The 71350-nt window shown below is 45.0% G+C and overlaps 3 protein-coding genes, 2 long non-coding RNA genes and 2 pseudogenes across 7 annotated transcripts in view; 5 read left to right on the plus strand and 2 right to left on the minus strand.

Annotated features, from left to right (window-relative positions):
• Window positions 1–22507: 22507 nt before the first annotated feature.
• LOC120679777 (disease resistance protein RGA5-like) lies at window positions 22508–26394 on the plus strand. Its single transcript, XM_039961430.1, has 3 exons — window positions 22508–22666; window positions 22828–23666; window positions 24208–26394. The coding sequence occupies exons 1-3, from the start codon at window positions 22598–22600 to the stop codon at window positions 26303–26305; spliced, it is 3006 nt and encodes a 1001-aa protein (XP_039817364.1). The 5' UTR covers window positions 22508–22597; the 3' UTR covers window positions 26306–26394.
• Window positions 26395–28724: 2330 nt separating this feature from the next.
• LOC120679687 lies at window positions 28725–44725 on the plus strand (annotated as a pseudogene).
• A 1765-nt stretch (window positions 44726–46490) lies between these two features.
• LOC120677749 lies at window positions 46491–48106 on the plus strand. The gene is made up of 3 exons (XR_005676437.1): window positions 46491–46621; window positions 46708–47003; window positions 47091–48106. It is a non-coding gene; the product is annotated as an uncharacterized LOC120677749 (long non-coding RNA).
• A 1645-nt stretch (window positions 48107–49751) lies between these two features.
• On the plus strand, window positions 49752–51945 carry LOC120677747 (disease resistance protein RGA5-like). 2 transcript variants are annotated; one of them, XM_039958929.1, is made up of 3 exons: window positions 49824–50466; window positions 50562–51464; window positions 51567–51945. In XM_039958929.1, the coding sequence occupies exons 2-3, from the start codon at window positions 50584–50586 to the stop codon at window positions 51586–51588; spliced, it is 903 nt and encodes a 300-aa protein (XP_039814863.1). In that variant the 5' UTR covers window positions 49824–50466; window positions 50562–50583; the 3' UTR covers window positions 51589–51945. The 2 variants fall into 2 exon arrangements, with proteins under 2 accessions (XP_039814862.1, XP_039814863.1); XM_039958928.1 differs by having other exon boundaries at window positions 49752–51464.
• A 1222-nt stretch (window positions 51946–53167) lies between these two features.
• On the minus strand, window positions 53168–55073 carry LOC120677748. Its single transcript, XM_039958930.1, has one exon. It carries the CDS (start codon window positions 54889–54891, stop codon window positions 53884–53886), a length of 1008 nt encoding a protein of 335 aa, XP_039814864.1. The 5' UTR covers window positions 54892–55073; the 3' UTR covers window positions 53168–53883.
• Window positions 55074–57041: 1968 nt separating this feature from the next.
• On the plus strand, window positions 57042–67224 carry LOC120679688 (annotated as a pseudogene). The gene is made up of 6 exons (XR_005677287.1): window positions 57042–57174; window positions 63776–64304; window positions 65436–65556; window positions 65774–65948; window positions 66072–66142; window positions 66305–67224. The product of XR_005677287.1 is annotated as a probable polygalacturonase (transcript).
• Window positions 67225–70442: 3218 nt separating this feature from the next.
• LOC120680135 overlaps window positions 70443–71350 on the minus strand; it is a 1584-nt gene continuing 676 nt past the window's right edge. The window contains exons 2-3 of the long non-coding RNA XR_005677483.1: window positions 70991–71350; window positions 70443–70811 (exon numbers count right to left, since the gene is read on the minus strand). The exon at window positions 70991–71350 is cut by the window's right edge and continues 243 nt beyond it. This is a non-coding gene — a long non-coding RNA (uncharacterized LOC120680135). The remainder of the gene's footprint in view (window positions 70812–70990) is intronic.

A 71350-nucleotide genomic window follows, 5' to 3' on the forward strand; every position in this document is an offset into this window, starting at 1 on the left:
AGAATTTAAGGGGAGTTAAATTTCATACGTACCGTGAAAGATTGGGCAAATCCTTGGACAGCGTAGGCGTGTCCTCATCAGGAGGAGTTCGTGCTACCGTCTCTCAAGCTTAGCAAGGATAAGATTGAAGAGATCCCCAATGTAAGCCTCTCTCCCTCTGATATGTTTGATAGAATGTTATCTATAAGGGTTAGTTCGATCCATGCCACTACAACTTCTTGAAGTTGGATTTCATGTTGAAATCCATGCCATTGAGTGGCATGATTTTCAACGTGAAACCCAAATTCACGGAGTTGTGGTGGCATGAATCGAATTTTCCCTATCTATAATGGATCAAAAGATTGTTGCTGCACAAGCTGCCGCGGGTGACATTTTGATTAAATTGAGTAGTGATGTTGATGCGCTTAAAGGTAAACAACCCATGTCAGATCCTAACTCGTCAGATCCGAGTTCGGCTACCCCTGAGTTCACACCTGAACCACTCTATGGTATGCCGCCGAACTCGTTCTCAGGGCAAACCCCACCACCGTCGACCGTGCACACAGCACCAGTCGGACCGGTTACTCAGTACCGTCGCCGACGCCTCTCGAGACAATTCCAGGTTCGGCTGCCCCTAGCTGAGCTAATGAGTTGCCACAGTATACACCACCCCGCACTACTACTGTAGCGGGAGGGCCACGAGGATCTGGACCTAACCAAGGACCGATCCTGACTTCTTCACAGACGATGGCGCATGGAAATTCTAATGCACATCGTTTCTCTGAGTTTTATACTAGCCAGCACTATCAGGCCAATCTCCTTATGTTCAAAGAAGATCTGGCGAATACGATTAAAAGTAAGCTTGGGGTGGATATGGGTACTACACGTTTATATCAAAAACCTTATCCCGCTGAGTTTGATTTTACTCCTTTTCCTGCTGGTTGGTGTATTCCTGAGTTTACTAAATTTAATGGTGATGATTCTCGTACAACATGGGAACACGTTAGTTAGTATGTCCTGCAATTAGGAGAAGCCGGATTCAATGATGCTTTGCGTGTGCGTTTATTTTCTTTATCTTTGACTGGAACGGCTTTCTCTTGGTTTTCCTCGCTTGCTCCTAATTCTATTCGCAATTGGGCTCAGTTGGAGCATAAGTTTCATGATCACTTCTTTAGTGGGGAAACCGAAGCAAAATTGTTGGACTTAACATCGATTAAGCAAGGACGTGATGAATCTTCTTCGGATTATTTCAAAAGATTTAAAGAAATTAAAAATCGGTGTTTTAGTTTGACGATTTCTGAAAAGGATTTGGCGGATTTGGCATTTAATGGTTTACGTTCTTATTTGAAAGAGAAACTCGAGGGCTTTGAATATCATACTATGAATTTCTTGCAAGTCAAAGTCATGGGCTTAGTGTTTAAACTTAAAAATGCCAAAGATACTTTCAAGCCTCATCGGTCCAACACTCATATTCTTGATCATGATTCGGATAGTTCGGACGATGATGGCAAGGAAGTATACGCCACTGAGTTTGTTTGGCCATCAAAGGCCAAACCCGGTTCAGTTCCATCTCTCAAGCCGATTCAAAAGAATCGGCAAGAGGAGCTGAAATTTACTTTTGATGTTTCTAAGTGTGATCAGATTTTTGATGAATTACTTAAAAATGGTAACATCCGATTGTCACATATTGTTCCATCTCCCGATGAGCTCAAACGACATGCATATTGTAAGTGGCATAACTCTACATCTCATGCTACTAATAATTGTAATATTTTCCGTCGACAGGTACAATCAGCCATTAATGAAGGACGATTGGTACTTTCTGAGATGCAAATTGACAAGGCTCCTTTCCCTGTTCATGCACTGGAATTGAACAATCCAAAGGTGCTCATTCGGCCGGAATAAGCCGAAGGAGCTAATGGGAAGCATGTTGTCATCGGTGATCCAAGACCGATGAATACAAGTGACAAAATCCTTACCCGGGAAGTTATTAAGGAGAAGACCGATGATGGCAAAGATACTCTAAAGATCATCATCAGAAACCCAAGGCTCGGGGGGCAAGGAAGCTCTCCACCAGAAAGTCGGTCTGCTGATCAGGCACGACCGGTCAGACCAGCCAGACCGGTTCCTCCAGCCGGTCAGATCGCTCTGGTGACCGTCCCCGGACTTTCAAGCCAAAGCATCTGGAAGTGGGTACTTGGAAGACCAACGAGGTGAAGGTGCAGGGAAGAGCTACTAATCAGAAGCCCACCTTCAACCAGTTGTTGAACAAGTACACAAAGGCCGTTCAAAACGATCGGCCGCTAAAAAAGAGACCGCGATCACCACCATGCCAAGATCGTCTAGTGTTCCCAAGGAGGGAATTCAGCAGGCGCAGAGGTGATGTTGTCACATTATATCCTCCCCAGAAGATGTATGCTACCATGCCATGGGTGCCGCCGGCGTCAAATGCAACAAATCCGGCGTGGGAGCATGAAGGGATATGGATGCAGTGTTTCCCAATGCCTTATCCTCCACATTATCAAGGGGAAAGCTCCAGAGTACCAGTACATGACCGATTGGGACCACGCCAATCTGGTCTAGTGCAGCAGGCTGCACCGGTCAGACCGGTCGCCTCCGACCGGTCAGACCGGTCTCATCAGAGGCCAGGCCAAGCTCCTGTTCCGAGGTTCAAGTATCGCATCAAAGAGAAGAAGGAGGAGCAGAAGCCTGTGGCTGACTTAGAGAAGCTTAAAGCCGATGTTGTGGTTCAAATCGGTGAAATCAAGGTGCCCATAAAGGATACGGGCAAGAAACCGATGGATATAGATACATCGGTTGACGTTCCTTCGCAAAAGCCGGTCATGGCCAATGATCATGAGGCCGGTAGCAGCAAGAGCGCAGTAGACAAGTACCGTCAGCCTAGGTGGTGCCCTACAGGTTTAACTCCTACACAGAAAAGGAAATTGCAACGCCTTCGCAACAAAGAGAAGAATGAGCAGGAGAAAGAGAAGATGAGGGATGAGGACTTCAACAGATATAGGCCCATGTTCCCTCAGAGCAAGGTTTGGAAGGTCAAGACAGCTGATCAGCCAGCCAAACCGGTCGGACTGCCACAGCCGACTGGTCAGACCGGTCAGATAGACCGGTCAGACCGCTCTGACCAACCGGTCAGACCGGTAGAGCCTACTATAGAGCCAGCAGCCGAATCGGTGTCGTCCGTTTCGGTTTCTTCTGTTGATGAAGCCCCAGCAGTTCCTCGGACAGTAGAAGACGAGGAATTGGTGGATTACGAGGCATCTCCGGAGCACACCAACTTGGAGATCAACGTGGTGCACTTGTGTTCGTATTACTTTGTGGTTCCGGAGGAGGACATGGCTCATCTTCAGTTTGGGCCTCGTGAAGCTGTGTTCCAGAAGCCAAGCGAGAAGGACAACCATCTGAAGGCTCTTTACATGAAGGGACACATCAACGGAAAGCCAGTGACTCGCATGCTAGTGGATGGTGGGGCCATTGTAAATCTTATGCCCAACTCGATGTACAAGAAGCTTGGTGGCCAAGACGAGGACTTGATCAAGACAAACATGACAGTCAGCGGTGTTGGAGGGAGTGAGCCCCTTAGCGCCAAAGGAGTTGCTTCCATGGAGCTCACCATTGGGAGTAAGACGCTTGCTACAGCTTTCTTCATCGCGGAAGTGCAAGGTAACTACAATTTGATTCTTAGGAGGGATTGGATTCATGCGAATCAATGTGTTCCTTCTACCTTGCATCAGTTTCTTGTTCAGTGGATCGGCGATGAGGTCGAGATTGTCCATGGGGACACTTCGTCCTTTGTTGGTTTGGCCGATTCGGATTCTATTAGTGCACACGACAACGTCAAATGTTTATCGGGCGTGGATCTGTCTGATTATGATTTGATCAGTTACACTAAGGATGGTTTTGTTTCTGCTATACTAAAGCCGATGGATAATCAGCTAAATCATTTAATGTAAATCAGATGAGTACAACAGAAGTTCCAGAAGCGACCGGTCAGACCGCCCGTGCCGACCGGTCAGACCGGTCCTGTCCCGTTCGGCGCACAGGGCCGACCGGTCAGACCGGACACCCCGACTGGTCAGACCGATCCAACGCAGAATGGCTTCAGCAGAGGCTAGATCAATATCGGGCGCGTATGACGATATGTGTGAAGCCATTGAAGATTCTGATGATCTAGATAAGCTGGGCCAAGGGTTTACATCGGTTGATCCTTTAGAAAAGGTAGGCATTGGTGATGGAACTGTTCCTAGGCTGACCTTTGTAAACAAAAATTTATCGGTTGAATATAAAGCCGATTTGGTTAATTTATTGAAGGAGTATGTTGATTGCTTTGCTTGGGAGTATCATGAAATGCCTAGTTTGAGTCGTGATCTTGTTGAGCATCGATTACCGATTAAAGCCGATTTTAGACCGTATAAACAACCAGTTAGGTGTTTCAATCCCATTATTTATGACCGAATTAAAATTGAAATTAATCGTTTACTTGATGTTGGATTTATTCGGTCTTGTCGTTATGCTGATTGGATCTCTAATGTTGTGCCCGTTGAGAAAAAGGATTCAGGGAAAATTAGAGTATGCATTGATTTTAGAGATCTTAATAAAGCTACTCCCAAGGATGAATATCCTATGCCTATAGCCGATATGTTGATCAATGAGGCTTTCGGACATCGTGTCATTAGTTTTCTTGATGGTAACGCCGGTTACAATCAAATATTCATGGCCGAAGAAGATATATCTAAAACGGCCTTTAGTTGTCCGGGTTTTGTCAGTTTGTTTGAGTGGGTGGTTATGACTTTTGGTTTGAAAAATGCGGGTGCTACTTATCAAAGAGCTATGAATTTAATCTTCCATGATTTGATTGGTGTTATCTTGGAAGTGTACATTGATGATATTGTCATTAAATCGGCCGGTTTGGATCATCATTTAGCCGATTTGAGACTCGCTCTTGAGAGGATGCGCCGGTATGGTTTAAAGATGAATCCACTCAAATGTGCTTTTGGTGTATCGGCTGGAAAGTTTCTTGGCTTCATTATTCATGAGGAAGGAATAGAGATTGATCCTAAGATAGTTGAAGCTATGGAGAAGGTTGAAGCCCCTACATGCAAGAAGGATTTACAGAAATTTTTGGGCAAGGTAAATTTCTTAAGAAGGTTTATATCTAACTTGTCCAGGAAGATCAATGCTTTTACTCCTATTCTTCGGTTAAAAGATGAAACCGAATTTACTTGGGGGCAAAACAGCAAGAAGCATTTGAGAAAATCAAGATTTATTTGTCTTCACCACCCGTGCTCAAGGCGCCTAGGAGAGGAGTACCTTTCAGACTTTATGTGGCTGCTGAGGACAAGGTCATTGGGGCTGTTTTGACTCAAGAAACCGAAGGGAAGGAGTACATTATTACATACTTAAGCCGACGACTTATTGATGCGGAGATAAGATATACATTTATTGAGAAGTTGTGTTTGTCTCTTTATTATGCTTGTACCAAATTGAGGCATTACCTATTATCTAGTACTTGCATAGTAGTATGTCAAACCGATGTGATTAAACATATGTTACAAAAACCGATTTTGAGTGGTAGAATTGGCAAGTGGGCTTATACTTTGGTTGAGTATAATTTGGCTTGTGAACCTTTAAAATCTATGAGAGGCCAAATTATAGCGGATTTTATTGTTGAACATCGGATTAATGACAAGCATGATCTAGATGTCGGCTATATTACTTGCACACCATGGAAGTTGTACTTTGATGGACCGGTTTGTGATGATGGTCAAGAGATTGATGCTGTTCTTATTTCTCTGAATGGTGCTATTTTTGAATTTTCAAACCGATTGGAAGAAGAGTGCAGAAATAACGAAGTTGAATATGAGGCTCTTCTATTTGGCTTGGAATTTTTGCAATCCATGGGCGTGAAGCATTTTGAAGCCTTTGGAGATTCTCTTCTGGTGGTGCAGCAAGTATCTAAGGTATGCCAGTGTTATAATGGTTCTCTAAATGCATATCTTGATAAATGCCTCGATATTATTTCTTACTTCGATGAATTTATTATCAAACATATTCCGAGGGAAGAGAATGGAGAGGTAAATACTCTGGCTCAGCAAGCATCTGGCTATAATGTTACGAAAAAGTATTTCAACATTCGCAAGCCGATGCAAACGAAAGCCGAGTGTCTTGTTCTGGACGCACCGGTCCGACCGGTCAGCGAGACCGGTCTGACCGGTCCAGAGACCGGTCTGACCGGTGATGCAGCTGCTGGTTCTGATTCGGCCAAAAAAGATGATTCAATTGTCTCAGCCGAAACCCAGGATTGGAGGGTTCCTCTTATATCGTATTTGAGAGATCCTGGTCGTGGTGCAGAGAGAAATATTCGGCGTTTGGCTTTCAAGTACGTTTTAATTGACGATGAGCTTTATCGTCGAACTGCCGAAGATTTGCTTCTCAAGTGTTTAGACTCGGATCAGGCCCGGGTTGCTATGGGTGAGGTTCATGAAGGTATTTGTGGTACTCATCAATCGGCTCCCAAGATGAAGTGGTTACTTAGAAGAGCCGGTTTTTATTGGTCCACCATGCTATCCGATTGCTTTAAATACTATAAAAGGTGTGAAGAATGTCAGCATTTTGGTGATTTGCAATTGGTGCCAGCTGCGTTGATGCATCCTATTATTAAAACCATGGCCATTCCGAGGTTGGGGGTTAGATTTTATGTCACACCCGGTTTTAAGAACAAAACCGAATGCATAACTATATGTATGCCAGGATCAAGTTTCATACATATAGAGACATCATAAGTGAATAATCAGTACAGTATCACGAAAAAGAGAACTAAAACAAATAAAAGACTATCAGAGTTATACAGCTTATCCTGGAAACGAAGGCTCCAAACTTCACAGGCAATCGACTGGGGTTGCGTACGCCTAGAACTCAGCAACATCTTCAACAGACTCCATACATCTTTCCTTCTGAGCAGCAGTAAGCAAGGGTGAGTACACTTATGGTTGGTACTCAGCAAGGCCACAAGAAATAACCAGAATGTGATTTAAGTCCATCTTTAAGTTTATTAATCATGTGAGGGTCCAAGCCGCTCTTGACCGTGAGCACGGCTAACCGGTTAGTTTTAACTCTGCAGAGGTTGTACACTTTCACCACAATTCGCGTAAAAAGTTCCGAAGAACTTTGAACCCAACCACGCATATGTGCTGATCAGGCACAATACCACACTTCCGAGGTGTGATTGCATAGGGACGCTACGAGGCATTTACAAAGATTCCATAACCCATGACAATCTGCTAAGGTTTCAAGCCAAAGCGGTCATAACACTGTCCTAATGAGGTGGTACCTTGCCAAAGGACCATTAAACAATACCAATTGCCCCAAGAGGACCGAGCTATACCCCGTCGATGCATCCCCTCTTGCCCTTTCGGTAAGATTGTCACAAGCTAGAGTCTCTAATTAATCAGCCAAGACCAGAGCCATATAGTATTGTGGTTGTACGGTTTTCTTGGGTGGTTCTCCATGTTCCAATTAAATCATCATAATACTCTTGTAAATAAGCATAGACAGAAAGGTGGTTAGGGTCACTTGCCTTTCTCCAACGAAAAGCTACTCTTACTGCTCTTCAGCTTTTGCTCAATTGGAACTCTTGATCTTCAATCTTCAAACAACGATTCTTCTACTCGGAACAAACTTCGAGCAAACATACAAAGCAACAAACAAAATATACAACTAAGAACAATACACCATAACAAAAGAAAGGCTTTAAAAGAACGCACTAAAGGATATGGCTCGTTGCTATGCCTACGAAGGCGCAAGAAATGCGAGAAACGAAGCTACGGTTGAAAAGACACAACTATCGAAAGATTGGTGTTAACAAAGAAACTATGAGCTTCATTTGTTTTAATTAGAAAGCACATGTAAAGGACTTTTAAAAGAAAAGAACTTGATTATAATTAACTCACATTATATTTGCGTTTAGAAAAATGAAGTAAAACTTAGTCAAATTATATATATATATATAATTGTCTATGTAGAAATTTCACTAATTAAACAATTAATTAGAGAACAGATATGTGAGAGCATCTAAACACATCTATTTATAGGATTTATGTTGATCTAACAAATTATAGTCTCCACGAATTTAAACTCAAATCAAACCACAAGCAATAAAACAATGCAAAGCTGCATGAATGCAAACAAACAACCTCATTTAGATTTAGAAAAACAACCAATTATTATTTATTTTTACTAAATTCCCTGTGAAGAAAAATAAATGTTGTGAAAATTTTAAAATTATGAGAAAATTGTCGTTTTATTTTTAGTTTTAATCACATCCTGAAATCCAAAAAAAATTTCAGGGTGTGACATTTTATTGGACAAATTAATCTTCCATCTTTAAAGGGGCATCGCTTCGTGTTGGTTGCTACGGATTATTTCACTAAATGGAATGAAGCGGTTCCTTTGAAGAATATGACACATAAGGAGGTAATTGAGTTTATTACTGAGCATATTATTCATAGATTCGGTATTCCACAAACTTAACAACGGATCAAGGTTCTTCATTTATATCAAAAGAGGTGTGTGACTTTGCCGAATCTTACAAGATTAAGTTGCTCAATTCATCTCCATACTACGCTCAGGCCAATGGACAGGCCGAGTCTAGTAATAAGATTTTGATCAAACTTGTCAAGAAGAAGATAGAAGAAAATCCTAAGAGATGGCATGAAGTGTTATCTGAAGCATTGTGGGCTCATCGTATATCTAGACATGGTGCTACTAAAGTTACTCCTTTTGAGCTTGTGTATGGTCAAAAGGCCATTTTACCCGTTGAGGTAAATCTGGGCGCATATAGATTGGCAAAGCAAAATGACCTCTCCGCTGTTGATTACCATGATTTGATGATGGATAATATTGATGAGGTGACTGACAAGCGTTTGAAGTCTTTGAAGGAGATTGAGAAAGACAAGCTTCGGGTGGCCAGAGCTTACAACAAAAAGGTAAAACTTAAATCTTTTTAGGTTGGGGATCTGGTTTGTAAGACAATTTTGCCTCTTGGGATGAAAAGCAACAAGTTTGGCAAATGGTCGCCAAGTTGGGAGGGTCCATACAAGATTATCAAAGTTTTCTCCGGTAATTCGTATATGGTGGAGACGGTGCAAGGTGAGTGTCTACCAAGGGCTATCAATGGGAGGTACTTGAAGAAGTTCTATCCTAGCATATGGCAAAGTGCATGAGGACGAAGATGGCCGGTATTGGGTATCACCCTTAGATTTATTTTTTTTAGACTTGTATGCTCTGTGTAAAACATGTACATTATGATAGTTCTTGCTTTTTGGCTTGTGAAACTCACCAAAAAGCAGGGGGGCATATGTTGACAGCTGTTTCTCGCAGTTTAGAGGCCGACCGGTCAGACCGGTCTGTCCAATTGTAATCCGAGTAGACTTTGTTTTATTTTGAAAATTCTTATATAAATCGACTTGGAGAGGGGTATGACTTCCCCGGCCTATAAATATAAAGGCTAAGGCCGATTGAGGTATTCCCAATCGAATCAATACAAAAATCGCATTACTTTTTATCTCTCAAACCCTAGCCTTTTCCAACCCTAAATTGCTTTCTTCCTTCGTCTCTACGGCGTTTGAAGACGTTCTGAGTGGCCTGCCGACCTCAGAGCAACCCTAGCCGCGCAAGCTCCGACGAGGTCCCTCCCGAGCTCGTGTTGCTAGGTCTTCGCGGTTCTCTGCTCCACACCGGTCAGACCGGTCTGTGGAACCAGTCAGATCGGTCCGCCAGGGTTTCGCTGGTTCAGATCGTTTTGACGATCTCCTGCGCGTTCTAGCGCATTCGAGTGTGTTAGCGCGATTATGTGTCAACACTCTGCCCCGCCGACGTGGCCCGCTTTCGGGCCATGTGCCGCATCCAAGATGATGGCCGGCATCCGCTGCCGTGGATCGTGCTCCCCAATGGCTCCTTCTGCACTAAGGATGGCAACGGGTCGGGTTCGGTTCGGGTGGAGTATCTGGGCACCCAAAACCGAAACTCGAACTTGAAACCCGAACCCGACCCGAACTCCAATTCGGGTACAAATTCAAACCCAAAACCGAAACCCGCGGATACCCGAAACCGAACGGATAATCCAAAACCCGATTTTTTTTCAAACCAGCAATGCAAGCCAGCAACACCATTTCCAAGTTTCCAATAAGCATGGACAGCTAAAGTGCAAAACAAATAAACAATCAAACAAACATGACAGCAACTACATTCCAGCAAGACATAGTGCAGTGAGATTATTACAAATAGTTGAGATTATTACAAACAAAGTAGCACCACACAGGGAGCACTCCAAAGTTCAAATGTTCAATACAAGTGAAACAATTGAAATCAACATCCATGGTTCACCAAACAAATAACAGTAGGCCACTAGCCACTAGGCCTCCAAACAAATAACATTATTACATAGTTCATCATTTTCATTCATTCATCAATTATGGTGGAATCATCTTCATCCTACGAAACAAAAATAGAGAGATTAACTCATTACTGAAATGTTCATCATTGTATATAAGTATATTCACAAGTTGAATACATAAGCAAATGACAGCAATACCATTTCTTCATCTTTTTCATCAAGACAAGTCATCAAAGCACCAACAAAAGTAGACTGAGATCCTGCATTGATATATTCACAAATTAGTAATATAACTTATATAGAACGAGACCACATATTTGTAGAAATTACACTTACCTAACATATCGGCCTGAGACCATGCTTGCATACACATAAGTGCTTCAACCATTGATGGGGCAAGCCTATTACGATGTGGACTGATTATTCTGCCACTAGTGCTAAAGACTGACTCGGATGCCACCGTTGTCACTGGAATAGCAAGGACATCACGTGCAATTTTTCGTAAAGTTGGGTATTTGAGCCCTACATGTTGCCACCATTGAATGATATCCAACTCTTGTGTTCTAGGAAAATCTAACTCTGTTCGCACATAAGTGGAGGTCACAGTTGGCTGCTTGGACATGTAATCATCAAAGGTACCAATCCAATCCTCATCGTCCATCTGAGTTGGAGCACTAGGTCTAGTTTCAGCACCATCTGTAGTGGCAACATCCTCCATAGAATCTTGGTATTCCAAAACCAGATTGTACAACAAGTCCTTGACTTTGTGGACAGCTTCCATAGCAATACTTTCTAGAAAATGAGCTGTAACTGCCATGTAACCTTTCCTCTGGTGGTTTGCTGTCCACAAGTCCGTAGTAACAGCAAAACGAGAACTCAATTTCTTGATATAATTCACCATAGATTGCTTCTGCACTTGATACATATCCAATATATCCTTCCTAATTGTGTTTCTAGACACTAACTTGAATGCTGGTTGCAATGCAGCACAAAACTTGCGAAATCCTATATGGTCCACCATGGAAAGAGGATACTCATGGACAATAATCATTAAAGCAAGTTCTTTCCTAGCAACATCTCTATCAAACACATACTTCTATAATGTGACCGTGCCATCTTTTGGATTTGCAGATAATTTAAGAGTTAACTGTGTTAAACCTTTTCTAGTAATTCTGTCCTCACATACAAGAAGGTGATTCTTCAAGTGAGTTGTACCATTTCTTGTCTCCCCACCTAAATGTTTTTTACACCAATGGCATTTTGCTTTCCAAACCCCATTTACACTAATCAAATCAAAGTCTTTCCATACTTCAGATCTTAGCTTTCTCTTTTTAGCAGCAGGGGCATCATCTTCTACTTCTACCTCTACCACATCAGGATTACCTACAGTTGCAGAATCACTTGCCGGTGTTGCTGAATCGGATGGTTGTGTTGCTGTTGCTGAATTGGTTGCAGGGCGTGGACGAGATAGAGGACGAGAACCAACAGATTGAGATGCAGCAGCAACTTGAGATCCACTTGAAGCACCACGAGCCGACATTGCTCACTTCCTGACAAATGCAAAAAGGCAAACACATACTCCATGATTCACGTACTGCTTCACACTTAGAGGATGCATGAAATTCAAGATTCAGGAGAAGAATATGTCACCGTACCTCCTGACCTGCTTGATTCAAGGACTGGCGAGGCCGGCGGACAGGTCACGGGAGGCGTAGCGGGGCGCAGGGCGGAGCCGCGCGGGTCGGCGCTGGCGGCGTCGATCTCCGGCCTCCCGGCCTCCGTCGTGGGCCAATCCCTCTCCGTCAGTGGGTAGCAAGGCCGGATGGGCGGCGCGTGGTAGGGGATGGCCGGGGATGGGAGGCAGGGTGCGGCGCGTCGTGGGGTAGGGGATGGGCGAGCGGCTGGCGGCTGCGGCGCGGCGCCGGTCCGCCGGATGGGTGCGGGCAGCGGCCAGCGGGCGTGCGGCGCGGGGGCAGGGGGTTCGGGGCTTCGGGCGGTCGGGCTGTCGGGGGGAGGCCGAGGCGGCCAGGCGGGGGGAGTCGGGAGGGGAGGGGGGTCAGGGGAGAGGGATGAGGACTCAGACACTTATATAGCTAGGGTTCTAAATGGGCTACTAGCGGGCTGTGGACTCAAATTTTCGGGGGCCCGATCGAGCTCCGCGAATGTATTTATAGATCCGCCTCAAACCCGAAATATTTCGGGTACCCGAACCCGCAAATCCGCGGGTGAAAACCAGAAACCGAACCCGAAACCGAAACCCGAAAACCGCGGATACCCGCCCCGAACCCGATCCGCTGCCATCCATATTCTGCACCTTGGATGACGACGACACCTTTACACAGAGTAACAATGCGTGAACATTCAACTCATTCTCAACAAGACAAACAAGTTGTTCAAATGATAAATATTATATAGACAAACTGACAGCTAATTATGCGCAATACTCGACGGCCAGGACGAGCAGTTTTCAGAGCAGTACGGACTTAGCAAGTTCAAAATCTAGCTAGCACTGGTGCTTTCTTTTGCTGTAAGGGCCTGTTTAGTTCATTTTGCAAAATAATTTTGCAAAGGAATCTTGGTCATTTGAAGTACTAAATGAAGTCTATTTGCAAAACTTTTTACATAGATGGGTTGTAAATCGCAAGACGAATCTAATGATGCTAATTAATCCATGATTAATTAATAATTAGCGGATGGTTACTGTAGCATCACTGTTGCAAATTATGAATTAAGTAGACTCATTAGAATCGTCTCGCGATTTACAGCCCATCCATGCAAAAATTTTTGTAAATAGACTTCATTTAGTACTTCAAATTAGCAAGATTTTTTTTTCACTTTAATGCGTTTACGGCTTTTTTGCGTTTACATGTAAAGAACTAAACAGGGACTAAATCAGTTGCAGAAACTTTAAACGATTCATGTACACACATAAGTGTGATTGACAGCGCGGCAGATTCATGCATTTTGAGTTGTATAGTATGCATGACATTCAATTGATAGCACTAATTGCTCGAGCAAGCGCCAGGAGGTGGCCTGCTCCCCAAGAGAGCAAGCGCCGGGGTCGTCGCTGATGTGACGGCGGCGGCGGACGTCCTGGACTGCAGCTTCTGCTTCGTCCCGCTGAAGCCTCCCATCTTCCAGGTATTTATTCCTCCACTAGTGCCTTGCGCGCGCCTTGGCGCGCGTAATTTATTTATTTGTTTTTGTTTGGCAATATAAGTTTATATAGAGATTTGTAGTAGATGTATAGACAAATAGATATACATAGATAGAAATATGATATTTATTTTTAAAGCAAAGAATGCAAAAAAATAGTAGCTGAAATCCGACGTCTCAATCTCGCCGTCGAAGGCGGCCGGGAGCGGTCCTGGGGCATCTCCTCACCATGCAATGCGCGGCTATCACGCCCGACCTGCGGCACCGCAGCGTACCGGAGCGAGGCCGGGTCGCCCGCCGGTGACGGCATGAACTCGCCGCACCCATCGAGGGCGTGCCCGGCGGCCCGCCCAAACTCGCCGCGTGGCTCTCCAGCCTAGCTTCACTGCCGTCATTGCAGTAGAGCACACACCCATTCGGAGGCCACCAAAATTACCGGTCGAGAGTTCTAGATTCAGATATTTTGTAGTGACCGAATGGATAGCTGACGCGTGGACCATTCGTGTCTCAAGGCCTCAAAGATAACGATGGCACGGCCAATCACATGCCCTGTCAATTTAGGATCGAATAGTAGGAATCTTTTTTTACTGGCGTGGCCAGTCTGCCGTTGCGCCGAGCTTCGGGGCATTCACATATAGAAATTAGGGCCGTGATTAGATTCAAAAATTTTATCCCAAAAACGTCACATCGAATATTTGAGCACAGGCATGGAATACTAAATAAAATCTATTTACAAAACTTTTTACACGGATAGGTTGTAAATCGCGAGACAAATCTAATGAGCTACTTAATCTATGATTTGCAACAGTGATACTACAGTAACTGTTCACTAATTATGAGTTAATTATGAATTAAGTATGCTCATTAGATTCGTCTTGTGGTTTACAACCCATTCGTGCAAAAGGTTTTGTAAATAGATTTTATTTAGTACTCCCAAATAGTAAGATTCCCTTTCATCCGTAGTCATACAGTGGTACTACAGTAACCGCTCACTAATTATGAGTTAATCATGAATTGAGTATGCTCATTAGGTTTGTCTCGTGATTTACAACCCATCCGTGTAAAAGGTTTTGTAAATAGATTTTATTTAGTACTCCGAAATAGCAAGATTTCCTTTCATCCGTAGCCATACAATGGTACTACAGTAATCGTTTACTAATTATTAGTTAACCATGAATTAAGTATCCTCATTAGATTCGTCTCGTGATTTACAACCCGTCTCGTGATTTGCAACCCATCCGTGCAAAAAGTCTGTAAATAGATTTTATTTAGTACTCCGAAATATCAAAATTCTCTTTCATCCGTAGCCATACAGTGGTACTACAGTAACCGATCACTAATTATGAGTTAATCATGAATTAAGTATGCTTATTAGGTTCGTCTCGTGATTTACAACCCGGCCTGTAAAAGGTTTTGTAAATAGATTTTATTTTGTACTCCGAAATAGCAAGATTCCCTTTCATCCGTAGTCATACAGTGATACTACAATAACCGTTCACTAATTATGAGTTGATCATGAAGTAAGTATGCTCATTAGTTTCGTCTCGTGATTTGCAACCCATCCATACCAAAGGTTTTGTAAATAAATTTTATTTAGTACTCCGAAATAGTAAGATTTCCTTTCATCCGTAGCCATACAATGGTACTACAGTAATCGTTTACTAATGATTCGTCTCGTGATTTACAACCCGTCTCGTGATTTGCAACCCATCCGTGCAAAAAGTCTGTAAATAGATTTTATTTAGTACTCCGAAATATCAAAATTCTCTTTCATCCGTAGCCATACAGTGGTACTACAGTAACCGATCACTAATTATGAGTTAATCATGAATTAAGTATGCTTATTAGGTTCGTCTCGTGATTTACAACCCGGCCTGTAAAAGGTTTTGTAAATAGATTTTATTTTGTACTCCGAAATAGCAAGATTCCCTTTCATCCGTAGTCATACAGTGATACTACAATAACCGTTCACTAATTATGAGTTGATCATGAAGTAAGTATGCTCATTAGTTTCGTCTCGTGATTTGTAATCCATCCATACAAAAGGTTTTGTAAATAGATTTTATTTAGTACTCTGAAATAGGAAGATTTCCTTTCATCCGTAACCATCGGATACTACAATAACCGTTCACTAATTATGAGTTGATCATGAATTAAGTATGCTTATTAGGTTCGTCTCGTGATTTACAACCCGGCCTGTAAAAGGTTTTGTAAATAGATTTTATTTTGTACTCCGAAATAGCAAGATTCCCTTTCATCCGTAGTCATACAGTGATACTACAATAACCGTTCACTAATTATGAGTTGATCATGAAGTAAGTATGCTCATTAGTTTCGTCTCGTGATTTGTAATCCATCCATACAAAAGGTTTTGTAAATAGATTTTATTTAGTACTCTGAAATAGGAAGATTTCCTTTCATCCGTAACCATCGGATACTACAATAACCGTTCACTAATTATGAGTTGATCATGAAGTAAGTATGCTCATTAGTTTCGTCTCGTGATTTGTAATTCATCCATACAAAAGGTTTTGTAAATAGATTTTATTTAGTACTCTGAAATAGGAAGATTTCCTTTCATCCGTAACCATCGGATCACGATCGGACGGGCGAAATTTTTTTGGCCGACGTGGCTGCCTGAGAGGGCGCGGAGGGTCGGCGCTTTCATATATAGAAATGCCTGAGTCTGAATGTCTGATGATAATCTGCAATGGATTTATTGTATCCTCCGTGCAGTGCACCTCGGGGAATGTGGTGTACTCGTCGTGCCGCGACAAGCTCGAGGCCGCCGGCAAGGGCGGCACCAACTACCGGTGCTACGCCATGGAGCGCGTCGTGGGCTGCGACGCCAGGCCTCCGTACTACGCCCACGAGGAACACCTCCTTGCATGCCCGCACGCGCCGTGCCACTGCCCCGGCGGCGAGGCGTGCGGCTTCGCCGGCTCCGTGGCGGCGCTCTTGGACCACATCGCCAGTGCGCACAGCTGGCCATGTGAGACTGAGCCGCCCCGCCGTGGGTCCTTCATGGTTAACCTCCGTGACGGCTTCAATTTTCTTGTCTCTGACGAACGTGGCAACGGTGACAAGTATCTCCTTCTCAACGTGGCTCGCCGCCATCCGTGTTGCCGCACCATGTCCGTCATCTGCATCCGTCCGGGCGCCGCAGCCCCGACCCCAATGGATCAACTGAAACTGCTCTTCTCCTGCTTAGGGCCAGTTGTTCATGGGGGTAAACAACTTGGGCACCATCAGCTGCGTGCAGAGTTGCCGGTGGCCTGCTCGGATCTCTCCCATGGTCTGCCGGATCCCAACCAGTGCCTTCAGTTCAACCTGCCTTGTAAGGATGAGACACAGGATGGCATGTCGGTCATGGTTGGGATTGTGGCAAACCACGGAGACGACGAGGTTGACAGTCATGACGACGACTTCGACTACTCTGACTCGGAACTTGGGTACATGGCCGAGCAATCCTACCGAACTAGGCACCCTAATGACTTTTGATCGGTACTGTGGAGCATGCAAATCTAATCTCAAACAATGAAGTTTCCAATTGCTCCCAGCTGTACAAGTTTAAGTTGGATGTGGTTTAAGTTGGAGCGCGGCAAGGTGGCTCGATCAGAGCTCTGCCGCCTGCTGATCCTGCTCAGCCTACCCAGCCTGAAGCAGATGAAGAACCCTCGGAAGATGAAGCAGGTGGTGCATAAGCTTCTTGTGGTGGATGGTGAAGTGGCGAGCCTTGTCTGGTTCTGGAAGTATTTGTAGTCTATGGCTGTAGTCGTCTGTTGGTCCAATCTTTGCTGAACTTCTTGTCGCCTGATGCAGGTGTCAGCCTGTCGTTTGTTTCCTTGTTCTTGCTCTCCTGTTGTCTCTGTAATCTCTGAAGAATGTAATTTCCATTTCATGAAATGGAAATGGGCAGAGCCTCCTATCGTAAAACTCTGAAAAATAAATTTCTGTGGATCGACCACGTCAACCGCCGTGCCAAGAAGCACCGAGTCTGCCCAAAGGTATGGCGTATGTTTTGTGCAACCAAGTATCTTGCTCCCACAAACTGTAATCAGAGGGGTACCATCTTGATACCTGACCAACGTGCCTTTTCTGGAACCAAGTGTGTCTTAAAATAGTAGAATCTTCCGCTTGCACTAGGTAAAAAAAAAAGAAATTCTGAACCGTTACATCTGAATGGAATTATATGTCTAATTCAATGTCGCATGCCTGCAACTTCAAAACCACACTATATATTGTGCTTGTGCATGTAAAGTATGTAGCACAGGTCTTCTGCAAGTACAGTGCCGCTAGCAGCTCGATAACTCCAATCAACACTTAAGTCACTAAATAAAAGGCAGCAATCCACAAAAAAGAACACTATGCTAGCTCATGCATACAGAAACTGGAACAGAACACTAACTGCTTAGACATTTTGAAAACGTCATCAAAAGGGGTTCTGGATAGAATCGTCGTCAAATGCACGTAGGTGGCAACAAGGCGTACCATTTCCTTCACAAAACGGACTCTGACGAGAAACCATCAGCGTGCAGCTTCCGTTCGCCCATTTTGCACGAGCCATTACGTTCTTGAGCTCGGCACCAACAACCTGATCCGACCGGGAAATTCCATGGGCCATCTCAACCACCATCTTCTCAAGAACCTGCGCGCGCTCGGCGATGAACTTGAGGAAGCCAAGCTCACTTCTCCTCCCTCGGAACCCACGGAGAACCACCTTCTTGATGTGACGCTGCACGCATTCGATTGGGTCAGCCTCCTCCCAGAACTTGAGGATGAGGTCGTCGACTTGGCCGCCGTTGCCACTGATAGTAGCGGATAGAGGTTAGAGGATCCCAGCTTAACTGATGAATGTCGTCATCCTCAGAGTGGACATAGAGCGTCTCAGTGTTGGGAAAGTATCCAAGGAAACGAGGCACCGCCGTGCCCTTGGTGCGGGTTCCAAGTTTCACCTGAATCGTCAGCACCTGCACGCTCGGGAGGACTGTACTGCCAATGATCTCCGGTTCTTGCATTCCAGGCACCAAGAATCCCAAAAAGCGCAGGTTGGGTCTTAATCCACGATGACATTGACATGATGTTGAACACAAGGCCGCTTCTGCTCCAAACTCCACAACACAGCAGGAGCCTCTCCAGGGCCGGAGCGTGCCCCACGTCGATCTCCGGCACGGTGGACGAGCACACCCGGACGCACCGCAGGCTGCTGCTCCTGATGCGGATGGGCGCAGGCCGCCGATGGCTTCCGACGACGACGAGCTTCTCCAGGACGGGGCAGCTGTTCTCGAGCAGGAAGGCGAGGTCCCGTCCGTCGATGGCGACGGAGCCGAGGCCGAGCTCCCGGAGGCGGGGGAAGAACACGGCGCCGGGCGGGAGGGTGCTAAATAGCCGGCTATAGCTTCCGCTAAAGACGGCTATAGCCTCTAGGAAGGACAACCGCATTTAGCCCGCTAAAGCCGGCTATGGCCCGCTAAATGCCAGCTATAGCCTGCTAAACGCCATAACGGTGACTTTGCCGCTAAATGCCTTAGCCGGCGATTTAAAACCTTGGAAGGTCCAGAAGCCGAGGTAGAGGCGCGTGAGGGAGGCGCACGCGAAGAGGGCGCCGGGGAGCTGCAGGTGCGCCGGGATCGGGGTGGGCGGTTCACGAGGACGAGCTCCCGGGCGCCCTTGGCCGCGAGGAGCTGGAGGCAGCGCGTGAGCTCGTTCCGGTGCGCGGCCAGGAAGGGGCCTGGGTGCGCGGCGGAAGGGGCCTGGGTGCGCGGCGAGGGCGCGGGACACGGCGGCGGGGAGCAGGTGGGCGTCGGCGTCGTCGGCGAGGACGAGAGGCAGCGAGCATCGGCGAGGACGAGAGGCAGCGAGCGCCAGATGCCGGTCCAGTGCTTGGAGAGTGCAGTGGCGCGCGTGGCGTCCCTGGCGGGGAGGCGGGAGACGACGCCGCGGAGCATGTCGTCTGGGAGGCCGCTGATGCGGTCGACACAGCCGTATGCGGCCGCGCCGGCGTTATTGGAATTGGAGGGGGGCGCCGAGGTGGACACCGGCGGCGCGGGGAGGGAGGAGTAGACGCGCTGCGCCAGCATGCGCGCGGTGCCGTCCATGAGCGCGGCGACGGCGTCGTTCTCCATACCGGCCATGGACGTCATGCCGGCGAGGGTTTTGCTTTGGTGGGTTGTGGGGGTTAGCTGGGAATTGATCAGTACTCTCTCCGTTCCAAATTATAAGTTATTCTAAGAATTTTGGAGGGTCAAACCATCTCAAAGTTTGACTAAAATTATAGAGAGAAACACAAAGATTTATGACATCAAATAGGTATACTATGAAAATATAGCTAACAAAGAATCTAATGATAATTAATTGATATCATAATTGTTATTATCTTGTTATATAAATTTGGTCAAATTTGAAAAATGTTGACTCTCCAAGATTCTTGAAATGACTTATAATTTGGAACGGAGGGAGTAAATATCATTGTCGGTGGGTTTGTACTGCTCTGGGCCAACAAACCCAACAACCCAAGTGAAAAAGGGCCAAATGAGTGAGTGAGCCGTATAAAGAGCTTGGCCCAAGATGGCGCGAATGCCATTTTCCAAACAAAACTTGAGCAAGTTGACTGAAGCAGACTTTGTCGTATTTTCTCTTTTTTTTTAGATTAAGGAAAATATTCCGGTCATTGGTCACAGCTGAAATGATCGAGATGGTACCTTCATATGAATTTCGTATTTTCCATGTCTTGCCATCATATTTATCATCCTATGCAGTTTGCCATGTCTTGAAGGTAAGATGGACTTGACCGATGCTACTGAGCTAATGGTCATTGGTCACAGCTGAAATGATCGAGATGGTACCTTCATGTGAATTTCGTATTTTCCATGTCTTGCCATCATATTTATCATCCTATGCAGTTTGCCATGTCTTGAAGGTAAGATGGACTTGACCGATGCTACTGAGCTAATGGTCATTGGTCACAGCTGAAATGATCGAGATGGTACCTTCATGTGAATTTCGTATTTTCCATGTCTTGCCATCATATTTATCATCCTATGCAGTTTGCCATGTCTTGAAGGTAAGATGGACTTGACCGATGCTACTGAGCTAATGGTCATTGGTCACAGCTGAAATGATCGAGATGGTACCTTCAAAAGGTTGAGTTCAATGTTTAAAAGGAGCAGCCACCCTTATGTGCCGCATTAATTGATTGGAAAATCACAGCAAAGCTCTCCTAGCTCTCAAGTACGTACCCTTCACTGCATTTGTGTTCTAAAGCCTGTTCAACGTCAGATAATCTAGAACCAGTTTCTTCAATGAAAGAAAGTCTCATCAAATCGGTTTCAATGAATAAGAACCATACAAAATAGACGTCTTCATCTTTTTTCTTACGGAATCTTTTTGCATTTGTCGTTTTTTTCATTAAAGTCAGACCAAGAGGCTGCAAGCCTGCAATGCAACACTTGAAGTTGATTGGAAGGGCGGTTGCGTTATCGGTCAACACCCGTGCAGGTGGGCTTCATCCGCGTCAGATACGTCTCCATCAGTCTAGCATTCTAAGAACAATACTCGTATGAATTGGTAAAAGTCAAATGACTCTCTAGGCTGCTACCCTGGTCCTGGTTCCACGTATGACTCTAATAAATTCAAAACCAAAGCATCTTGTTCCTTCCACCCATAATGTACCTGACTATTAATTCAAATATCCCATAATATATATTATTAATTCCGTGCATGTGCATAGCTGATTCCCTCTCTATTATTTGAACAGCAAATGTTAAGCATGCAAATATCAGGATAAGATGCATTTCCAATCAACCTCAGTCATGGTTTGTGTCAAGGCAATCATTCAGCAACTAAGAGCATCTTATGTTGGACGCCCTACCTCCAGTTCAAATTATATGTGTCATTTTGGATTTATGTCAACTGTGTCCAGCTACGACACACGCTATACATTTTTTTTTATCGAGGGACTTGTTATCTTATTATTACTAATTGGAGGCTCCTTTGAAGTGTCCACCTGAAGCCACCTAGGATCCTAACTGGACACCCTAAAAAAATAGAGAAATTCTATAAATTCTCACAAAAATAAGAAACATCTAGCCATCAATCTAACAACTCTAATTATAATAGTGATCGGATCTGTTATCTTTCTTTATAAATTCTCCACCTCTGCCATTATAAAAATAGACTATAGTAACCCCTGAGCATGTATCTAAATTACCCACCTATGCCATTATAAAAAAAATCAAAAGTAACCCCCTAATCTTCATGTAAATTACCCACCTATGCCATTATAATACAAATAGCCCCTAAATTTGCATATAAATTATTCAATTATATCATTATTAGAAGTTAAATTACTCCTAAATCTGAATTTAAATTATATAATTATAATAAAATATTAAAGTATTAATATAAAAATCTAAATTATATTTTTTATTATTACTAATATTATTGTTTATATAAAAATACTACCCACGATGTGTCACCATGTACTTATGTATGATGGAAGAGATAAGACTATCAATTCACAAACAAATAATTCAACTATATATATACATATCGAATACATGTGGAGGTAGGATGCAAATTGAAATCTATTGTAACTAGTTAATGATAAATATATATTTTAGAGTATGTGTTAGAATATTTAATTGATGAAAAAGAGCGTGAGATATGTAATTATAATTATTGATCTTATTTTTATATTAATTTTAATTAGCTTGTGCGGGGTTGATAGGCTAGTTTTTATAATTAATCTAAGGGATTAGTTTGTTGCCTCTAACATGCATCTGATTAGGCCTACTTATCTGAAACCAATTAAGGCTGCACTAACTGCATATGTATATTTCATTTGATCATTTCCATGTGGTAAGGCCACATGCTTGCATGTCTGTTCAGCAAATCAGTCATATCACGCCTTCAATTTTCAGACTACAAAAGAAAAGACTGATCTCTAGAGCTGTCTGTTCTTCACCATCGTAGGTTGGCCCGTCAACAACGTCAGAGACTCTCCAGTTTCTTTTTTCTTAAAAAAACACTCATCTATATATAGCACACCTGATGACCGATGGCTCTCCGTGCCTCTGGCCATTTGTTCCTCAACAGTGCAAGCTAGCTAGTGCAGGGGAGGTACGTTGCTCTGGTTCTGATGATCGAGCTGCTGGTTTCGATCATTATATTTGTTCTGGATTTCCGTTTGGGTTCCTTCTTCTAGATCGCTTCTAAGTACGTTTCCCTGGATCTCCATGCTTCTGGTAACAATTAATGATCACCTTTTTTCTTACTTGCAGGACCAAAGAACAGAAAAGTACAAGAAGGCCGAAAGAGCCATGTCGGCAATGGTGGTGAGCGCATACAAGGGGGTGATCGACTCTGTTCTTGCGAAGCTCATAGCGCTGATGACAGGGGACATGTGCTCCACCTTCATAGGCGTGTCCAGCGCAGACGTCCTGTTTCTCAGGGACGAGCTGCCCGCCATGAATGCTCTCCTCGAGAAGCTGGACGACGCTGAAGATCTTGATCCGGAGGCAAAACACTGGAGGAAGCAAGTCAGGGAAATGGCCTACGACATCGAAGACTGCATCGATGATTTCAGTAGCAACGTGGCAAGCGTCGACGCAAGGGCAGGCTTCCTCCAGAAGGCTTCCCATTTCCTCAAGACCTGCAGGGCCCATCTTGAGGCTGCCTGGCAGATCAAGGAGCTCAAGACTCGTCTGCTGGAGATCAATGAGCGGCGTAAGAGGTACAGAGCTGAGGACTCCATCTCTAGCACTGCAGCATCAGTGATGGTTGATCCTCGCATATCGGCATTCTACAAGGAGGCGGCCAGCCTTGTGGGCATTGATGGCCCGAAGAGAGAGCTTACCAAATTGGTCATGGATGGAGAGAAGAAGCTAAAGGCTATGTCCATCGTTGGTTTTGGAGGATTAGGCAAGACCACCCTTGCTAGTCAGGTGTACCGTGAAGTTGGAGGGCAGTTCAACTGCAAGGCATTTGTGTCTGTTTCTCAGAAGCCAGACATGGTGAGGCTACTCACAAGTGTGCTACTACAGCTCAAGCAACACCCCTCTCATGCTTGCGGGGTCCAACATCTCATCGACAACCTCAGGGAATATCTAATGGACAAGAGGTACGCATTCTTACTACTAATTTCAAGTCTAGGAATTAACATCTTCATGACGTAATTTGCCTTCTAAGTATTTGGTCAAAATGCTTATGCTTGCATTTCATCATGTCGTTCAGAAAATTTTATTTATATTAGCACCTGTTGACAGATCATTAGTTTTACCAGTTTTTGGAACAAAAGGACTAAAATAAATTAGACTCTACTCACGAAGGATGGATCGTCTATAAAGGGTGTAGGATTATACTATTTTATTTATACGGTCTCCTTTGACGGTTTTTGTGTCAATCAAATACGCTAATGCTTGGTTATGACAATGCAGCAGATTGGTCAATTATTAGCTAGCTACTGTACATCTGTATATTAACAAAACAGCTGCATATATAATATTCCGGCCTCTATTCTAATATAAATATGAATATTTTGTTACAACTAGTTTCCTACTAATCCACGAGCTTTGACATATCTACACTATTTTGAAAGATACTGCTTAACTAACCCATCTTCAGTTTAATAATGTGCACCCCACGTGTAATGTTCTTTGTAGGTACTTAATTGTAGTGGATGATTTGTGGGATGTTCCCTCATGGAATATTATTGAATGTGCTTTTCCACAAAATAATGAGCATAGCAGAGTTATAATAACTACAAGACATGGGGATGTGGCTAGGACATGTTCCAGTGACCATGGATGCATCCATAATATGAAGCCCCTAAATGAGCAAGACTCAAGGAAATTATTCTTTAATAGAATATTCGGATCTAAAGATGAATGTCCTTCTCACTTGACAGAAGTTTCATGCAAAATTTTGAAGAAGTGTGGTGGCCTACCGCTCGCAATTGTTACTGTAGCTAGTATTTTAGCTTGCCATCCTATGAGGCTGAAGGAGCAGTGGGAGTACATTCAAAGTTCTCTGGCCACTAATAAATTTGCAAGAAAGTCCACCTTGGAAGAACTGATGCATATCTTAGAACTCAGCTACAAGAGTCTCCCCCGTCATCTGAAGGCATGCTTTCTTTATCTCGGTGCTTACCCAGAGGATTGTGTGATTAGCAAGGCTGAGCTAGTTAAACGGTGGGTGGCAGAAGGTTTTGTGAGTAACAACTCTCTTGGACAAGATGCATGGGTTGTTGGGGAGAGCTATTTCAATGAGCTGGTCAATAGAAGCATGATCCAACTTCCACATCAGGACTACTACACTGAGATATCTCATTGCAGAGTCCATGATATGATGCTTGATATGATTTTAAGGAGGTGCAAGGAAGACAACTTCATCAGCGTCATACATGATCCACAAGCAGCTACAGAAGCGCAAGACAAGATTCGCCGACTCACCGTCAATCTGAATGGTGCAGAGGCTAGCACAATGGCTATGACCGTTACTAGGCAAGTGTCGCAAGTCCGTTCTCTTGCCGTATTTGGAGCATCCAAGTGGGTACCTCCTTTGTTGGAGTTCAAGTTTCTACGAGTGCTGTTCCTTGAATTCTTCTTGCGTGAGATGGTAATCGACCTCACGGGTATCAACCAACTGCCGCAGCTGAGATACTTGAAGGTTGAGTGCAAGGAATGCCTGTTGGATGGAGACATACCATCACAGCTCTCCATAATGCTGCCTGGTCAGATCCGAAGGCTGCAGTACCTGGAGACTTTGGAATTGCCTTGGGTATCAGAATGCAGCATTCCATCAATATCAGGTGTTGTTGATCTGCCACGGTTGTCCCACCTTGTGTTGCGACAGCATAAGGGGGGATTGCCGGATGGGATTGGGAAAGTGAAATCGCTGCGCACTTTGCACGGCTTCAATCTACCAGGGAGCTCACTGGAAAATATTGGTGGCCTCGGCGAGCTCACCAGCCTGACTGACCTGTCCCTCCATTGTGGCAAAGGGCAACAGAAATCAACCACACCAGGATGGATGGCTGCTCTGAGTTGCTCCCTCGAGAAGCTCAACAACCTCAGAGGGCTTTCTGTGAGGTCTAACAGTCTCAGCTGCTGTGCTGACGCAATGAGCAGCTGGTCTTCACCTCCTTTCCTCAACCTCGAGAAGCTTGACCTGCTTGACTGGACCTTCTCTGAAGTTCCCAAATGGATTGGCCGTCTCCATAGCCTCCGGGAGCTGGCACTGGGAGCGAAGCAGATACTGCAGGAAGATGTCAGCATGGTTGGGACAAGGCTGCCCTTGCTCATCCATCTAAGCCTACGCGTCGTTCCTGCAGGCATCCCGGCCAAGGAAACACAGATGATCATGATAGCAGGCTCCATGGGATTCACGGCTCTCCGGTTCTTCTGTTTCGACTCTAGCAGGATGTCGTGCCTGGCATTTGGGGCAGGTGCTATGCCCCGGCTCCGGCGCCTGCTGGTAGGACTGGATCCACTGCAATGGGACGAGGCCACGCCTGTTGGGCTCGAGCACCTCTCACGCCTCGAGGAAATCCGAGTACTGACGGCATCCCCATCTGCTGCTGCTGCTGCGGGATCTGAATCGATGAAAGTCGACAGGTCCGCGCTTGTCAAGGGCATGTTCCAGGATGCTGCCAGTGCTCTCCCGAGTCGCCCGGCATTTACCCTGCTCCCAAGGATTCGTTCCCTCTCTGATCACATAAATTGCTGTAAAATTAATATGGAGACTGTCGCCTGTAAGTAGGAATTTTTTTTAATGCAATGTCTGTACTCGTCACAACGAGCCCCTTATGTACATGAGGACTGGTCACCATTGTACTCAAGTTTCACATACTCCCTCCGTCTTGAAATGTAGTCGAACTGTTCTAAGTTTGATCGAATTTATAGAAAAAGTAATCATATTTTTAATGTCAAATAAGAATAATTAGAATCATTATAAAATATATTTCCATAATACACTCATTTGATATGTTAGATCCTAATATTCTTCGCTATAGATTTGATCAAATTTATACTAGTTTGACTTAGGACAAAATACGTTTGAGGACGGAGGGAGTAGGCACACGTATCTTACTATTATAGCATCCACGTTAGTTCTAGTGAGAATGTGATATGCTCTAGAAAAAAATTCCAACAATTTTCACAAAAATTAGAAATATATGACCATCAATTTGATAGCCTCTAATCATCATAACCATTAGTACTATTAAACTTTTCTAAAAATAGCACCTCTACCATCATAAAATAGCCCCTAGGTGTCTAAACTACTACCTCTATCATTATTAAAAGTAATCTTAAACAATCCTCTAAATTTGCACCTATTATTGTTAAGAAAAACGTAAAATATATTTTAAATTATCTACACCTCTAAATATAAAAAAAAATTCTCAAAGTACGATCCTCAAGTACCTATTCTTGCCATTATTTATATAGAAAATACCAATTTAAGGTGTACATGATATGTTTTATCATATTTACATATATAGAGGATGCGATGCGAATATTGATTTTTCTGTCAAACACATATAGCTAAAGGTTCAATCAAGCAAACACATATGGAGGCGCGGAGCAAAATAAAAGAAAGCTATGAATGTCGATGAAAAAGTGTATAGAGTAATACTACCTTAGCTCTATAACAATCGAATAAAGATAAGTACATATATCTGATTTTCTTATTGCAAAATACACAGTATAAACACAGATGCTTATACACGCACGCACACTCAACTCTATAAATACACAGCTCAAATCTACCCCTACAAGCACGTTTGAAAGACTAGGGGAGTTCCCCAACTAATTTCATTGATCAATAGCGCTAGGCTAGAGCAAAGGCTTACACAGTAAACCCCTGGAAAGTGGGGAGAGTAAAGACCAGGAGAGGAAGAAGAGAAACAGGGGAAACTTAAACAATATGTGCTAACCGGTTCTTCCAGATGAGCAGATATGTAGACAGGTCTTGTTGATGAGCGAGACTGGTATAGTATAACTGGAACATCGTTTGTCTATTCGTTTGCAATAAAATGGGACCAAGGATCGCACTAAAAGGAACGGTCTCTTCTTTCCTCCTCCGCCCATTATGATTTATGAACTTGATCGTTTGCAATAAAATTCCAATGAATTTTTTTTATTTTTTGTTCCAACGGAACATTTTTTCATTTTCAACCGAACAAATTTTTTTGTTTCAATGAACTTTTTTTTTCCAACGGAACATTTTGTTCCGGCGGAATATTTTTTTTCTAGTCATGGGGGACAGCCTAGCTCCCCGCGCTTCCTCGTCTCATCTTTCCCCCGGCCCAGCTCCCCCCGCGCTCCAACGGCCCGCGCCCTGCGCTTCTGTGATGGGACAGCTGCCAGTCACACGCGCTGTGGTTGGCCTTGAATCGGTGCGGTTGACTTGTCATGCTGCTGGGCTCTGGTGGTGTGCTACCAGCCCAGTGGGATTGGGGCCAACTAAAATTGGGCTGGGCTGGCTCAGGATAATTATTGGGCCCAGGAAAAAAGGGAAACGGAAGGATGATCTCCTCCTGTCCTGAATCGCCTAGCCACGGTCGGTAGTAGGAGATAGATAGAAGAGGATTTCCCTTCCGCCCACGATAGCCGCCGCCACCGCCAGCGCCACTGACCTCCGCTAAACCCAGGCTCCTGCAGTGAGCTACCCGGCTTGCTGGCTGCTTCCTTACGTTGATTCTGTTCTGCTGGCTGCGGCTGATGGCTGGTGCTGGTTTGTTATGAGAGAAAATTACTGCTGGCTGGCGGCTGGTGCTGGTTTGGTGTAAGAGAAAAATACTATTAGTTGGCTGGAAAAGCAGCCAGTAGAACATAGTGGTTGTGCCAACTCAGCCAGGTGCACGAGAGGTACTGTTCCTTACCTTTGCTATTCAAGCGGCCGATTGCCTGCTTGCATTGCTTGCTTTATGTACGTACTGATTTGTTGCCTGACCGCTGCTTAGTTCCTAGTCACTTGAACGATCATGCACACGATGCATATTTCTTGTTTACTAATTGGCAAGCTGAAAAAAAATAGAGAGCGACTTTTCTGCACACGTGCTCAGGTGCCACCCATATGCATCACCGTCGGAATATTTTTTTTTATAAGCTAACAGAGACGACCAACGGTGTGAACTGATCCCAAAAAGCTCCTTTTTTCTCACGGGATGGACCAACGACAACCTTATCCTTCTGTCCACATCTCCCCCGCCCCCCAGACCTGAGCAGTCCTCTTCCTGCCTGGTGCTCATCCCTCCTCCACATGCTGCGGCTGATCCATGGCTGTGGGTTCTTGCCGGTGGGCTCCCACCCTTTGTCTCCATCTCATCTCCATGCAGATGTGTTGGAAATATGTCCTAGAGGTAATTATATTTTTTTATTAATAATTAATAAAGTGTTTCTTGAGTATTCATGGATGACAACTTGTATTGATTAATGCTTATGTGAAGTATTTGTGAAACTCTTTACTTGAATGAATATTCTAAAGTGTTCTTAGTCGGAGTTCATGTGAGGACACACATGAATATTAGACTAGCACATGTATTAGTTGATTGACTACGTTTCACAAGTCATGGACATGTGGATGTCAAACTAATAATGTGGGCTCATGTGAGACATGAGACTGAACTGACCTAACACGAGATGATGACTTCTCATTACACAATATGTACGCCGTGTCCTAAGACCTGAGATCATCGTATGTAATCAAGATGTGAACCGACTTACTTATGAGCCATCAAACGCTGCACCGTAACAGGATAGTCATAAAAGTGATTTTCGGGTCTGTCAAGAAGCATGTTGTCAAGAACCCTAACCCTTTTACTATTCACAACTACTGTTCTTGTGAACAGTAATGTCGCTGTGAACAGTAGCCACGCGTGCTACAGTACCACCCCTCCTTCGCGCCCAAGCTCTAGGTCGCCTTCGCGGACCTAGCAGTCCGGATCGCGACGCTTCTTCCAGTACGTGTGGATACCTTGGAGGTGCTGCATCTGCTGCACAAGGACGACCCACACGTGAGGAGGTTCTCGCAACTGCACTGCCGGCTTCCATCTGCACTACACCGACGCGTTATAGAAGTTCCGCAACCGCGCGTCTAGTGGTAATCCCGTGATCTATAACTGTAGTAATCCTGATTTATGTGGTAGAAAAATTTTATTTTTACTACCCCATATTTCTACAAGATGAATTGTAGGATTAGCGAAGCATGTGGCGGATCCGCTGAGGAACATGCTTGAACCCGTGAGCTCCACGGAGGTTGTTTTCTCGATGCATACCTGAGATTTCTCGACATTCTCTCCAGCCATTCCAATACTGTTAATGTGTCGAGTGTGTTCGGATGATTCTAGCTCTCATGTTGACCCTTGTTCTTTGCTTCTGTTAATGTGTGTTCTTGATTTTACCCCTGCGATAGTGTCTTTCAGCTTCAAATATTGTTTTTCAGCTGATTCCAAATTGCATTGGAGTGAAGAATCACCTCTAGGTTTAATGTACTAGAGGTCAAAGTGCTGGGAATCATGAGGAACTTCTGCTGCTGCTTCTCTTTTTGGTCTCCTGAGGAATAAGTCTAGGAATAGGTCTAGCTCATGTATATGGATAAATAATGAGCCAAATGTGCAAAAATGTTTTGCAAAAGTACTATGCTGTTTTTTTAGATTGTTTGTTGTCAGATTGTGCTGATTCTTTTCTTCTTAGTGTTGATCGGTAGATTTAGTCATTTGTTTTTTCTATTGGATTCATGTTGGCGAGAGAGAGATATGAACAAGCCACTGGACAGAAAGATTTTTATTAGTCCTGGGACCCGCACACACACTCTTTTCCGTTAATAGATGCTAGCGACGTCAGGGTGGGCACCTGCCGCCGTGTGCACCAAATGATTTTCGAAAAAAAAAAGAGATTGAGAAACCTAACCACTGATTACCTTAGTGTTCCTGGAAAACAAATTTAGCATAACTGAACAGAAGCACCTTGAATACTCTAACTTCCAAGTTATTAATATTGATAGCAGCAACCAGCAAACTTGGTTTCTTCTCGTCTCCTACACAATTGTCATACTGTTACTGCTGTAATTCAGTTTCAGTATGTTGCCTTGTCCATCTATCCTCTTAGTTTTATCAACTTCATTCATACAGTTTTAATTAGATTTTCTTCATTCATTCAGAATGCTTTGTCTCCCAACTTAACCTAGGTAATCATCTTCTCTTCCATGCACAGGGCCGCGGGCTTCATTTGCATTCATTAATGGCAGGGATAACCTTAATCAGACCACCACCTTCTCTTCGATCGCCAGTCATCGGAGCTCCTGGTAGTATAACCAGTCATGGCACTAGGAGGCCGCCTCCGTCTAGAATTTCCATGTCCTTCCGAAGTCATCATCAAGGGAAGAAAGTACCACCTAATTTTGGTCTGTGGGTAGTGAATACTCCTGCGCCTATGCCTGTTCTTGGCAATTCAAGCAGAACATTGAGGGGACCGAAGAAGAACAATGTACATTATCACATCCCCAGAGAAACCATCGATGGCTTCACCAGAGAATTCTTGAACATTGCCGCCCTCATGCAAGGCGCATTCTGCGGATTATCTGGAGGGGAAAAGAGCATTGTCTTCGTCACAAGAGCAATGTTTGACAGTCTCGTTCAGCGAGTCATGGGCCTTTTTGCGCTTGCACAGTACCAAATATGGCGCTTTGGTTGGCTCGTGTCGTTTATTATAGACAAAGACAGACTGTTGAGTCAACTTTCATTCTGCATTATCCATTTCCTCTTGGAGTTAATATTGAGAGAGGTAAAATATGCATTTATATATTATAGGATATTTTTTAAGTGATTCTTCAGGAACAATGATATATATTCTATTATTAGTTTTATGCTCCAATGATAATCAGAAGTTTTTCTTGTGTTCTCTATAGGGCTTCACAACGATTAGTTTTGGAATGTGGGGATCAACACTTAACAAGTGTGGGACTGATGTAACAAAATTGGCAAAGGAGGGGAAGTTTGACCCTGTTATCGGTAGGGAAAAACAGATCGATCAAGTTGTGCAAATTTTGAGCAGACGGAGTAAGAACAGCCCCTGCCTGATTGGTGACCCCGGTGTTGGAAAAACAGCAATAGTGGAAGGCCTTGCTCAGCTCATTGCTAAGGGAGATGTTCCTGAAACAATAAAAGGGAAAAAGGTTTGCATTCCTCTTTAATTTGATCTAGATTCTATATCCATTGGCAGCTAGCCCTTGTGATTCTATTAGTTTGATTGTTACTGCAGTTGCGGTTACAGCTAAAATATGTAGTCAGATTTTTTTAACTTTAGTTTGATATAATAAAAAATTATAGTGAATACCTTTTTTATGTTTGCTGCCTTGCTGCTCTTTTTAATCATGTTTGGTATGTTCAGTTGGCACTTAAATGTTTCCGTTTCAATAGACTAATATATAGGCATCGATCAGCTCTATGTATGATCTGATCAATATGAGATTTTATTTGAAACTTCTTCAGCCTTGGATGAATTAATTCCTTGGATACATCCAGATTAGTTTATTGTTTGTATATCAATTTGTTTGCTACTAAAAAAATGTGAATATTTTTCTTTTGCCTTATTTTACCTGGCAGATTATCTCCGTTGATATGGCAGGCCTTCTTGCTGGACAAGTATACCATGGACAATTTGAAGCAAGAGTAAAGAATCTCTTGCGAGAGGTCAAACGGTCTGGCAAAATAATACTCTTCATCGACGAAGTTCACACGCTAGTAGGAGCAGGAACAAACAAAGGGAGTGACGTTGCTAATGTTTTTAAGCCAGCATTAGCGAGAGGTGAACTGCAGGTCAGTGCATGTATCATGTTAATAGAAGAACCTCTGCAGGGACGCCTTGGTATTGCTATTTCTCTCATTCTGAAATTCATTCATGTTGCTAGTGTATTGGGGCCACTACACATGATGAGTACAGGAAGCATATCGAGAAAGATGCGGCGCTGGAAAGGCGTTTCGGACCTGTCAAAATTCCAGAGCCGACAGTTGATGAAACCATAGGAATTCTAAGAGGTCTTCGAGAGCGATATGAAAAACATCATCAGGTCCAATATGCCGATGAAGCACTAGGAGCAGCTGCCGAGCTCTCGCACAAGTACATCAGGTTGGTTGGTTGGCTGCTGCTCTCTCATTTCTCTCCGTATCTATCCAAACAAGCCCCTTCATAATTTGGCTGCTGCTGCTTGTTTGCTTTGCAGTGATCGTTTTCTCCCAGACAAAGCCATCGACCTAATCGACCAAGCCGGTTCCCTTGCCAGTCTACGACATGCCCAGGTACAAACGTACCATCCTCCAATTTTCTATTCTTATTATTTTTTGGATGCATTTTACAAAACCTCGTGCCACAGCAGAATCCATCCAAGGACGTCAAAGATCTTGAAGCAGAGCTCAGCAGGGTCATCAAGGAGAAGAACGATGCAGTTCTCGGCGAGAGCTACAAAAGGGTTGGTGTATATCCATGGCATTTTCCCCTTTAATTTGGACATGTTCTGCAAATGCCGTAATAACTAATAAGTCCATTTTCGAATGCTTTTCAATAATCAGGCAAAGGAGCTTCACGATCGTGAACTGGAGCTCAAGTCCCTGATTGACAAGAGCAAAGGTGTGGCAACCAGAACAGAGGAGGTGAGGAATAATACTGGCAGCGCATCTGTCGGGCCAGCAGTGGTCACCGAAGAAGACATCCGTCACGTCGTTTCCTGCCGGACCGGCGTGCCCGTCCACAAACTCACCACTGACGAGACCAACAAGCTGTTGAACATGGAGGAGACCCTCCACCGGCGCGTCGTCGGCCAAGACGAGGCGGTGGCGGCGATCTGCCGCGCCATCCGGCGTGCCCGCGCAGGCCTCAACGAGCCAGGCCGGCCGATCGGGAGCTTCGTATTGGCCGGCCCAACCGGCGTCGGCAAGACGGAGCTTGCCAAGGCCGTGGCGGCCTTCTACTACGGCTCGGAGGACGCCATGGTCCGGCTGGACATGAGCGAGTTCATGCAAAGGCACACAGTGTCCAGACTGATCGGCTCGCCCCCAGGCTACATCGGGCACCACGAGGGCGGCCAGCTGACGAACGCCGTGCGGCAGCGGCCGCGCACGCTGATCCTGCTGGACGAGATCGAGAAGGCGCACCTGCAGATCCTGGACGACGGCCGGCTGACGGAAGGCGAGGGCAGGACGGTGGACTTCAGGAACACGCTCATCGTCATGACGTCCAACATCGGCGGCGGCGCCATCGTTGCCAGCGGCGCGGGCGCCGGCTACGGCGCTTCCGGCCAGAGTTCCTGAACCGGCTGGACGAGACGATCGTGTTCAGGCAGCTCGCCAGGGCCGAGGTCAAGGAGATCTGAGGAATGTTGAGTACTCTATCCTGCCTGTGGTGAGTGAATTGTCAACCGTGTGATGTTATCGTGTGCTTGGTCTTTGGATTGCAGATACACGGGCGTCGAGTGTCGACGGAGAGTTGCCGTGGAGGAGCTCGGGCCGGACGGCAGCTGTGGCGTGCATTCCTGGATCGAGGGCGCAAGCGGCGACGGAAGGCGGGATTCTTGGTTTGCGCCACAAAACCAAGGCGGCGGGGCGACGGTTGAAGATGCCAAGTCGTGTAGGCACGGGTGTCGGTCTCGGGACTGACGGAGGCGACGGGCGTTGACGGAGTCTAGGGCCTCGTTGTGGGCGAGGAGGTAACGGGCGTCGGGCGGCGTCTGGGGCCGTCAGAAGGCCGAGGCGGGAACATCGTCTAGGGCCACGGCGTGGAGGCGGGAATTTTCCCGCGCATGGAGTTTTGGCGGTTTTCTCAAAACCGGCCACCTACCCGGGTTTCGCGGACCCTCCAAAACCGCGGACCGGATCTTCGTCGACGTGGCGGCATCGCAGAAAAGACTTCGAGTCGAAAAAAGAAACTCCGCCGTCGATTGAAATTGTACAGCGGGCTGCTGCAGACCCGATCGGTCTGACGGGTCTGGCCGCGGCAGCTGGGTATTTAAGTCGCCCCTTTTCCAAGTCGTGGGCTTTGAGTCTCTTGAGTCCTTTTCGGTTGTTCCTTCCCCTTCCCCCTACTACAGGTTAGGGCCAAGGTCTCCAACGCAAAGGAAGGTTAGATTATAGCTAATCTCTCCAATCTAGAGGGTGGATGATGGTGTGGTAAGCTCTAACCTTTGTATAGGTGAATTCTTCTGAGATTAATGAATGAAATTCGTTTGTGATTCACCCGTGTGTGCTGAGCTCTCGTCCATCCCTTCCTCCTTTGCGTTTTGGGTTTAATTTCTCCTCTTTTGGTGTGTTTTCTGTTTGGAGGAGACAACCCTTTGAATTCGTGCTTTGATGAACTCTTTGTGACGATTCCGATGCATCTAGCCTAGTGCCGAACCCCCTGGAATCAGAAGTTCTCACGAATTGGATTGTTTGTGTTCTTGAGAAAACCCCAATCCTCTTTGATCTTCCCTTGAATTCTCTCGATCTGTTAATCTTTTGGGAAAGATCTCTTGGGGATATGTTCACGGGATAGTTGCGAAGGTATCCTCCAAGTTTGGTTGGATTTGGACTTCGTTTGCTCGAGATTTGGCATTTGAAGCTTTGTTTGCGGGCTGTCTGGGAGCAACCGGTCTGACCGGTCTGTGTAACCGGTCTGACCGGTCTGGAACTTCAATTTCCAGCCCAACCGGTCTGACCGGTCTGAGCCAGCGGTCAGACCGGTCTGACTCAGCAGCGCTGCTGTTCGAGGAGTTTTCTTGCCATTGCTTCCGTTTCGCTTCCAAGGACGTTTTGCTTAGAGATAGCTAGTCCATAGTTACTCTCTCTCCTAGGTTCGAGAGCTTGTGGTGATTTTCGGGATATAGGCCGACGGTTTGAATTTCGGAAGAAATTTTGATCGGCTCCCATTCACCCCCCCTCTGGTCGCCAGTTTCGGTCCCTCAATTGGTATCAGAGCTCGGTTGAGGTTTTCAGTACCTTAACCGGTTCGAAAACCACTTGGCGACCATGGCGAGTCTTGGAAAGATCCCGGTGTTTTCCGGCGAGGATTATGCCTACTGGAAGGTTCGCATGAGAGCCTTCTTGCAGAGCATGGGAGCCGATGTCTGGGATATCACCAAGAACCAGGCTTACCAGGTGCTTGCCGTTCGGACCTCACCTCTTCAGGTGCCCGAGCACGAGGCTAACGCCAAGGCCATCAATGCCTTGTTCGCTGGCCTTTCCCGTGCGGTGTTTTCACGCGTTCAGGGTTTCCAGGAAGCCCACAGAGTTTGGACGTGCCTTGAGAACTACCACGAGGGCACACCTCAGGTGAAGGCCAGACTGTTCAAGACTCACCGGCGTGAATACGAGAACTTCACACAGGAGCCGGGTGAGAGCATTGGCGACATGTTTAGTCGGTTTCAATCGATTGTGAACAAGGTCATTGCGAACAGATCTGCAGATGCCCTTGAGTACACAGAGCACGAGAAGGCCCTCAACCTTCTCTACGCACTTGATCGCTCTGTGTGGGATCTCAAGGTGAACATGATCATTGAGTCTGCTGGCTATGAGACTCTGACTGTGAACGAGCTTTTCAGCAAGCTCAAGACATTGGAGGTGGATAACCAGACACGAGCCAAGCTCAATGGTGTCCCTCCTTCCAAGAGCGTCGCTCTTGTGACTGGCCCAGGTGGATCGGGCTCTAACTCTAACTCTGCTCTTGGCTTTTCTCTTGCCTCTTTGCCTTCTGTTTCAGATGAGCAGCTAGAGACGCTAGGCGACGACGACTTGTGCCTCCTCATCAGCAAGTTCCAGCGCGTCTACCACAACAGGCAGAGGAAGAAGAACCCCGGGTGCTACAACTGCGGCGACCTGAACCACTTCATCGCCGATTTCCCCAATAAGTCCGGCGGTGGCCAGAACAACCACTTCGACTACTACCGCCACCGCGACCACGACGAGGGAGGCTCCAACAAGGAGCGTCGGCGCCACAAGCACCACAGTCGTGACCGGGAAGGACGCTTCGACAAGGAGTCGCTCAAGAAGCGCTTCCAGTACAATGCCAAGAAGCGGGAGAAGGCCTTCCTAGCGCAGCTCAGTGACCTCGACAAGAGCTCCGACACCGACCGCTCTTTTTTACCGACCTCCGACGACGACGACAAGAAGAAGAAGAAGCGGGACAAGGAAGCCACCGGCTTCATCGGCCTGTGCTTGGCGGCTGGTCGGCGCAAGGGCTTCTGCACCATGGCGGGCAAAGCCGATGGTGCTCGTGCGTCTCCGGGTGGACATGCTACACCGACGCACACCGACTCTTCTCCTGGATCCGAGAGTGATTCAGAGGTAAACTCCACAATCGACATGCTTGATGCAGAAGTTTGGGAGTTCTACGCCGCTCTCGACAACCAGAAAAGGCTGCTTAAGGAAGCAGCTAGAGAGCATAGAAAGCTTAGAGCTGAGCTGGCTTGTGCTAGGGAGAAATCTAGTGAGGATGAGTGCGCTGGCTGCATATCTCACATGAACGATCTTGTTGCTCTTCGTGCCAAGCATGATGAGAACGTCGCAGACTTAGATGTTGCTAAGACTTCACTTTCTGACGTGTCTCATGAGCTCGCTAAGGCCAAGCATGAACTAGAACTGGTTAAGGACGCTCCAATTGTTAGCGATGTGCTTGAATGCGATGAGTGCCCTATCTTTAAATCCGATCTAGCTTCGTTGCAGTCCAAGTTTGCTACTGTTGTGTGCGAGCTAGAGGAGATGAAGTCTAGGCCTGTTCTGCTTGGTGCTTGCAAGTTGTGTCCCACACTTAGGTCGGAGCTAGATGAGAAAAACCCTTTGATCAAGTCTTTTGGGAAGACTAAGGTCGTCGAGTCTAGCCCACCTATTGACTGCTCTGTTTGCCATAGTTTGATTGCTGATTTGGATAGTTTTGCGGTAGAGAAAGCCAACTTGGAGAATGAGAATACCTATCTTAGAGCGATTCTGAGTTGGCTTTCTAGCAGTGAGCCGCAGTTGGACATGATGATTAAGCAGTTCAAGCGTGGTGATGGCTTTGGGGTTGGTTACACATACACGAAGTCAGACTTTGACAGGTTGTATGGTAAGATCAGCAAGGCTGCTGGAAACACTATTAGCACGAGCACGCAGCCTTCGCTTGTTGACCCCGCGGACGGTGTGCTTAAAGAACCACCGAAAGCACCTCCGCAGAAGCAGGTTTGGGTTCCAAAGCCCAATGAGCAGAGGAATCCCCTCGACACGCTCCCTGCTACCGCAGCCCAGGTTACCCAGAAGAAGGGGGCCGCTCCTCCCCGTCCGCAGGCTAGGCCTCCACCTCCCAAGCGTGAGGTGAGGTACCACTGCGAGTTCTGTGACAGGGAAGGTCACCTGGAGGAGTTTTGCTTCAGGAGGAAGTGGGCTGTGAGGCGAGAGCAGGAGAGACGGAACGCGGACATGTACTCTGCTCGGGTGCATGGTCCTTCTCGGCGTGGTGGTAGGCAAGATGTTAGGGCGCGCCGTGTAGGTGGAGGTCAGGGAGACGGTGGTGGTTACCGTGCTCCAGCGGGTGGTCGCTTTGCCGGTCGTGCTCCTGGTCTTTTTCAGTACGGCTATGGACCACGGGACCGAGGCTTTGGAGGAGGTTTCGAGGCTCCACGCTTTCCTCGCGGTGGTGTTCGTCAGTCACGCGGTAGACGGGACAGGGGATACGATTTGCCTGGTTTTGCTAACCCTTCTGTAGAGCAAATGGCTCGACACTGGTTTGCTTCTCACTTTGCTAACCCCAGTGTTGAGACATTTGCTCACATTTTGTCTCACTACTGATGTGCAGGTTGGAGGCTTGGAGAACAGGTGGATCATGGATTCCGGTTGTTCGCGCCACATGACCGGAATCGATAAATGGTTCTCCAGCCTCACCCCGATGCGCTCAAATGAGTACATTGTGTTCGGGGATAATGGAAGAAGAAAGGTACGTGGACTTGGCGCTATTCGAGTTTCTGATCGCTTTACCCTGAGAGAGGTTGCTTTGGTTTCGAACCTTGGGTTTAATTTGCTTTCTGTTTCGCAACTTCTTGATGAGGGGTTTGAGGTTCGCTTCAAGGAGGGTTGTTCGCGTGTTCTTGATTCCAGGGGAGATTTGGTTTGCCGGATTACACCTCGCGATCGGGTTTTCTTGGTTGACTTCTCTGGAACTCCTCTTGGCCCTTCTCGTTGCTTGTTGGCTGGTCCTTCTTCTGATATGTGGAAGTGGCATAGGAGACTTGGACATTTGAGCTTTGACTTGTTGTCGAGACTGAGCTCACTTGGCCTAATCCGAGGATTGCCCAAATTGAAGTTTGAAAAGGACCTTGTTTGACATCCGTGTCGCCACGGGAAGATGATTGCCACTTCACATCCACCTGTTAATCAGGTGATGACCTCTCACCCTGGAGAGTTGCTACACATGGACACAGTTGGTCCTTCTAGGGTGATGTCTGTTGGTGGGAAGTGGTACGTTCTTGTGATCGTGGATGACTTTTCTCGCTATTCTTGGGTCTTTTTCATGAGAATTGAGGATGAGGCTTTCGAGTTTGTTCGAGACTTGGTCTTGATGTTGAAAAACGAGCTACCCAGGCCATGCGAGCGATTCGCAGTGATAATGGCACATAATTCAAAAACACTCGTTTTGAAGCCTTTTGCTGTGATCAAGGGCTTGAACACCAATATTCTTCTCCCTACACTCCACAGCGGAATGGAGTTGTAGAGCGGAAGAATCGGACGCTAGTTGAGATGGCGAGGACGATGCTCGATGAGCATAGGACTCCTCGCAAATACTGGGCTGAGGCGGTTAACACCGCTTGTTACGTGTCCAACCGCATTTTCTTGCGTGCTTTCATGCACAGGACTTCCTATGAGTTGCGGTTTGGACGCCAGCCCCGTGTTAACCATCTCAGAGTTTTCGGTTGCCGGTGCTTTGTGCTGAAAGATGGAAATCTTGATAAGTTTGAGTCTCGCTCATCTGACGGCATTTTTCTCGGTTATGCTTCTCACTCTAGAGCGTACCGTGTGCTGATTATTGACACTAACATCGTCAGAGAGACTTGTGAAGTCACTTTCGACGAGACTGCACCGTGCAATTCTTCTGTCTTTGAGGTTGCAGGAGATGATGAGCTCGGCACCTCCATCTTTGAAGATGAGGAGGAAAAAGCTGCGGAGGGCGACGCTGAGGCTACCACGCGTGCTGTGGACCCAGCCGTCTCCGCCACAAGCTCAGACGATGACGACGGCCTCGACCCGACTACGTCCACTTCCCGGGGGCCGGTCGAGCAGGTGACTCAGGCCTCACCAGATGCACCTGAGGAGACACCAGCTTCGGTTGAGGAGGAGGCGACTTCGACTAGGGAAGCACCGCAACACATTCAGCGTCGCCATCCACCTCAATAGATGCTAGGTGATCTCAACGAGCGAGTCATCAGGTCGAAAGTAACGAGTATCGCTGGCTTTGCTCATTCAGCGTTTGTTGCCTCTTTTGAGCCCAAAGATATTGGACACGCTCTTTCTGATTCTAATTGGGTCAATGCCATGCATGAGGAACTTGAAAATTTTAAAAGAAATCAAGTTTGGGTTTTAGTCGAGCCTCCACCTGCTTGTAATCCCATCGGAATGACGTGGGTTTTCAAAAACAGGCAGGGTGAGGATGGTTTGGTTGTTCGAAACAAAGCTCGTCTTGTTGCCCAGGGGTTTTGCCAAAAAGAGGGTATTGATTTTGAGAAAACTTTTACCCCTGTTGCTCGTTTGGAAGCTATTCGAATCTTTCTTGCATTTGCTGCTTCCAAGGGTTTTAAAGTTTTCCAAATAGACGTTAAATCTGCATTCTTGAATGGTTTTATTGAAGAAGAGGTTTATGTGAAGCAACCCCCTGGTTTCGAAAATCCCAAGTTTCCAAACCGTGTTTATAAACTTTAGAAAGTTTTTTACGATTTGAAACAGGCACCTAGAGCTTGGTATGATAGATTGAAAACCTTTTTGCTAGCTCAGGGTTTTAAAATGGGATGTGTGGATAAAACTTTGTTCCTCATGCGATCTGGCACTGATTTTCTTTTAGTTCAGATATACGTGGATGATATTATCTTTGGTGGCTCTTATCACGCTCTTGTCTCCAAGTTTCTAAGCAGATGTCCAGGGAGTTCGAGATGAGCATGATGGGTGAGCTGCAGTTCTTCCTCGGGTTGCAGATCAAGCAAACTCCTCAGGGCATTTTTGTCCATCAAGCCAAGTACACCAGGGACTTGCTGCGGAAGTTCGACATGAGCGACTTGTCTCCTCAGCCGACTCCGATCAGCACATCTACGGCACTTGATGAGGACTTGGACGGCGAGGCGGTGGACCAGAAGGAGTACAGGAGCATGATTGGCTCTCTCCTGTACCTGACGGCGACGCGACCGGACATCCAGTTCGGCGTCTGCCTCTGTGCGCGCTACCAGGCTTCTCCGCGCACCTCCCACAGGCAGGTGGTGAAACTAATCTTCAGATATCTGAAATTCATCCTTGAATTTGGTCTTTCATATTCTGCGGATTCTTCTCTGGTTTTGGTGGGCTTTTCTGATGCTGATTTCGGTGGGTGTCGGTTGGATCGCAAGTCAACATCCGGCACTTGTCAATTTCTCGGTACATCTTTGGTGTCTTGGTCCTCTCGCAAGCAGGTTAGCGTAGCGCTTTCTTCCACAGAAGCTGAGTATGTTGCTGCTGCTAGCTGCTGCTCCCAAATACTTTGGATGAAACAAACCTTGCAGGATTATGGGTTGTGTTTCGGTAGGGTTCCCATTTTTGTAGACAACATGTCAGCCATTAGCATTGCAAAGAACACTGTCCTACACTCCAGAACCAAACATATAGATATCCGGTTCCATTTCCTGCGAGACAACCATGAGAGAGGACACATAGACCTGATCCATGTCCCTTCAGAGATGCAAACCGTAGATATTCTCACCAAACCACTAGAGCAGGACACCTTTACACGCTTGCGAGGGGAGCTTGGGGTTTGTTACCCTTTTTGATCGCTGACTTTTGTTTGGTTAGCTTTATAGGTCTTTGTTTTTGCTTCTCTTTGTTTTCTAGGTTTGGTAGTAGCATTGTGCATATACATTGTACATATTTGCATTTTGCATTGTCTCACTTGCACTAGCATTGTTGTATACATTGCTATGATCTTCTAGTGCCTGCTAGTGTGAGTTGATAAATTTGATTATATATAGCTTGCTCCACTGTGTATATGACATCATCCGAGTTAAGCTATTTTGATTTAAAAATTTGAAAACATGATCACCCTGTCTTGGCTACTAGCATGTTAGGGCGTGTTGATATGCTTTGCTATCTTATTCATGCTAGTGTAGCTTTTCGTTCAGCAATTCATACTTGAAATGAAAGAAATGTGATAAAATTGCTTGAACTACTCTTGGAATGGATTGAAAAGATCCAGGCGGAATTACTTGTCGCACTGATCGAGCTTTCGGGACGGCTCACTTTGCACTTGTGAGAACCCGGGCAAGGCTGTGCATGACTGAAACAAGTGCTTTAAGCTTCTGATTGTCTTTTAGCATAGGCTTGGCCTCGTTGCTAAGTTAAGCATGACAAGCTTTCAACCCCTGGCATTAAGAATTGCTTGATATAAATTTGATTGAAAAATGAATGTTTGCAACATGTTTTTGCTGAGTTTGGATCACCTGTATGAGTATGATTAGCACTCATTTCCATTCCCTACTTGTTAGTGCTAGATCATGGGTGATGCTTTTATTTCTCCTAAACTGAACTTGCCTAGTTCTAGACTGATTTGATATACCCTGTTGAGCTAGATGCAGGTCTTGTTTATGGATGCACACGTGCTTGTGACTAGATGTTGCTCATATCATTGTATCCCTAAATGCTTTCACTTACACCTCCTGCATTGCATTCTTTGCATATCATCTGTTCAGGGGGGGTTTCAGCTTCAGGGGGAGCTTTAGGTCCTTTTAGACTTGATGTGTGCATGTGCCAACAAGGGGGAGAATTTTGGGAGAAGTCGTTGATTTTGGGAGAAGTGGTCGAACAAGGGGGAGACTTGTTTGATTTTTGAAAAACTTGTTGTGCACAGAGCTTTGAGAGAGTGCATCATTTTGGAAGAGTTGCACTTGTGAGAGGGAAAAACTTTGCTTTGGGAGTTTCTGCTTTGTTTGGCTCCTGGTTTACCCTTCGCTTTCTGCATGACTGCGTCGAGCGTTACCTCTGTCTTTGAGGAGTCATGTTTTGGCTTTTGATCGATTGCGTCGAGCCGTTGCCCTTGTCTGAGGGGATCGATCTCTGCTTGAGTAAGTGACTGTTCTGCCTTTCTGAGCTTTTTGTCATTTGTTTGAGTTCTCTTTCTTGTTTCTATTTTATCACATCTCTAGTTTCAGGTGGTGTGTTGACAATGCACTCATTAAGGGGGAGATTGAGGAATGTTGAGTACTCTATCCTGCCTGTCATGAGTGAATTGTTAACCGTTCGGTGTGATCGTGCGCTTGGTCTTTGGATTACAGGTACACGGGCGTCGAGTGTCGACGGAGAGTTGCCGTGGAGTAGCTCGGGCCGGGCGACAGCTGTGGCGTCCATTCCTGGATCGAGGGCGCAAGCGGCGACGGAAGGCGGGTTTCTTGGTTTGCGCCACAAAACCAAGGCGGCGGGCGGCGGTTGAAGACGCCAAGTCGTGGAGGCACGGGCGTCGGTCTCGGGACTGACGGAGGCGACGGGCGTCGACGGCGTCTAGGGCCTCGCTGCGGGCGAGGAGGTGACGGGAGTCGGGCGGCGTCTAGGGCCGTCAGAAGGCCGAGGCGGGAACGGCATGGAGGCGGGAATCTTCCCGCGCGTGGAGTTTTGGCGGTTTTCTCAAAATCGGCCACCTACCCAGGTTTCACGGACCCTCCAAAACCACGGACCGGATCTTCGTCGTCGTGGCGGCATCGCAGCAAAGACTTTGAGTCGAAGAAAGAAACTCCGACGTCGATTGAGATTGTACACCGGTCTGGCCGCGGCAGCCGGGTATTTATGTCGCCCCTTCTCCAGGTCGTGGGCTTTGAGTCCCTTGAGTCCTTTTCGGTTTTTTCTTCCCCCTTCCCCCTGCTCCAGGTTAGGGCCAAGGTCTCCAATGCAAAGGAAGGTTAGATTATAGCTAATCTCTCCAATCTAGATGGTGGATGATGGTGTGGTAGGCTCTAGCCTTTATATAGGTGAATTCCTCTGAGATTAATGAAAGAAATTCATTTGTGATTCACCCTTGTGTGCTGAGCTCTCGTCCTTCCCTTCCTCCTTTGCGTTTTGGGTTTGATTTCTCCTTTTTTGGTGTGTTTTGTGTTTGGAGGAGGCAACCCTTTGAATTCGTGCTTTGATGAACTCTTTGTGACGATTCCGATGCATCTAGCCTAGTGCCGAACCCCCTGGAATCAGAAGTTCTCACGAATTGGATTGTTTGTGTTCTTGAGAAAACCCCAATCCTTTTTTATCTTCCCTTGAATTCTCTCGATCTGTTAATCTTTTGGGAAAGATCTCTTGGGGATATGTTCACGGGATAGTTACGAATGTATCCTCCAAGTTTGGTTGGATTTGGACTTCGTTTGCTCGAGATTTGACATTTGAAGCTTTGTTTGCGGGCTGTCTGGGAGCAACCGGTCTGATCGATCTGAAACTTCAATTTCCAGCCCAACCGGTCTGACCGGTCTGAGCCAGCGGTCAGACCGGTCTGACTCAGCAGCGCTGCTATTCGAGGAGTTTTCTCGCCATTGCTTCCGTTTCGCTTCCTAGGACGTTTTGCTTAGAGATAGCTAGTCCATAGTTACTCTCTCTCCTAGGTTCAAGAGCTTGTGGTGATTTTCGGGATATATGCCGACGGTTTGAATTTCGGAAGAAATTTTGATCGGCTCTAATTCATCCCTCTTTGGTCGTCAATTTCGGTCCCTCAAGATCGCCGGCATCTTGCTGAGCAATGTTGCCGCCCGGGTGAGGAGGAAGGGGATCGAGCTGCAGGTGACGGAGGGGTTCAAGGAGCGCGTGGTGGAGGAAGGCTTCGACACGAGCTACGGGGTGAGGCCGCTGAAGAGGGCCATCGTGAGGCTGCTGGAGGACACTCTCGCGGACAAGATGCTCGCCGGGGGGAGATCAAGGAAGGGGATTCGGTGACCGTCGACGCCGATCTGGCAGGAAATGTCGTGTTCAGACATCATTAAGCTTAAGCAGAGTGGAAATTAGGCGGTTGCGTGGGAACGATGTGCCTGTGTGGAGGAACACAATATACGCTGAATGTAAGCCTCTTCAATTCATAGTTGATAGGCACGATAGATATGTAGGGATTTAACCAAAGCGGCACGACAGGTGGTGGTTCATACTTCATACTGGACTAGTTTTTCACATGGAGGATCGGCTATTTATAGTAGCGATTTAAGGGCTGTTTGGGAGGGTTCTCCCAAAATGGCCTCATGAGTGAAGCCGAACCTGGTGAAGCTAAAAAAAAAGTGGTTTCCCTCTGCTACTGGTTTATTTTTACCTCAGCTTATAAAAACAGTTTCACACTATAGTGTCTCGTTTTACGCAAAATAGGTGAAGCCGAATTCATAATAAGAAAAAGTCTAAATTACTACCCTCAACTATAACCAACGTCTGGATAACCTCCTAAACTATCGTTTGGTTCATTTTAACCCCCAAACTATACCATTTGGTTCAAATACCTCCTAATATAATTTGTCTTTTTCATTTCTCCATACATAGGTGGAGTTTTAAGTTGAAATTTTATAACATAATAGTACATACCATAGCACATGTTAGAAAAATAAATCATAATATTTTATCATTATTTTGATAGGTTAGGATATTTAATAATAAATTAATCATTGAAATTCAAAATTATATGAAAACTGATGGGGAAAAATTATAAAACTTTTTCTAAATATGCACTGTGATGTCCAATACTATCCTACATAATTTGAAATTAAAATTCAACTTGTGTAAGGAGATAAAAAAAGATAAATTTTATTATGGGGTAAAATAAAATAAATAGTATAGTTTAGGGGGTAAATTGAATCGGGTTATCCAGACTTTAGCTATAGTTGAGGGGAGTAAATTGAACTTTTTTCTTCATAATAAGCCCTTCCAAACCGATCCTTAATTAATCAAAACGGCACTTTATTGCAGGAAGGCATGAACGCAGTCCACAACAGAAAGTACCAACAGCCAGACTATTGTAGCTGTGAAATCCAAAATTGCGCCCACGTGACCCGATGCTGTAATCTTTTCTTTTGTGCAGAGTGTTGAACATGGCTCGATGGAACCAGTAGCGCCGACCACACGAATAATTTAACCATGGCGTGGATCTTGAGGATCACATACAGGAGCAAATCTTAGAGCATGTACAATAAGAGTTTATTAGCCCATACATATCAGCATCCATCCTACGTGGATGAAATAGAAATGAGGTGAGAGAGTACTACGGACTCTTATGCAAAAGACGCCTCTACAAGAGTCGATTTTGGAGACGAACTCATCTCTTACTCATGCGTCTCATGAGCTCATGAGAGTATTGGAGTAAGTGCATGTAAAAATTTAATATTCTCATGCCCCACGGGAGACAATCTAAGAGACAGATTATTGTAGGATATGTTTACAAGTAGTGTCTTTAGATGATATGGAAGGAACTTAAAGCCCCTCTTATTGGCCTTGCTCTGAGAGAGTATTGGAGCAAGTGTATGTAAAAATTTAATATTCCCATGCCCCACGGGAGACAATCTAAGAGACAGATTATTGTAGAATATGTCTTCAAGTAGTGTCTCTAGATAATATGGAAAGAGCTTAAAGCCTTTCCTATTGGCCTTGCTCTTATTTTAACTATTAATATACGGCGCCGACACCGAGTGGGCGCCAATCTAGAGGCAGAAAATATATAATTGATTATCCCGTTAACTGTGAGAGTTGAGGGGGCAGGCTGCAGAAAGATGCCTCATCTCATCTATCGTCCCTGCAATAATAACCCAAGAGACATGAAACGATCTGCCAAAATCCCGTCGAACTCAACACTGAACACGTCTCCTCAGATCTGGAATTCTGGACCGACAATAACCCAAGATGCCATGGTAAGCGCTTCCGATCCTCACCAAAAACCAAATACATTACCTTCTCCATCTATCCTTCTTTTCTGACACTGCAGCTGTGACCACAGATGAACACAAGCGGGAGGACGTAGTTGACTTGTGACATCTCTCGCTCATACGATCAGTTCGTGGATTTTCCCCACTCGGATTGGGCGAGGTTTTTTTTTCAGTTTCTTATTCTTTCCTTTTGGATCGATGCTTATTCTAGCTAGCTGCTGGCACTTGCTTGTTGCAGCTTGTTCGAGGCACGCATTTCATAGGGTAGCTGTTACGACTCTCCGGACATCTCCTCATATCCGACCTGATCATCTGACGCCTTGGGATTTTACAGGATCTTGCATCAAAACCTTTTGAGCAAGCAGTGGTAAGCTTGAGCCCAGTTGGATCGGAGTGTTCCAATTCGAATTCTCATGCACCAACTAGTATTAACCACGTTCATTTTTTGTTGCAGGACGACCAAGGAGCACGCAGTCCAGCATGTAAAGGATATTGTGTCCTTGCAGATTTCATCAGCTCGGACACGGTAGCACAAAAGACAAGAAAAATCACCCATTGCAACAGCGCAAGCACATCAAGCTACATACTGCAGTGAGGAACTAGTTGAAGTTTTGGCCGAGCCATGGCGACAGCTGCCGTAGTCAGCGTCTCCATGGGGGTGATGAAGCCCGTCCTGGCCAAGCTCGCCACCATCATGGGTGATAAGTACAAGAAGCTCAAGGGGCTGCGCAAGGTGGTGACCTTCCTTCGGCGTGAGCTCAGCGACATGGATGCTCTGCTTGAGAAGATGGACCTCGCCGAAGAACTCGACCCACAGGCCAAGAATTGGAGGGAAGATATAATAGAGATGTCCTATGACATCGAAGACCGCATTGACACTTTATGCAACGTGTTGGTGAAGCCCACAACAAGGTGGGGATCCTTCGGAAAGCTTCCAAGTATATGAGAACTTTCAAGGATCGTCGTCGGCTAGCAAATCAGTTTGACGAGATCAACACCAAAGTAATGGAAACAAGTGAACGTCGAAAGAGGTACATGCTTGATCAGTCCATCTCAATTACTGCCCCCGTAGCTGTTGATCCTCGCTTATCAGCATTCTACAAGAAGTCTGCGAGCCTTGTGGGCATTGATGCCCAAAAAAACGAGCTTGTCGATTGGGCAATGGACAAAGCGCAACAATTAAAAGTGATGGCAATAGTAGGACTTGGAGGTTTAGGGAAGACCACGCTAGCAAATGAGGTGTACCGTGAAGTTGGAGGGAAGTTTGACTGCAAGGCATTTGTGCCCATTTCTCAAAAGCCAGAGATGTTAGGGCTATTCAATAGCTTGCTATCGCAACTTGGGCTAGGCACATATTCTCATGCTTGCCAGCTCCAAGATCCTATCAACAAACTCAGAGGACATCTACAGGATAAGAGGTAGTCATCATCAATGTTCTAATAATTTATAAGAATTAATATCTTGTAACTAGTTGTACTTCAACATGTAAGCCACCAAATTCATTTCTACATTCCAGCTTTTTAAGTAAATTACTAGTTTATATGTTTGAATAGTTTATTCCTTTCTTGAATGGAAAATCATGTACAAAAAATGAGCTTTTTTTATGATGATTGTAAAGTACTAATGGGTAATTTCAGGTACTTTTACCTTGAATTTTTTTCTAGCCGTTGATCTATAAAAAATATTTATAAAAATTAAATTAAATTATTATTCGGTCCCACTTTTTTGTACTTGGTCCCACATTTTAGAAGTACCACGTACTTTATCCTAGGTACTTCGGGGTACTTCCTACCTTCACCACCGTAGAATGTGCTTTATCTCTACGTATAGGAGTAACATACAAGTTCAAATGCACAGAAATATTCTCATATGTTTGTAATTAAATGTGTGTTCTGTTAGAGATATCTATGTGCCATGTAATGGATGCAAACCTATGAGAATATTTTTGTGTCTAAACACATAGTTATACTTATTTAGAGTTTTGAATATTTACTTGAAAATCACATTTAACATTATTCATTTTGATAGAGGTTGGTTATATTTGTTTGTATGTATTTCGATGTTCTCATATGAGTTAATGCAGTTTTGTAGTAGTGCATTAACCGAAGCGGTCCGCCTGCCCGCCCGCCTCCGAGGCCTTTCTAAAACGCCTTGGTTAATGCAGTTTTGTAGTAGTGCATCTAATATTACAACTTCATGAGATTTATATATGGTACGGTTAATTCTTCAAATTAAGTGAGAATTCTTACCAAATGCATTTCTACAGTCCAGCTTTTTAAGTAAATTACTAGTTTATACGTTTAAATAATTTATTCGTTTCTTGAATGGAAAATCAGATACTAAAAATATGGTGTAAATACATATTTGAACATTAATACAAAAAAACCTATGATTTGACCTAATCTTCATATCACTGTAGATTTATTACTAAAAAGTTTTAACTTTAAACTAGATAAAAAGAATCGATCTAAAGCACTAGTTGTCTGATTTAGTTACACGTTGTTAGATTAAATGTTGAGGAGGTGGAATGACCCATCAGACAAATCTTCTGAATGAAATTAGATCAAAGGCATTGACTTGGGTTCATTTGGCCTAAGTGCATAGTTATACTTATTTAGACTTCTTGAATATTTACTTGAAAAATCGTATCTATCATATTTATTTTGATAGAGGCTGGGTTATATTTGTTTGTATGCATTACGATGTTCTCATTGTAGCATCTATAATATTAGAACTTCATGTTATATATGGTACGGTTAATTCTTCAAATTAAGTGAGAATTCTTATCACATATTAGAAGTTCAACATATGCTCTTTTTGTAGGTACTTCATTGTTGTCGATGATTTATGGGATACAAGAGCGTGGCATACCATTCAATGTGCTTTCCCCCCAAATAATTAGTGGAGCAGAGTTATAATAACTACACGAAATGAGAATCTAGCTAGATCATGTTGCGGCAACCACAGATGCATTCATAATATGAGGCCCCTAAGTGAGCAAGACTCAAAGAAACTCTTCTTTGGTAGAATATTTGGATCTGAAGATGCTTGTCCTTCTAAGCTCAGGAAAGCTTCATCTGAAATATTAAAGGAGTGCGATGGTCTACCGCTTGCGATTATTACAATGGCTAGTATGTTAGCTTGCCAACCAACAATATTGGAAGGACAGTGGGAGTATATATATCCACAATTCACTTGCCACTAAGTTTGCAACAAGCTCCAACTATGAAGACATGATGTACATATTAGATCTCAGCTACAAGAATCTGCCCCGCCATCTGAAGGCATGCTTTCTGTATCTAGGTTCTTACCCAGAAGATCAACGAATTGATAGGGTTGAGCTAGTGAGGCGATGGGTGGCAGAAGGTTTTGTGAGTAACTCTAGCGGGCAAGATGTATGGGATGTTGCGGAGAGTTATTTCAGTGAGCTGGTCAACAGGAGCATGATTCAACCTGTATATTATGAGTACATTATCGGTCGGATATCAGGCTGCAGAGTGCTTGAATTGATTGTAAGGAGATGCAAGGAAGATAATTTCCTGAGTTTGGTAAATGATCCACAAGAGGTGGTAGAAGTGCAAGACAAGGTCATTCGTCGACTCAACGTTGTTGGGTTGTGATGTACGGAGGATGACAAAGTGGCTATGACTACTGCTGTGAATTACCTAGCACAGATTCGTTCGCTTAGCATGCTAGGACAATCAAATTGGGTACCTTCGTTGCTGGAGTTTAAGTTTGTGAGGGTGTTATCCCTTGCTATTAATGGTAGGGCTGAGATGCCGGTGGACCTGACTATTATCAACCAGTTGTCACAGCTGAGATACTTAAAGGTACTAGGAATTGGTAAAAGTACAATAATACCTTGTCAAATTCGGGGGTTGCGACTTTTGGAGACTTTGGATTTATCTGGTATATTCTTCTGTAGCATTTCATTAGAGATTGTTGATATGCCACGGTTGTCCCATCTGACGGTGCCACATGGTACGAGATTGCCTGACCGGATTGGCAAGGTAAAATCACTGCGCACTTTGCATGGCTTTATGCTGCCAATGGACTCGTTGGAGGGTATTATAGGCCTGGGTGAGCTCACCGCTCTGTCAGATTTGGAATTTTCTTTCCCCAATGGTGGGTGTACGGGGTTGTCGAAGGCTGCATGGATGACAGCTCTAAGCACTTCCCTTGATAAACTTGGTAACCTCAAACAACTACGTGTAAATCCTTTTGATGTCTTCAAACAAGTTGTTGCCCTGCGCGCTGATGCACTGAGCTCACTTTCCCCTCCCTTCCGCAACCTCGAGCTGCTTGATCTGAAGTATGGATGCACCTTCTCTCAAGTTCCAAGGTGGATCGGCCATCTCCATAGCCTCCGTGAGTTGTACATTGGGGCGAAGCGGGTACTCGAGGAAGACGTTGCCCTTATTGGGACAAGGCTGCCGTCTCTCATCATCCTCAGCCTGCGGATCCTAGGCATCCCAACGGAAAGGATCGTGATAGGAGGCTCCACGGGATTCCTAGTTCTCAGCTGGTTTTGGTTCGACTGCGATGGTATGTCGTTCCTGGCGTTTGAGGCAGGGGCGATGCCTGCGCTCCGAGAGCTAGAGTTGGTCTTGGATGGACATGAATGGGACAAGGCAGCACCTGCCGGGCTCCACCATCTCCTGAGCCTCGAGAAAATCACAACAATGCGGGCGCGCTACGGGGGCAAACGGCAGAGGCTTACCGCAACTGGTGAAGATGACACTGCGCTGATCAGGAGCGTGTTCCAGGAAGCTGCTGACACTCTCCCCACACGCCCTGAATTCGAACTCAGCACATCGCAGAAAATCAGGTAACAATGGCTATCGTGGTTATAGTTATGTTTGTTTGAAGCTCCTATTTTTCGGTGCACATAGTACTTTGCTCACTCCCTGTCCACTATTTAACGCAACAGACCCATGGAGGAGGAGGACTAATTGGATGGATGATTGAGGCGCAGGATCTTCACCCAATATAAATCAATAACCCCGGCATAGCACAGGCTCCCTGGCCAGTTGCCCAAATATATGTCACCGCTTACATCGAGTTGTTATCCATGTGTTCCGTCCACCATAATCGAGCCTGAGTCTAGTCCTTGGTGGTTGTACTAGTCTATCTTTTTTTTAAAAAAAATAATAACTTCCCAACCCTCCATTTTTATCATCCAAATTGTGCGTAGCGTAGGGCTCCTTCCTTTGTAATGCAACATCCTTCTTACAATGCAACATCATATGCAACAACACACTGGTGTGCAGCATATGACAATAATCTGACAGCATGGCCGATTCAGGCAATCAGAGTACAACATCACAGTTGCTAGCAGGAATTATTTGTTATTACAGCAAACTAAGAAGTGCCTGCCGTGAACAATTCCAACTCATTCTCAATCACAAGAAGTTTCAAGGAGCACAACCGCCATGTTTCTGACTGCTGCTATTTTTTTCATTCTCAACTATGGATAGTTTAGAGCTACTGCAATTTTTCTCAAGACTGAATACAATAGTTGTGCATTGGTCACAGAGAATCTTTAAATAATTTATATCTTACATAAAACACATCTACAGCATGCCGATTATCGCATCCAATTGCTAGTGCTATATCAGTTGCAGAATGTAAATGTTGAAATGGTAAATATCATACAGACACACTATGCTAAATGTCATACAGGCAGACTCAAGTACAGTTAACTATGCGGTATTCAGAGCAGGAAATATTGATTATTAATAAGGTATCAAGTAACATTCGGATCCCTCAGTTCCAAGTTTTGATTGCTGGTAATAATCGAACATTCATTTGCTGATCATAAATTCATAATTGAGCATTCATGTTTGTATCTCTAATAAGTAATCCTGATGAATTCACCTAAAATTATTTCCTTTTATGTTCGTTCTTGCTGTTGTGCGAATTAAAAGCAGCAAATCGTACATCGACCTTACAAGTACACGGCTCAAGGTCATTCTTTTCCCCAACCAATACTAGCTAGCACCATCAAAATTCCCAATTCTCCAATGTTAAAATATCATAGAGAGACACACGGCAGTATATGTAACTAGCCGCAAAAACTGACAGTCAACCAATCATCACAGCAGAACATAGTGACTAGAGAGAGACATTCACGTCCCTCAGTTCCATATTTATACAGATATTAAGTTCTTAAAATTGGTATCCATTCATGTCAGTATTTACAAGTACTGAGAAATCAACATATATTCATTTCCTTTATATGTTCGCTCTTCATGTAGCATGAATTAAAATATTAAAAGCAGCAGATTCTACATTAAGTGCAAACTCATGATAACCGCCCATTTCCATCCTAAACTAATACCACCAGTACCCATCCTGAATTCCCAATCCTCTAAGCAAGTACTATGTTCATCAAAAGTTGGCGTGCGAGTAAAACAACAGATTTGAACGTGAGGAGTGTACAGAGGAAATCCTGGACATGATTTGCAGAGCAGAGGAAACCAGACCTGGAATTGCTCCAAGAGATGATAATAGAAGCAAAGATTGTTCGAATGACCAAAACCACAATGTTTGTGATCTCAGTATTAGCTACATCAGTTTCACAATGTTGAAATGACAAATATCAGCGCAGAGTTACAGAATACAGACACACTTAAGTACCGTTGGCAATGATAGCCAGCTTGGGGAATCAGGCATTCAGAGCAGGACATATTAATTATTAAGGTAGTAAGCAGAAGTATTATTCCCTCCCTTAGCCAAATTTCGATTGCTGATCATAATGAATGAAACATCTATTTGTCGATTATAAGTGTATACAAACATTGAGTATATCCAAATTAACCTATAGCTCCATTTCGCAACTCATAGATGTTCAGTCTTCCTGTTTTGTGCTTTAAAAGCAGTGAGTGCATCCTACATGTACCCTTACAGACAGGTACAGAGAACAGTTCTCATGATTATTCTTCTTGTCCCCAACCAATATACCACTACCATTCTAACAAGTACTACAAGTATTATGTTCATGATGATATGTTTGGCGTTGTTGGCATGTAAAGTTACAGATTACAACAAGCAAGCAAGCTGATGCTAATGCTAGTGCTGATGGAGGAGGAGAGGAAATACAAGCAGGAAAGGATTTCCTTCCAATCATCCAGCCAACAGCCAGGAGAGGGAGGAAAAGGGATCTGGTGGAGCGAGCAGGGGATCGAATGGATGGATGAAGCAGGGAAGCAAGCAAGCATATATATCGTGCTGCAGGACGTATTTGTTCAGACCTGGAATTGCTCCATCTGTACGTCTGATGCCTTGAGCGGGACGTATTCTCCGAGGTATACCTCGAGGTGGTCGGAGATGCCGGCCTTGTCGATGCTCTCGTGGTGGTAGCTCTTGCAGACGAGGTAGACGAGTGTCTGCGCGACGAGCGCGAGCATGACGACGCAGGAGAGCGCGGCGAGCGCGAGGACGCCGAGGAGGAGCCTGGTTGGCGCGGAGGATTCTCCCTTGATGACCCAGGCGCGGAAGGCGAGCTCGACGACCGCGAAGACGATGTTGAGCGTGAAGAAGATGGCCGCGGCGGTGGGGAGCTTGCCGCGGATGAGGTCCTTGCTCTTGCGCATGGCGGCGAAGCCCTTGTAGTCCTCGAGCACGGAGACGACGCTGGCGAGGTGCCAGACGACGCTGAGGTAGACGAGGCCGGCGAGGTAGGCGAGGAGGACGAGGAAGGCGAGGAGGCCCGCGAGGCCCGAGCCGTTGTCGGCGGCGACGAGGAGGCCGACGAGGACGAGGACGGCGGCGGCGTTGTAGGCGAAGAGGAGCGCGAAGGCGGCGAGGAAGGTGGCGGCGAGGCGCCTCCAGACGCGGGGCACGACGGAGAGCACCCGCGGGAAGGAGAGCGCGTCGTGCTTGGCGGAGTAGAGGGAGGCGACGGAGAAGACGGATGCGGCGGTGGCGAGGAGCGAGAGGAGGAGGAGCGCGAGGAGGTAGGCGGCCTTGAAGAGGAGGAGCGCGAGCCAGTCGGAGGCGAGGCGGGAGAGGAGGCGGCGCTGGGCGTCGGAGCCCGGGGAGGAGGCGTCGAGCGCGGTGTCGTCGGAGTCGATGTGGCGGAAGAGGGCGTGGGAGATGGCGATGTGGAGGAGGAAGAGGGCGGAGAGCGGGAGGACGAAGGCGGCGGCGATGCGGGCGAAGAGCGGGCGGTGCGGGCCGCGGAGGACCTGCGCGGAGGCGGAGTAGACGCCCGCGGCGCCCAGGAACTGCAGCTCCTCGGGCTCGCACTCCATGGCGGTGGGTGGATGGATCTGTGGATTGGTTGGCGTGGTGGGGGGATTGGGGAATTTTGTTTTTGACCGACCGTCTCGCAAGGGGGAGGAGGAATGGGGATGCCGATGGAGGCTCGAGAGGAGGAGGACGAGGAAGAAGCAAAGCAAGGCAAGAGGGGCGGAAGGAAATAATCAATTGGGTTGTGTTGATTTGGTCAAAGTCTCTCTCTGGTGTTGGTGTTGGTGTTGGTGTTGGACGAAGACGCAGTGCCTGCCCAGCGTTGACGGCAGCATGTTTCGTTGGTTCCCGGACATCCTTTGATTTCATTTTTTGGGTTTGGCTTCTATTTTTATTTAGTAATTAGTATCTAATCTTGAGTTAATTAGGTTTAAAAAATTCATCTCATCATTTACTGTTAAACTGTACAATTAGTTGTTTTTTAAATTATATTTAATACTCTATGCATACAGAGAATCTTGAAAATTTTTGAGAAGTAAACCGGTTTTTTTTGTTACATACACATGCATATTGCTAGCTTGGATTGGAGTTGAGAAAACTGTTCAATCCGGAATTCACAGAAATTGTTTGGTTGTTGTAGGCATGAATACTGGAGATCATTCTTTCTTTCTTTCCCACATGTACTCCACCAGTACTTAGTTTGTCGAAACTGTTTGATACCCAAGTTATCCCGGCACGGGTGCGACACAGGATGTACTATGCGGGCGTAGCTTGGATACGGCTACTATTAGGCTTGCACAAAAAATAAAAGAAATGTTCCATTCATCTAGCAAGCTAGTTTGGCCGATGTCATCTTTCGTACTGTACGTCTTGTTCGACCTGTCTGCCCATTCATCAACAAGTTTCCAGAGCCAGCACCAGGCTTTCCTATGCTCGCTCTTGGAGTGCGTAGATGCAGATGGATGATGGATTCTACTTAGGCTCTCTACGTTACTTGTACCGTACACGACCACGCCGTCTCTCTATCCTCTTGAGTATGACATGAGTGACTAGGTCCACCTGCACTTAGACTGTCTGCACTCGTTATACTTTAAAATCATCCTTTAAAAGAAATATTCCACCCTAATCATTAATATTCTCTCCTCTACGTCCAGTTTCCCTGCACTCGTTCATACTCTATATACATCCTCTATATCCTAGTCATCTATATTTTATACTCAAATCAACTTTACACATCACTTCCATAGTCACTTACAAGTGGACCCATCCTAACCTTATCTCCCACCACCCTCTCCCCACGTCCCTCTCTCCTCCCCTGTTTCTCCCCCGCCGGCAAGCTCCGCCGCGACCCGCTCGCCGTGGCTTGCTCCGCCGCGAGCGCTCGCCCCGGCTTGCTCCGCCGCGCGCGCTCGTCGGGACCCGCTCCGCCCTTGCGCTCGCCCCGGCTTGCTCCGCCGCTTGCGCTCGCCGGGACCCGCTCCGCCGCGCTCGCCGCGGCCTGCTCCGCCACGATGCGCTCGCCGGCCGGCTCCGCCGCGGGCGCTCACCGCGGCCCGCTCCGCCGCGCGCGCTCACCGCGGCCCGCTCCGCCGCGCGCTCGCCGCGGCCCTACTCCCCGGCGCGCGCTCGCCGTGGCTCTGCTCCGCCACGCGCGCTCACCAGCGACGTTCCGGCGGCGGCGCACCGGAAGGGGTGGGGGAAGAGGCCGGGGAGGAAGAGGAGAACGCGAGGAAGCTCACTGCGGGCTCCAATCGAGCGGACAAAGAGCGGAGCTTCAAGCACAGCAAGAATGGCGGCCGGCATTGGAGGAGCCGATTCCGGCGTTCCCGGCCGGAATCGCTCGGGTGAGCGGCAGCGAAGGTCGGGGGAGGGGCCGAGCAGCTTCCTGCGAGTGGAATCGACGAAGGGTGGCCGCAGGATGGGGTGCGCCGTGCAGGGCTAGATGGCGGCCATGGTGGGCGGTGGTGGCAGCTCTGCTCGTGGAGTACTACACAGCCTACCTAGCTATTCGAAAATTGAAGAAATAGCTGAGTGTTAAAATGACCCATGTGCACTTGAAATGGGATGATGTGGTATAGGCAAAAGCAAGTAAAATATTGCATTCCCATGACATGTACAAACAAAAGTACAGCAGTACAGGAGCAATGCACTGATTCCAGCGTTTCACAGGGCCACCAAAATAAGGGCACTGTTGTAGCCGCCGCAGCCCCCGATGTCGCGCCTCTCGCCACCGTCCACTGGTCCCGCCGCCAACGCACCAGCGCCAACAACTCCCGCCGACGCCCCCGCAGCAGCACCAGCCGTCGATTCCATGGCCGCTCCCGCCAACTCCGGTGCCGCATCAGGTACCGGGGACGCGGCCATAGCACTCGCCGCCGCCACACATCCCGCCGGTACCGCTTGCAGATCTTCCACTGACGGCAAGCTGCTATAGCACGATGCATCGCTGCCTCATGACCTCCCCTCCATCGCGCCATAGCCCTATTCCCTCGGGCCAAAGCTTTGCTCCGCCGCCGGCTGCCGCTCAGCAACCTGCCGCCAGTGGCACTCGGCTCGCCGGCGCCTACGCTCTCCATCACTTGTCACTTCCATGGGGGAGGGAGGAGGCCGATGAGCGCCGGAGGGTGACGAGATGGTGGAGATTAGGGACCGGGGGCGGAGGAGTCCTGAGGTAGGCGTGCTGCAGGGAAGGAGATGGGGCTCGTGCTGCAAGGAGTCCGACTGGGGGATTTTTTCAGTCGCACATGGCTTGCCTGGTTGATGGGGGTGGGGGAATCCAAAGTGTGGGACCCGCATAGCTGCAGAAATGCTTACATTGTGAGAAAAAATTTGAATGCTCTAAATGCTAGTAACATTAGGACGGAGGGAGTAGTAAGAAACACCTTACCCTCACTCTCTTTTTCTATATTTTTCTTTTCTTTTGTATGCATACACCGACAATTTACACGTTTCGCTAAACAAACGAAAAGAGTTAGAAGGTATCTCACAAGGCACACTAAGCATCGATCAATACTTTGATAAGGTGAAGAATATCTGTCAAGAGATATCCCAGCTTGATCCAGAGGAGAAGGTCAACAAAGCTCGGATGAAAAGGCTCTCTCATCTTGATTCAGAGGAGAAGGTCAGCGAAGCTCGGATGAGAAGGATCATCATCAATGGCCTAAGACCCGAGTACAGTGGCTTTATGGCTGCAGTGAGTGGATCACCAACACAACCATCTATAATGGAGTTGGAGAATCTATTGGTTGATTAGGAGGCATTAGCAAGCAGATGGGTAGTATCACCTTGGAGGAGGAGGAGGCACTCTTCATCAGAAGAAGGGTCCACCGAGAAGCCGAGGCCAAGGAGAGGTGAAGAAATGGACAAAAGGTGATAGGTATTGATTAAAGAAGAGCATCTTTTCAAGGGGAGCTCAAGATGACAACGATGATGATGACCAGGACCTGGTCATGAGTTTGAGAGAGAAAAAAGAGGTGAGTGCTTTTCAACTGTGGCTAGAAGGGGCATTTTGCTAGGTACTATCCGAATCCAAGTAGGCACATAGAAGGAACTATGGGTACTATGAATAAAGTCATCCAGAGTGGGTGGCTCAGTGAAGAAGAGTGGGATGTAGAGGCATGCATCGTAGCTGAAGACGATGGAGCCTATTTTGTGGAAGACTTGACAGAAAGCGAAGCTCTGTCAAACAACATTGCTGCCAAAGAATATGAAGAAGAAGAAGAATGAGACGCAAAAGCTGGTTTCTCGATGGAGGTAAGAGATCCAAATACTTATACTTGATTTATAGTATTTGAATATGATGATGGTGAAGATTGGGAGACTCCAAGCTACGAGGAATATGGGGCAGACACAGAGGGAGCATTAACAATCCATGAATATTTGAAAACACGAGATGAGTTGATGAAGCTTCTGGATGGATATAGTTGCGAAGATCTCAGGAATGACAAATATGTCACGAGCTCAGGTTATTTTGCCTTCATAAAAGCATTTAGAAGGCAAACAACTTGAAGAGTGAAGAAGAAAAAGGAGATGCATATATAGTGGCATCAAGTTTGTAGGGAAGCTCCAACTGAAGGTTGAGGTGTACAAGCGAAAGGAAGAACAAATCATGTCACTAGGATGAGAGAAGAAGAAGGCTCAAAATGGCAAAGCGCAGAAGAGGCAAGGGACGACACGCAGTGGTTCTGTCACCCAAGACAAGTATGCATGGAGGAGTGTTGAAAGTAGCAATGCATACTTGTGAGAAACTTCTAGAAGATTAGAGAGGATGCATGAACCATGGTTGCCTTGCTTCATGGTAAAATGTGGAATACTTTACAAACTAGATATTTGTGTTGTTAGATAAGCATGAGGAAAATTCTAGAGTCAGGTATTTTGTAAAGAAGTGCGTAAAAGATGGACACATGATAAATCCATATGAGCCATGGAGTCCTATAAATAGGGGTGCTCCCCTCCCATCTTGTCATACCGTGGAAAACGAGGCTCAAGTAGGAAATGACAAGTTTGCCATGTAGTGTATTACTATCATGGTAGGGTAGCCACATAGAGAGTGCACAAGTCTTGTGTTAGTGAATAAAGAGTTGAGTTCCCATATAGGGCTCTACCTTCCTCCACAAATAGAATTGGAAATGGTTGTAGCACATATGTGCTCTTTAATGATTTTATGTCGGGAATACTCTCTACTTCAATGCCATGAGATGATTTCAGAGATTAAAACTTCAAATTGAAACCAACTGAATTCATGACATATCAAATTTGCTAACCTAGTACTGAAGCACATATACTAGAACTTCTTGTCAATTATATAACAAAACTGCAGTGTGCTGAACAAACATTTATTTCAAATTGGCTAGTCTCTTCATCATTTACAAAATTAAAACCATGATGAGAAAATTTGTAAAATCACTATGTCTAGATATTTTCTTTTGAAAACTATCATTCAATGATTTGTCTACCCCTTCGAGTGTTCCTGCCGTACTTCCTGCTTTATACATGCAAATCCAACCACCAAGAAGCCAGAAGCATAAATGGAAAGCAAATGTAACAAAAATGTATCAACTTAGCATATACAGTTCTTAAGATTGAAGTATATAATGATATCATTCCAAATGGTGATATTAGTGATGTGAGACTCGGTCCACTTCCTATGATGGAGAAATTTGAGGTTTTGCATAAGTGCAATAGCATATCTGATGAGGCTAAGAAGGCACATTCAGTGCATCTTCAACAAGATATTGAAGTCTTTTGACATGCATGATAAGCACTACCAGGTGATCGTAGTAGGAGATGTTTTGCCATTAAAGCCAAAAGATATGGACACTACTCAAGGGAGTATCTGACATGTTTGGACTTCATGTTCTGAGGAAAGCCAATCCCAAAAATTGAGAACCATGGTTCTAATTTACACTCAGTGCAAGAATTGAGGATAATCAAAATCCCCTTGAGAATAGTTTATAATAAAGGCAAATTTGAACATGACAAGCCCGAACCACCTGTTTGGAGTCCTCCATATGCAGACGGTAAGGATTGGTTGCATAGAGAAGAGGAAGATGAAGAAGAGAAAGAGTTGAAAGAAGAAAATGAGAATGAGAAACTGCAACCATCAGAGACTAATTGCATCTTGCATTTTAGTATGAACTTATTATTCATGGGATTCAAGGTCCTATCTTCAAACAGAGGGTTAATAATCATTAAGTGGTCCATGCTTAAAGATTTTTCCTCTTTATTCTTAAGTTGGTTGCTGAAGCCTGAAACACGCCTCTTTCCCTGGTTGCAAGCTGATGCTTTCTACGCTTTAGTTTTCAAATTAAGGATGACGACAAAGGCACTTGTCAGTTGGAGCACCAAGCACATCGTGTCGGTTCGTTTGCAGCTTGCCATCCCTAAGGAAATCATGCTTCGTTTTGACTGTGCCCAAGATAGGAGGGACCTAGCACCTCATGAACTCACACTCAGGTGTAAAGCTAAGCTCTGTTCACTTCAACTGGCCTCGTTGGAACGCACGATCAACAGTCACCTATCACATATCTTGTGGAAGGGGATGCCAATACCAATTTTTTCCATTTGCAAGCCTGTCATTTTAGCTTAAGCTTTTTTTTTTCAGAATGTGGAACTCTCGCAAGATGAGGATAAAGCTTAAGCTTTTGTTCAGCATTTTGATGACATTTTTGCACACCATGAGATCGGGTTGAGAAAGTTGATCTGTCATTATGCTCAGACTGTCTTTTCTTGGGGATATGCCAATATCATTGCTTCCGTTAAGAGGAGGTTTAGCAAACTATATATCCTTAAGATCCCAACCGACAAGTCTCCAAACACAGATGGGTTTATAGGTGCTTTCTTTCACGCCGCTTGGTCAGGCCTTAAGAGGGACATCATGAATGCCTTTCATGCATTCTGGGCTGTTGAAAGTAGCAATGCATACTTATGAGAAGCTTCTAGAAGATTAAAGATGACGCATAAACCATGGTTGTCATGCTTCATGTTAAAATGTAGAATACTCTAGAAACTAGATATTTATATGGTTAGATAAGCCTGAGGAAAATCCTGTAATTAGATATTTTTTAAAGAAATGTGTAGAAGGTGGACACATGGCAAATCCATATAAGCCATCGGATCCTGTAAATAGGGGTGCTCCCTTCCTCTCTTGCCATACCATGGCATAAGAGGTGTCAAGTAGGAGATGCCAAGGTTGCCATGTAGTGTATTAGTGTCATGGAAGGGTAGCCACATAGAGAGTGCAAGAGTCTTGTGTTGTACTAAGTTATAGTGAACAAAACCCAAATCACTAGCATCTATTGGCAGTTTGCCGTAGTATACCAGTGTTTTTCTTCTATGTTTGCAAACTATATTGGTTATAAGTCAGTCTTAAATAAATAATAAGTAAAATATAAAAAGAGAGAATTGCCAATTCGACACTAGAAAAAAAATGGTTGTTGTGACACCTACTTGACATCAAAATTTTCCAACTACAAAGAAAATGTTAGTGCACAAACTAAAAAAAATTAAAATGCAAATAATATTAGAGCTCACCTTTCCTTTCAGGAGAACTGGTACAAATATCACACACGTAGATTTTGTTCTTTTCGAAATGATCATTAGTACTGGTCTCACTCAACAAATGTTCATAGCCAACAACATTGAATTGTTTAGCTTGTTGGCAAAGAATATGCAAAGCCTTGCAGTGAGCAGAATGAAGTACAATAGCATCTTGTATGTCTTTATACACATCTGCGATCTAATAAAGGTACATGCACAAGATACTAAACACTAGACTAGAAAAACTACTTTAACCAATCAAAATGGGATCATATATAGATAGTTCATAATTTATCAAATACCTACATGCCTAAACAACAACACCGTGAGTAACTAGTAAAAAGTATAAGTCAAAAGAAAAAATTGAACAAAAATTAGTTGTCCTATGTAATCAGGTATCTTGGTTCATGGCACAGCAAGATGCATCAACCTCGTACTTACATAATCAGCGGCAGTAACTACATCTCCTAATATGCCGGTGATAGCCTTGTCTATAATAACAAGTGTGTGCGCCACACATGTAGCGTATCCATCAATGTGGACAATCGTACCTCTGTTATAAAAGCTGTGTTAGTTCCATACAAATTTAGTACAACTCAACCCAACATAAAAGAGATGCTTACATTTTGATAACGTCATCCGCTTTAAGAACTGTATTGTCCGATGACAGTGGTGAGACATGACATACTTTGTTGTTAATGGAAATGCAATGACCTTCTTCAGCTGTTTCGTTTGTTTGAATTTTTTAGACAATTGAGTAATATAAAAAGTAAACAGAAGTAAGCAACAGACCAAGAAGACAGAAAAAACATAAAGAAAGCAAAAAAGAAAAGAAGAAGAAGTCTTACTCAATCATAGCTTTGATCACCGGATGCACAAATGGCAGCTACCACTGCATTCGGTTTGCATTGTGCAATCGCTTTCTTAAGTGCCACTATCCCACACCAAAGAAAACCAAATAACAATATTATGGATATAACCATAAGGTAGGTGAATAAATGAACGAGGTTAGATGAAAGAAATAAGAGGGTATATGAATGAAGATGGTATAACCTTGTTGGTGTAAAAAGGGACGGGCTCATTAACCGTAATAACAATTAGAGTGTAGCTTTTTAGCATAAATAGAGCAAAAGATAATTACATTTTAATGCTTTGACGATTGGCTTGGTACCCTGCCCCCTAGAGCGAAAGAATACGTCAACGATAGGTTCAAGTGGACGAGCTCCGCCCCCTATCTTCTATATTATCTATAAAAATTGAAACAATTGAAATTTTTTTTCATTAAGATTAGGCCTACCGTACCCCTTATGGAGGCTCCTGTCCGGCCAAAAAGTTTGACGAAAGAGAGGAGGAGATTGGTTTTATCGGTGTTTTTCACAAAATCCTAATACTTTTTGCATCAATAATTTTCTATACCCTCCTTTTATACCCTACTTTCATTTAGGGTACACTTTATTTTCCTTTGCAAATACATTCACCTATAACTCGCTTCATTATTTGTTTTGGAAGAATAATAATTGACATTATTGTTTACGGAAGGAAAAAAAGAAGACGCGTATTATTTCCGAACAAAAATAAATGATATTGGAAGGAAAATTAAATATATGCCTGCGTCATGGCATCTTCACTAGTTTCTTAAAAAAACTCGGCGCCAATTTCCGAAATTCAGCTATTTTTTATTACAGCAAAATTCAGGTAAAAGTTACTTGGTGCAATGATTTGGGCCTCCGATCTAGTCCATCTGCCTACTGCCTCTCGCCACACACAGGCAGTCAGTCCGTAGACAAAGAAGCAACCACTAGAATCGGGCTGAGCTTCGTCGTTCCTAATCGGGTCGGGTCGGGTCGGGTCGGGTCGGGTCGGGTCGGGTCGGGTCTTGAAGCAGCAGCAATTTTGGGCGGAAGGAAGAATCTGTTCCGTTTCCCCTTTTTCTTTCTTTTTTTGGTCGTGTCTGTCCGCTCCTTGGTATTGGTGTGGTTGGCCTTCCATTACAATTCCCAAAGCAAGCAAAGCGATGCGCGTGGGAGGCGCACTCGCTTCTCCTCCGTCACGATCATGGCCGCCCACGACCCCACGCCGCTCCCGTGGCCGCGCCCGGCGCCCGGCGCCCCTCCTACCTCGCCCTCACGCGCCTCCCGCCCGCCGCGCCTCTGTCCGCGCTCCTGATCGCGCACCCTCCTCCTGCTCCCCGCGGCGAACCCACCACCACCAGCAGCTGCGCCGGGTTCTACGCCGGCGCGCGGCGTTTCCGCGTCGGTTGAGGAGTTCGGCGGCGTTCCGGCGCGCGGTGGCGGAGCTGGACGAGAGGGCCAGGGGCGGCGGCGGACGAGGAGCCAGGCTGGAGGTGCCGCCGGGGAGGTGGCTCACGGGAAGCTTCAACCTCACCAGCCGATTCACCCTCTTCCTGCACCAAGGCACGGTCATCCTCGGCTCCCAGGTCCGTACTGTCCATCCATTTTTCCAATATTCCATCATACTCTCCCTATAATATTAAGGATGATGATGAGTAGCCTCCTATCTTCTCTAATCCCTCAACCTTCAATTCTTCGCCTGATTGTTTCAATGATTCGATTCCTGCTCTTAACTTCTTATACGACAACAACATTGCAACGATAACTGCTTTGGATGCACGAATAGTTTGAAAGCTCAGCATACATACACCCAAATTGCTGTTCAATTGCCATTGATAACATTACAATTATATTCATCGGTTCAGAAATAACTGCTAGCTACCTCTAAAACCTCTAAATCCTCTGGCCCTCTGAGACCCTCCCTCTGGCTGCTTCCTTGTAACCTCTGCCTGCCAGCTCGTGAGATGTTATTCTAAGCCGCTGTGCCTTTGCGTTGTCCCTCACTTGATGCCTCCTTGGCTCTTTCTACTTTACATTGCTTCCACTCCCGTCTTATCTGTTTGTGCTAAAGCCAACACAGGGTCACACAAATCTCTACTTTGGAGCTTTGTGCAGGAACCAATCCCCACCTTTTGTACATCCCAATATATATCTGATAGCCATGCCAGTGTGCCAATCTGTACGGGCTAGCCTGCATTCATGTGGAGGTGGTTCAGTAGGAATTGGTTGCAAACAGCTATGTACATGATTGAGAACGTGGCACTTCTCCTGTACACCCAGTTTTCAAAAAACAAGAAAACTGGCATATATAGTATTGAGAACAACCAAGTTCTTGCTGGAACCGGTGATCGAGTTCCAGTTGGAACAAACTGATAATTTCAAACCTGCATATGGATGGATGCCTGCTGCCTTACATTTTTCACATCTAATCTGTGCCCAGTGTTTTATTGCATTTGCGTCAACCATGACAAACAGCACTCACATACAAAGTCACAGTTGCATGATTTGTACTACAACATGTGGACTCATCAAGCCATTATAATATCAGCATGATGGCAGTAGTATAATACCAGCATGATAGCATGGGGGAACAGTCTTTTTAAGGGGACCGTGCATGCACGGGATTCTAGATCACATTTTAAGTATATATACGGATGCCCAGCACTTTATACTTGTGTATGCTGGTTATAAAACTGCATTGTAACTGTGATATGCAGGATCCAGAAGAGTGGCCTCTCATTGCCCCTTTGCCATCTTACAGGCGTGGAAGGGAACGATTGGGGCCACGCCATATCAGCCTCATTCATGGAGAGGGCTTAAATGATGTTGTTGTTACTGGTACGATGACTTCTTACCTATGTCTACTTTATTTCAAGATTGGCTAACAAATCAAAATTTGCATGAAAAGGTGCAGCTGAAACAAAGATTAGTGATGGAATTAAACCAAATCATCCTGTATCAATAATCGCATAGAGTTAAACTTTAATTGATCATATCCTATCTAGGATTAGCGGTGATTTATTTATGACTTGAAAACGCCCTTCCCAAATTTCAGGCAACAATGGGACCATAGATGGCCAAGGAGAGATGTGGTGGGAGATGTGGTGGAATCGAACTTTGAATTACACAAGGGGCCATCTTGTCGAGCTTGCGAACTCAACCAACATCCTAATCTCTAATATCACACTACGCAACTCCCCATTCTGGACAGTGCATCCAGTCTACAGCAGGTCAGTTTACCATGCTGTTAGCACATTCTTTCTCCATTTCCTAACAGAAAATGCTTCTTCATTTTTCACTCTACTTAAACCAAGCACTGAGCAGGAGAATTTTTTTTTCTTTTTATTTATCAGCAACGTGGTGATCAAGGGTTTGACCATACTGGCTCCCCTAAATGCTCCAAACACTGATGGCATTGATCCAGGTTTATGCTGTTGCTTTCATCACATTTTCCTACTACCTTCTCCCTTCTGATAATTGGATCTAGTAAAATGCAGCTGTATCTCATTGTTTTCTATACATTTGGGATTTTGAGCAGCTGGAATTTTCACATTCGTATGATGACCTTGCCAATCTCTATTGACAGATTCGAGCTCAGAAGTTTGTATTGAGGACTGCTATATTGAAAGCGGAGATGATCTAGTAGCTGTCAAAAGTGGCTGGGATCAGTATGGGATCTCTGTTGGCAAACCAAGTACAAACATTGTCATCCAGAGGGTTTCAGGCACAACTCCAATGTGCTCAGGTGTAGGTTTTGGAAGCGAGATGTCAGGAGGCATATCTAATGTGCTTGTCCGTGACCTCCACGTGTGGAATTCGGCACAAGCAGTGAGGCTGAAGACCGACGTAGGGCGGGGTGGGTACATAACCAACATCACCATAACCAAGGTGACAATGGAGAAGGTCAAGGTACCGATAAAGTTTAGTCGGGGTGCAGATGACCATTCAGATGACAACTATGACCGAACCGCACTGCCAAGGATCAGTAATGTGCTTATCAGTGGTATTGTCGGTGTTGACCTGCAGCGTGCGCCAATGCTGGAGGCAGTGGCTGGTGCAGTTTATGAAGGGATATGCTTTCGGAATGTTAGCTTAAGAGGCATAAGGCGGCAGGGTAGATGGCATTGTGAGTCCGTGTACGGAGCGGCGCATGGAGTTTTCCCTGCACCCTGTGAAGAGTTGAGGAAGAATCGGTCTTCATCGTGGTGTGGATTTTCATGACCAGTTGTACAGATTACAGAAGTCAGAAGTTTCTCTCAGTGACTGATACTTGAAATGTAGGGTATTCATATTGGTGTGCCAGGAAGGAAGGATAGGACATAGGGTTTTGGGATAGACAGATAGTATAGTCAAATTCAACATTTACTCATTTAGCCTTAGTCTTCTAGCATTTTAAAGGGGGGTTACAAACAGTTTACAAACATCATGTGTGGGCACAGCTCACTGCAAAAAGGAAAGGAACAGTTATTAATACAGAGAAGTTACTTATTGAACCATTTTCCTACATGTGATGGTACTCTTATTGAAGTAGTTGTCAAATCCTTCTAATAATTGTGAATGCTACATGTGTACCCTTTAACAGTAGTACCATTGCTGCGCCTTTAACGTTGCAACTTTCCCAGACCTGTTATGGATACAGTGTAAACTCGCTCAAGTATGAAATGTGTTTATCGCCTTTTGTCATTTTTTTTCCTACAACAACATGTTATTTTGTCAGGATTTCTTATTACTGACACATATTGTTATATATATATTCAGCATACCAAACAGAGAAGAGAACCGATGAGCCTTTTAGAAGTAAAGCTTCAACAAGCTGTGAATGAAAATGCAAAGGTTAAGGATAAACACATTGAAATTCCAGAGCTCTGGCATAGATTATTTCAAGGATGTCAGTGTTAAAGACTTTGTGCAATCAACTGATTGAAAAGAAGCATGAACTCGATAGTCAGACAGAGAGAGGTAACATATATGGTGACAGTTACTTATGCAAACCTGTTATTCATATCTAACTGGTAAAAAAAAGAAACCTGTTACTCATGTATAATTAAGAATAATTCCACATATTATTACAAATTCAACTGCCTGTTGCATGATTTGTCAACAAAACTGCAGTGTGCTGAACAAATGTTTATTTCAAATTGGCTAGTCTCTTCACCATTTACAACCATTAAAACCATGTTGAGAAAGTTTGTAAAATTACCATATCTAGTTACTTTCTTTTCAAAACTCCATTCAATGATTTATATACCCCTTTGAGTGTTCCTGCTTTGTACAGGCAGATCCAACCACCAAGAAGCCACAAGCAGAAATGGGAAGCAAATGTAATGAAAATGTATCAAGGAACAACTCTGAGTTTTATCTGATGAATTATAAGAATGATCAATAGTAAGTTGAACTAGTTTGATTTTCTTCATTTGAAACAAGTGAAGATTACTTTTTGTGATGCTTGTACCATAGAAATGCTGCAATAGATAGTAAATTAAATTACTATATAGTGAATTCCTACACTTCATCCCTACCAAAAGTAGAAAAAGGAGAAAATCCTGTTGAACTTTCTATTTACATGTCTGAATTAGGACATCACTACACTGTACACAATAGATAGTTTGTGACCCTGAAGGTGTTAGTTTCCATTATTAAAAAAAAAAGGTGTTGGTTTCCCGATTTACAGGTGGCAACAATTCAGCAGGATAATGTGCATAAAGAGTTCAGCCTGCTAAGCATAAACTTAGAAAAGTTAGTAGCAAAATCCAATAGTGCTTGGGTCATGATGTTTCTGTACTAACGATTAATGAAAGCTGTACAAAAGTGTAGAACCTTTCAATTCTCAGAAAAGAGCATGAACAAAGTCTTAGCAAAATACTTAGGAATGCTTTCTTGTAGAATTGACAAACTTCTACATAAAAATTTAAAAAAATGCTTATCAAATGTTGTCATGTTAGGAGTATCAAGCCTAATGGACTCTTAGTCCAAATTCCATTGTTCTTCTCGTGATTATGTTTGGTGCATGTTACTGGGCGGTCAAAAATTCCCCAATCCCCCTTCCCACCCACGCCAACCGGAATGGGGAGGAGGGAGGAGAAATGGGGGTGGAAAAGGAAGGCTCGAGAGGAGGAAGAATCCACTAATCAAAGCATGTGTGGTTGAGCCGATGGAGTCAAAGTCTGTGGTGGTGATGGTACAGTAACCATCCGCTAATTATTGATTATTTGGGCTCGTTAGATTTGTCTCGCGATTTACAACCCATCTATACAAAAAAGTTTTATAAATATACTTCATTTAGTAATTCGAAATAGCAAGATTCTCTTTAAAAAAATTTACCCCTAAACATCTAAACACGCCCTTGTCACTTGTAAATTTGGAAATAGTTTCTCCAGCGTCTACTCTTGAAAATAGTTTTTTAAAAAGATTAAAATATCAAAAAAAGACGAGACCTGCAGCTTGCTTTCTCTTGGAAAGAAGAACACAGAGTGCCGCCACGATTTCACCCCGCACAGCTCGCCGCTATGCACTGCGCGTATGCAGCATTGCCGCTTGCGCACCGATGGGGAGAGAAAAGAGAGGACGAGATGAGATGCGAGTAGAAAATTTATTATGGACCCACCTAAAGTAACTTTGTATTGGAGTTAGGCCTTGTTTAGATTCCAAGACGCAAAATACAAATTATTTGTAAATCGTTTGCATGGTGTACTAAATGTAGTCAAAAAATAAATCGCATTAGACAAATGAACGGTAAATCGCGAGACGAATCTAATGAGTTTAATTATGACGTGACTAGACACTAAATTGCTACAGTGATGCTACAGTAAATATGCTCTAATGATGACTTAATTAGGCTCATTAGATTCGCCTCGTAGTTTACAGACGAGATCTGTAATTAGTTTTGTGATTAATCTACATTTAATACTTTAAATATTAAAAATTCCCTTTCAAAAATGCAAAGTGATCTAAACACACCCTTAATGAAACATGGTGTCTTGTGATGTGGTAGTATAGAAACTGTTGATAGACATCATATGTTGGGAGTGCGCAATTACAGATAGTACCCAAATATAATGAAACAACTGAGATCATTTTTATGTTATTGGTGATGAACGACTCCTTTGGTTCACTGAAGCTATTTAGCCCTTCATGAAGTCGTCATGATCTCGCATGTTTTTCGCGCGCGTTGGGTTACTACAGGAAATTTTTCGCGCATGTTTTTTGAGAAGAGAATCTCGCATGCATGGAGTACTAAATGAAGTCTATTTGCAAAATCTTTTTAGGGATGAGTGTAACTTTTCGAGATGAATCTAATGACGGTAATTAATTGATGATTTGATACAGTGATGCTACAGTACCACCATTTAATCGCGCGGTCAAAAGTCTCATTAGATTCGTCTCGCGTTTTACACGGGGGTTGTGAAGGTAGTTTTGTAATTATGCTTTATTTAATATTCTAAATTAGTGGTCAAATGTGAAATTTTTTTCCATAAAATCCTAACCAAACACGGCCATGATCCAGGCAGCCTCCAGCTTCAGTGCTGCTCAACCTCATCGTTGTCCTCGGCTCCCATGTTGCCTCAACAGTCAACCCCACCGGGCTCGACAAACTTGCATGACAAACTACTTTTCGGAGGCAAGAAGGCAAAATTTTCCAAACAGTTCAAATTCAAAAAGATGCCAAAGTGTTGGAAAACGTCGCTGACACTTGACCTGACACATAAGTAGAATGGCAGCACGAGTAACATCTGGAGACGAGACTACCAGAGAAAGCTCATTCTTGAGAGGAAACAAGTAGACTTTACAAAAGTCTTATTACACAAGCAAAAGCTCTCAAAAACTCTCAGGAAAAGAGTTACGCATGCCACCTTTCTTAGTGCCATTTCCTCTTTAATTTTTGTGTACTTGGTGGTTTGTAAATCTGGTCGATTGGTACCTGATACTTTTTTTTTTTTTTGACACAGATTGGTACCTGATACATGACAAGCCATGCAAGCTGCATGTCTGCCTTTCATTCCGCTACGGAGCGTTGTGCTACTCCATCTGTGACGAAGAAAGCATGAGGAATGATATTTTGACCGTTGTTGCTTGGCTTATCTAACAGGTCGCACCTGCTTCTCAAAAATAGATACTGGTTAGCTCCGCGGCATCTTGTCAGTTTCTAGATGTTAGAACGAAGTAACAATGGGAGCGCTTCAAGATCATGGCTTTGAGCATAATCAAGACTAATTTGCTGCATGTCCGCAACAATAAATTCTTATAATTAACAGAAAATAGAAAACAAACTCACCATCAGTATCCCAACTTGTACGTTCAGTCTGCTGCTCCCCCTTGACGCCAATGGCCACAGGCCGTGGTGCAGTCTGCTGCCGCGGGCCGCGGCGAACCTTCCACCAAGAAACAACAGAGCAACAACCTTGGACCATGCCATAGTCACGGCCGAGACGGATTGCGTGACGGAGGTCTCTAGCTGGTCCTTTCTTCGGGACCATGCCAAAGCGCATGGGTACACAAACAGCAGGACCAAAATCCTTTTCCTTTTTCCATGTACAAATGGACTCTTCCGGATCAGGTTGAGCTTGGAAGAAACCGAAAGTTTCAGATCAGGGTTCAATTCAAAAATTTGGAAGCGCATGTGTGAGGTGCATCA

The sequence above is a fragment of the Panicum virgatum genome, chromosome 6N, assembly GCF_016808335.1.
Source record: "Panicum virgatum strain AP13 chromosome 6N, P.virgatum_v5, whole genome shotgun sequence".
Lineage (NCBI taxonomy): Eukaryota > Viridiplantae > Streptophyta > Magnoliopsida > Poales > Poaceae > Panicum > Panicum virgatum.

Excerpts from the sequence above, each read along its gene's own strand:
- LOC120679777 (XM_039961430.1), top strand. The coding sequence starts at position 22,598 with ATGACCGATGGCTCTCCGTGCCTCTGGCCATTTGTTCCTCAACAGTGC. Across the intron at positions 22,667-22,827 it reads AGCTAGCTAGTGCAGGGGAG|GACCAAAGAACAGAAAAGTA; the intron begins GTACGTTGCTCT and ends TCTTACTTGCAG. Across the intron at positions 23,667-24,207 it reads GAATATCTAATGGACAAGAG|GTACTTAATTGTAGTGGATG; the intron begins GTACGCATTCTT and ends TGTTCTTTGTAG.
- LOC120677747 (XM_039958928.1), top strand. The coding sequence starts at position 50,281 with ATGACTACTGCTGTGAATTACCTAGCACAGATTCGTTCGCTTAGCATG. Across the intron at positions 51,465-51,566 it reads AGCACATCGCAGAAAATCAG|ACCCATGGAGGAGGAGGACT; the intron begins GTAACAATGGCT and ends TTAACGCAACAG.
- LOC120677748 (XM_039958930.1), bottom strand. The coding sequence starts at position 54,891 with ATGGAGTGCGAGCCCGAGGAGCTGCAGTTCCTGGGCGCCGCGGGCGTC.